Consider the following 54,927-nt stretch of genomic DNA (forward strand, 5'->3'; position numbering starts at 1 on the left):
GCCACTTGGTGACAGTTCACCATCGCTTCTTCTCTGTTCCATGGCAGGGTTGGGGGCACGTCCTCGTCCTCGGGAGCCTGTCCACACCTCTGTATGTGTCGGTGTCTGAGGTTTGACCTTGCTGCACCCCCCAGCGCCCGGCATGCAGAAGGTGCTCAGTTAACATAGGTTGGACGTGCGAATGAGTGACCGAGAGACAGTAAAGGAAGGAAGGAAGGAACGGGCTGCAAGCTCCACTCATCGCCCCCTCCCTCCCCCGCACTCCACTGGCCTAAAATCCCCTGGATCCCCTGCTCCAGCAAACAGGGTCCTTGTATAGAGCTGAGGCTATACATCGTGGGGTGGGGACAGCCCCCTTGTCTGCGGATTCTGGGGGGACGGCGGTCCCTGCTCCCAAGGGTTGAGAGGGCACTGAGGTGCCCTGAGGCGGAAGCAATGAGAGAGCTGACTGGGTGCCCTCAGCAGCCCCCCCCACCGAGGCCACAGCCACCAGGGGGCAGCACCAGCCTGCACTGTTGGGGCTGCCTCTTCTGCCAGAGCTGTGCCGCCCCCCTCCTCCCCGCTGCCCTTCAGGGGCTGCCCTGGGGGCTGAGGACTCCTGTCCTACCCTGTGTCCTGCAGCCCAAGGCCACACTGCAAGGCCGCGGGGGAGCCGGCTTAGATCTGGTCGGTCGCCGGGACCCAGGGCCCCACGAGGGAGGCTGGAGGCCGGCCTGGGCTCCTCCTCAGGGCCCTCTCTGGAGCACTGGTGTTTTTTGTTTTTTGTTTCTAATTTTATTTATTCATTCATGAGAGACACAGAGAGATGCAGAGACACAGGCAGAGGGAGAAACAGGCTCCCTGCAGGGAGCCCGATGCGGGACTCGATTTCAGGACCCTGGGATCACGCCCTGAGCTGAAGGCAGACGCTCACCCACTGAGCCACCTGGGCGTCCCTGGACTTTATGTATTTATTGAGAGAGACAGTGACAGAGCACAAGCAGGGGGAGCAGCAGAGGCAAAGGGAGAAGCAGACTCCTCGCTGAGCAGAGAGCCTGATGTGGGGCTCGATCCCAGGACCCTGAGATCATGACCTGAGCCAAAGGCAGACGCTTCAGAACTGAGCCACCCGGGTGCCCTTGCTGGCATTTTCTTATGAGGAGTCAATCTGAGGTGTCACAGCAGAGTCTGGCTTGCATTTAAGAGCAATAGGGGGGCGCCTGGGTGGCTCAGCGGTTGACGTCTGCCTTCAGCTCCGGGCGTGATCCGGGGTCCCGGATCGAGTTCCATGTCGGGCTCCACGCAGGAGCCCACTTCTCCCTCTGCCTGTGTCTCTGCCTCTCTCTGTGTCTCTCATGAATAAATAAATAAAATCGTAAAAAAAAAAAAAAAAAGAGCAATAGGGAGTGACTGAAGTGTCTTGAGCAGGGGAGGGGCGTGGTGACAAGATTCTCTCCCCAACCAGACCTCACTTACGTCCCTCTGCACCCTCTGCCCTACTAGGCCAGACTTGAGCTTCTGATCCTTTCCAAGGAGTCTAGTTTTGGCAAGAATCCCGTCAGGCTGGTTTAGCCAGAATTCCCAGCCCCGGGGATCTGCCCAAGCTCCTCATCCCCTGCCACCTCCCATGGAAGGCCTGATTGCCCAGGCCTGGTTATGCAAGGATCCTGCGGGGCCACTCAGCCACATGCTGCCCCCTCCTAGCCGCCTCCCCATCTCCAGCTTGTCCTAAATCCGCCCCCCCCCCAACGTGTCCCGGCCACGTGCGTGGAGCGGGGCTGCGTCCCTCTCCCTTACCGCAGAACCCCATGGCAGTGGCCCCTGCACCCTTCACCGCCGTCCAGACGAAAGTGCGTCTCACCGTGTTTAACAAACGTCATAAGCAATTTTTTCTTTAGTAGCAGTTGGATTTCTGCTTTTGAAGGCTCACTCGGGCTGCTGCACAGAAAACACACGTGGGCACCGATACTAGGGGGAAGCACAAGCCATGGGAGGAGGCTGCTCCTGGTGAGACGGTGGAGTCCCAAGTCATGGTGGGAAGGGACGGGGGGCAGGTGGGTGGAGTTAAACTCTGGGGTGGGGGGAGTCTCCATTTCACCCCTGCTTTTTTTTTTTAAGATTTTATTTATTATTTATTCATGATAGACATAAAGAGGGGGAGAGAGAGAGAGAAGCAGAGACACAGGCAGAGGGAGAAGCAGGCTCCATGCCGGGAGCCTGACGCGGGACTCGATCCTGGGACTCTAGGATAACTCCCTGGGCCAAAGGCAGGAGCTGAACCACTGAGCCACCCAGGGATTCCCTTCACCCCTGCTTTTATTTATTTATTGACTTATCCATTCATTTATTTTTTAAGAGTTTATTTATTTATTTATTCATTCATGAGAGATAGAGAGGCCGAGACACAGGCAGAGGGAGAAGCAGGCTCCCTGTGAGGAGCCCAATGTGGGACTCCATCCCAGGACCCGGGGATCATGCCCTGAGCCGAAGGCAGATGCTCCACCACTGAGCCACCCAGGTGCCCCTCATCTCTGCTTTTAGACCCCACCTGCTGCCATCCCTCTACAAAATGAAGCTCCTTAATTAAGACCCATCAAGTTAGCCCACTCCGGCTCCTGCCCCCTCACCTCACACTCCTTTTCTCTCTCTCTCTCTCTCTCTCTCTCTCTGAGTCCAGCCCTACGGCACTCTGCCTCAGGGCCTTTGCACTTGCTCTAACCTTCCTCAGGAATTTCCTTTCCTTTGTTTAGTTCTTGATCTTCCAGAAGATCTCAGGTCAGCCAGCACTTTCCAGAGAAGCCTCTCCTGGCTTCTCCAGCCCGACGACTGTCCCTGCTGTGGGTACTGCTGGATTTTATTTGACATTGTGATGACTGGTTTAACATCTGCTTCCCCTATTAGACTGTGCCTCTCTGGGGGTGGGGACAGGACCCACATGAATTTTGTGTAGCCCAGGGCTTGGAACAGGGCACATGTGCGATAAATATTTGTCACGTGGCTGGATAGGTGATTGGTCTTTATCAGAAAAGTTAGGCCGGATCTCCTCATCGGTGGCTGGCTCAAGTCTGGCCACTGGGCCAGTGTCATCAGATGGTGGCCTGATGTCTCGGGCTGCAGGAGGCTCACGCTGTGACAATTTGGGAGAGAGAACACCTCCCTGGGACCTATCTTATCTGACAGGGCCGAGGGCAGGGCACTCGCTGAGCCACCAAGGCTTATCCAGCCCCCCCAGCTGGCCCTCCTTATTCACCCCCCTGGCCTGCTGTCTCACCTGCTGTCTCACCGGGAGGTGACTCCTCCTGGGTGGGTACTGGGTGAGCACTTTTTGCTTCTGGATGCTATCCGCACCCCAAACAGAGCCTGGGGGCGGACAACACACGCAGCAAATGACTGAAGACCAGAACTGCACCAAATTTGGGTGTGAAATTCTCCGAGCCTATGGCTAGTTGTGGCGAAGGAAGAGGAAGGCCGAACACCGCACACACTGGGTGGCACATGCAACAGAAACCGACCTCTCACAGCTCTGGCATATGGAAAGTTCCAGATGAAGGTGCCAGCAATTCGTGTCCTGGTGGAGGCCCCTCCTCCTGGCTGGGGGACAGCTGTCTTCTTGCGGTGTCCCCAGTGGTCTCTTCTTTGTGGGCAAGGGAGGGAGAGACTGAGAGGCAGGCACCCGAGTGCCACCTCCCCTCCTAGTGCCAGGACAGTGACGGGATTCCTCCCCCCTTCCACCAGCCGGAGCCTCCTTCCAGGGCTGGGCTCCCTTTTAGGGGCTCCCCCCACCCTCCCGTGCTGCGACTCAGTGTCACCAGGTGGCGGCGGGTGGAGGGTGACCGTCACCTCTCTCTGTGCCTCAGTTTCCTACCTTGGAACCTGAGAGTCTTGTCCTTTGCTTGCATAAGACAGGGGACTCCAGTACTCTAGGAGGGGGGGTGCACGTTGAGAATAAAACAGAACAAATCAATAGCTTTCCCTCTTTTTTTCCTCCTTTAAGATTTTATTTATTTATTCTTGAGAGACACACAGGGAGAGAGAGGCAGAGGGGGAGAAGCAGGCTCCACTCCATGCGGGGCTCGATCCCCAGACCCCGGGATCACGCCCTGAGCTGAAGGCGGGCGCCCACGTGGAAGCCGCTCCCTCCACCTGCTCTGGTTCCTGCTCCAGGTTCCCCGCGCGCGGAGCCCCGGGCCTTCCGGACTCCGGCCGCAGCGGGCGGGGGACCGTGCGCGGACACAAAGCTCGGGGCGGGCTGCCCCCGCGCGCCCCGCCCCCCGCCCCCGCGCGCCCCGCCCCCCGCCGGCTGTCCGCCCCGCCGCCCCATTGGCCGGGACCTCGGGGGCGTGGCCCAGACCCCGACCACGCCCCCGCCACGCCCTGGCCACGCCCCCAGGGCCCTCCGCCCGCGCAGTCGGAGCCGAGCAGCTGCGGAGCGAGCGGGTCGCCGCGGGGCGCGGGGCGCGGGTAGGCAGCTTCTCGGGGCGCCCTCGGGGGGGTGGCGGGAGCCGCCGGGACTGGGCCTCGGCCTCCGGGTGCCGGCGGGGGGCTCCGGGCCGGGTCTCTAGGCCGCCGCGGTCCCCCCCGCGCGGGACTCGGGGCGCCGTGGGGCGGCGCGTGCAGGGGGCCTGGGCGGAGCAGCCGACTTGCCCCGCGCCCCGCCGGCGACCCCGCCTGCAGGCCGGAAATGCAAGGCTGTTTGGTTTTTTCTTGTTTTTTCTTTTTCTTCTCTGGGGCCGGAGGGGATGTGTGTCTGGGGTGGGGGGAGCGGGGATCCGCCGAGCCCAGCCAGGGCCCCCGTTCCCGTCGCTGGACGTGCCTCCCTGCCGCATAGGAGCCTCAGTTTCCCCACTTGCACACTCGTGCTGCAACTCCTGTCGCTACGGGGCGAGAGAGAATAAAAGCAGCAGGCTCGCCCGGTCCCGGGAGAAACGTTGGCGGCTGTCGTGGATTTACTTGCCTTTTTTTGGTCTTTCTGTGTCTGCGCCCCCAGCCCTGGCCCCCCAGCCCTGGCCCCGCCCCAGCCCTCGCCGCTCCGAAGCCAGAGGCAACGCGTAAAAACAACCGGTTCAGATCAACCGCCGCCTTTAAACCGTCCGCTGGCGCCTGAGCCCCAAACTTGTGCACAGGGCTTTCTGTTATCTTCCCCGCCCGCAGCCTCCTTCCTGCCCCTGGGCCTTTGCACCGGCAGGTGCCTCTGCCAGGAATGACCCCTCCCCACCCCCAGGAGGGACCCTTTTCAGACCCCACGCAGCCTCCCCTCGCCCCGGGTCACCACGGAGGGTGGGTTCCCCCGGGGACGGGAGCCGTGTTTCTTTGTCCCGCAAAGTGACCAAGTCAGGGCTTTTGGTTTGTGTCCCATCAGCAAGGACAGCAATGGCAGGGATTATCCTGGATCGCCCCATGCCGGACAGTTCCACCCCCGGCGCCCGGGTATTGTCGCCGGGCCCTTTGTAGCCGGCGCCGTCTGCCTGGTGTCTGGGGCCCTGGGAGCTGCACTACTGTCCCGGGTGACAAATGAGGAAACAGGCGTGCAGCGCGGAGGTCGCTGGCACGGGGTCATGGGGGGAGCGGGAGCCCAGCCCAGGCCTGAAGCCGCCCAAGCCCCGGGGGGATGGAGGTGGGGGTGTGTGACCTGGGGGTGATGGGGTGCAGGCCGGCTGCTGGCTCTGGGTGGGCAGGGCGGGGGCTGGTGCTGGGGAACCTTCTCTGTCCGTGGAGCTGGTCCTAGCCGGCGGGGGTGGGGGGTGGGGTGCAGGGGGCAGAAGGGGGGGTCCAGAGGCCATGCGGGAGCCCAGAGGTTTCCGGCCTCCGCCCGGCACTCCTGGGGGGGGGGCTGGGGGGGCACTTCCTGGCTGGGCTCGGCCTCATCTGACCCCCCCTTGTTGTGCTGCTCCGGGTGGTGGCTGGCGCTCGCCCTCCGCGCCCCTCCCTGGCCTCCCCTGCCCCTCCCTGCCTCCGTCCTCTCCTGAACAATGGAGGGGGAGGTGGCCGCCTCGGGTCCCCTCCTGGGGCCTCTCCTTCCTGGGACCCCGCTGTCCCGTGGAGGTGGCGCCAGCCCTCCCTTGTGCCAGGCTGGGGCCCAGCTGGGTGGGAGGTGGGGAGGGAGGCAGCGAGTCTCAGCCTCAGTTTACAAAGGAGGAATCCCAGGTGCTCTGGGGTAACTTGGTGACTCTTGCAGAGCCTCACCTCTGTTCCCCCCCCCCATTTCCCTTCCACCTTCTCACTCGGGGTTCCAGCCCCGGCCCTGCCACCCGCTGGCTGTGGACGTGGGCAGGTCGCACCCAGCCCACTCTGGTGCCGCTGGGTGTCCAGGGATCAGGGACGGGGACCAGAGCCCAGCAGCAGCTGCCTCCCTCCCTCCCTCCCTCCCTCCCTCCCTCCCTCCTCCCTCCCTCCCTGGTGGCAGCACCTTAGAGGCACACAATCCCATTCCCGTCCTTCGGAATCAGATTGCGGCTTCCCACCATCTGCACAGACTCGAGGGGACACTAAAGTGTGAGACCCTCTCTGTGCCTTAGTTTCCCCACCTGTAAACCATCTAGGGGATGAATCTAGAGTGAATGCCCAGCGTAGAGCCTGACATGGAAGTCGGTGGGTGGTGGGCGCTGCACATCGGGTGAATGAGGAGCGGAGCCTCACTGTTGTCCCCTTTCCCTACCGTGGGCGGGGGGCTCTCCGGTGCCCCACCCCCTCTTGTGTGGGCCCCTTGGGAGCCATCCCCACGTGCCACCAACAGTGGCCTGGCCCTGCAGCTGGGAAGTGCCCCCACACAATGCCCAGCCCAGGCTTTCCCCAGCCAGAAACCCATGCAAAGCCCAGACATCCCCAGTTTCCAGCCTAGGCTTGGAGTGGACTGGCCTTGCCAAGCACCCAACGTGATTGAACCCCACTTCTTGTTCCCCTAGCTCCCCCCACCCCCCCATCTGCCTGCCTTCCAGGAGATGGGTGTGAGAGCTACCCAGAATGGAGCCTTGGGAAGTAAAGGGCAAACTTTTTCTCACTAAAGTGTCAATGACTGAGAACCCTGCCAAGGCTCCCCTCCCTGGGGTGGAGACTCCCAGTCTCCTGGCTGGAGACTGATTGCTCCTTGATTTGGTTGGTGGGTTCTCAGGGCAGGAGGTGGGGGCTAACGGGGCCACAGGGGTGTCTGGAGTCCCCAGATAGGTGGGTGGGCTGAGAGGAGGGGTTGGGAGGGTCAGAGCCTGGTGCCTGGCTGGACTCTGAGACCCTGATGGGAGGACCAGTGGCCTGTGGAAAATTTCGCAGGCTATTTTGGGTTGAGGCCCCCACCTCCCCCTTTCCCAGGAGGCCCTGTGGACACACCCCTCCCCCAGGGCAGCGGGGTGGGGGTGGTTTCCTGGCTCCCACACTCTAGACCTTGGGTCCCCCTGCCCTGGCCCTGGGCTCCGGGTACAACCTGGGGTGGGAGCTGAGTGAGGGAAGGGAGCCTGCCCCCCCCCCGACCCCCCCAACCCCCTGCTCAGACCCCTGCTTTGGAAATGCAGCTGCTCACCCATGCTCCCTCTCCCCCTCGCTTTTTCTCTGGACTGTTTCCCCAGTTCCGTGCAGCCTCCCCAAGTCCCTGCCGGCTGGGGGAGCCAGGTGACTGGACCCTTCGCGCCTCAGTATTCCCATCAGTGAAGTGGGGTCGAACAAGCAGAGGTGGGTGAGGTGCTGGCTCCAGGACACTGAGCTTGGGGGTGTCCGGCCCAGGCCTGAGCTCCTGAGGGCAGGGGTTTGCTGACTGCGGGTCCGCTTCCTGTGCGCGCGGGGCCCACGCGGGACAGGGTGCAGCCGTCAGGGTCCTCGGGTGGCCGAGCTGGTGGCCGATGGGGGGGGGGCGCGTGTGCCTGCGGGACAGACGCGGCCCCACCTGGCCTCACACAGCCAGTGACAGGCCCACGCGGGGTGGGTGCTGGCTGGGGCACTGGGGACACTGGGTCCAGGTGGGTTCTGGGCTTCAGGCACCTGTGTGCCCTGGGGGGGGGGCGTGTCCCAGAGGGTGGGCCTTGCCTCCTCTAGTCTGGCCACCTCGGAGAGCAGTTGTTGGGGTTGGTCTCTTAGGGGTGGGGGTGGGGCCCTCTGTAGGCCCTTCCCCATCTGGGGGAGTGGGGCCCTCTGCAGGCCCCTCCCCATCTGGGGGGGTGGGGGCCCTCTCCCTGTCTGTGGGGTGGGATGGGGGGCCCTCTGTAACCCTCTCCCCGTCTGGGGGGTGGGGGGGCCCTCTCCCCATCTGGGCGCTGTAGGGGGCCCTTTGTAACCCTCTCCCTGTCTGTGGGGTGGGTGGGAGTCTGGGGGAGTGGGGGCCCTTTGTAGGCCCCTCCTCATCTGTGGGTGGGGTGGGGGACCCTCTGCAGGCCTTTCCCTATCTGGGGGGGGTGGGGGGCCCTCTGCAGGCCCCTCCCAGTCTGCACAGGGCAGGGGGCGGGGAGGTGGGGGAGGGAGGCAGCAGCTGCGGGGTTGACAGGCTGCCCGGCTGCCCCCTCCCCCAGCTGTTTTTCTTACAGCTGGACTCTGCCCCGGCCTCCCCCACACAGAGGCCATTCACGTCTGTCCCCTGCGGCCCCCGGGGGGCGGGGTGGCCCCCGGCCAGACCTGCCCAGCTGCCCCAGCTGCCCTTCCCTCCCCTCAGATGGGCTGAGGTGTCCCAGGGCCTCCCCGTGTCCCCCCACCCCAGCCGGTGGTGGCCTCCACGCCCCGGTTTCTGGCAGTGCCCGGGGAGCGCAGCGATCGCCTTCCCCCGCTGGACGCGGAGTGCCTGGTTGGCTGCCAGCCGACGCCCCTGGTTCCAATGGGAACCCCGCTGTCCGCCAGCCCCAGGGCTGGACTCGGAGGGACCCTGGGCTGCCCTCAGGTGGCCCAGCCCCGAGGCTGGGGGCTCCCTTTGGCACCTCTGAGGGTTGGGCACACTTAGGGATTCAGGGATGCTGGGCTGGAGAGAAGGGGGCCCCCAGATTGGGCCTTTTCCATTGATTCAGGGGAAGGTGGGCATGGTAAGGGGCATGGGGCCGACAGATGGCCAGACGGGCATGGAGACTGTGGGCGCACACGATGCTGATGGTGCCCGTGCTGGTGTCCCGTCCCTGGGCCCTGCCACACTGCCACCTCGCCGGCCCGCAGCCACACCTGGGCCCTTCCGACCCCAGGATCTTTGCACAGGCTGCGCCCCTCCCTAGAAGAGCCTCCCTGGTTTTGAAACGGTGGATTCTCACTGTTCGGGGACCAGCGGGCGCCGCACTGGACCAGCCTCTCCTGTCCGGCCCCCTCCACCTCCTGTTTCTTACTGGCCCTTTGGGGGACCCGTGACGATTGTATTTATTTACTTATTTGGCTGTTTATTCCCTGGCTCCAGATTCGTGCCGTGTGTCTCGTGCCGTGAGCGGGGCCCGCCACCAGCCACCTGTTGCGGAGTGACCTTACGAGGACAGTTGCTGCTCCCGTGTGCCAGGTACAGGCTGAGGGCTTAGCGTGTGTTATGTGGTTTCGGTGTCACGGGTGGCGTGAGGCCAGGCGTGCCCAGCTGCCGAGGACGGCCCAGGAGGTGTGGACGGCACCGGTGGGGGCCCCCGCGGAACCCTGAGCGTCGGAACATTCTGGGACTCTATGACCTGCGCTGCTGGGTCACGCTGGAGGCCTGGCCCCCACCCGCGGCCGGGCTCTTTGTGAGGTGGGGGCTCCCTGGTCCTCCCTGGCCACGGCTGCAGCGGAGAGAAGGGTCGGGAGGTAGCTGTGTCCCTGGCGTTGGAGGGCCCACGGCCCCCTCTCTTCCTAGCGGGACAGACCCAGGGCTGGACGGGGGAGTGGGGGGCCCCGGGGCAGGGGTGGGGGGTCGCTCCAGGTGACGGAACCGGGTGGCAGACGGCGCTCAGGGTCGTCAGAGCTTCAGGCGGTTTCCAAGAGCAGCTGGAAGGCCGGGTCTGAGAGAGCTGCGTCGGTTTTTAAGATTTTATGTATTCATGGGACGCAGAGACACGGGCAGAGCTCAGACTCCCTGTGGGGAGCCTGATGTGGGACTCGATCCCAGGACCCTGGGGTCATGCCCTGAGCCACCTGGGGGTCCCAAACCCCTGTTTTAATTTTTTTTTTAAACCCGTGTTTTATATTTGAAAACCCCACGGTCGGCCCAGAACCGGTGGGGCTGCCTGTGGTGCCCCTCGCTTTGCGTGGGCCCAGGGTGAGCCCAGGGCTGTCCCCGGGTCCCCACGTGGGGCTGAGGGTGAGCCCAGGGCTGCCCCCGGGTACCTGCGTGGGGCTGAGGGTGAGCCCGGGGCTGGGGTCCCCGCGTGGGGCTGAGGGTGAGCCCGGGGCTGTCCCCGGGTCCCCGCGTGGGCCTGATGGTGAGCCTAGGGCTGTCCCCGGGTCCCTGCACAGGGCTGAGGGTGAGCCCAGGGCTGGGGTCCCCACACGGGCCGAGGGTGAGCCCAGAGCTGCCCCCGGGGTCCCCGCGTGGGCCGAGGCACGCACTCAGCTACCCACTTTGCAGGTGGGGATTGGTCCCCGAGAGGACAGGGCCTTACGCCGGCCCCCCGGCTCCTGCGCTGGGCCTTTTCCCGGGAGCTGGAGCCAAGGCCCAGCGGGAGCAGCTACCCTGGCGGTCATGTGTTCAGTGCGGGGCCACGTCCTGCTGTTGGCGAGGCTGCCAGAGCAGGGAGCAGCTGTGGAGCCCCCTGCGCCCCCACCCCCGCCTGATGCACGGAGGGGTCACCCAGGGAACTGGAGTCCCCAGCGGCCGGTGGCGCCCGCCGCCTTGGGTCCCTCAGGCTCGCTGTCCTGGTGCAGGCTCGTGGCAGCCCCTGGGCATGGACCTGGGGCCATTGGCCCCCCCCGGCTGGGTCCGGGGTTTCTTGGAGGGACCCCGCGAGCCATTCCCTCTGCCCCCCCACCCCGGCCCTGCACGGGTCAGGTGGTGAGTGGCTGAAGGGTGACTTGGTGGCTGCCGCTCAAGCCTGCCCTGCCTCCCTCCCGCTTCGTGGGTACTGAGAGCCCCGAGTGGGCCAGGGTCTGCGCTGTGCGCTGGGGATGTAGAGGGGACGGATGGCGCCCCTGTCACCGGGCAGGTGGGCATTTCCCGGCAGGCCGGTGGCACAGGGGGGTCCACGGTTGCTGCAGGGGCCAGGCCAGCCTGGCGCCTGCACTCCCCAGCCCAGGGCAATGGGTGTCAGGTGGGGGTGTCCCTGGGGCCCTCCTGGCAAGGCGTTAGCCCCTGAGAGCCCCCCGTCTCCCCCTAGGTTAGCCATGTCATCTGAGCCACCTCCGCCGCCACAGCCCCCCACCCACCAGACTTCAGTCGGGCTACTGGACACCCAGCAGGCCCGAGATCGGTCACCGTCCCCTCTTCGGGGCAACGTGGTCCCGAGCCCACTGCCCACCCGCCGGACCAGGACCTTCTCAGCGTGAGTCTCGGGCTAGCGTGGGAGAGCTTCCTGAGATGGGTCAGCTGCCCAGAGCCAGAGCCATTGTGTCTGGCCACCGCTGTGCCTCAGTGGTCCCATCTGTCGCACGGGGAGACAGCTTGGGTGGAAGGAGTGATGGTGAGACTGGGAAGGCACCCTGTAAACTCCGCGGGGCACTGCCCCGGGCCCCTGAGCCTGCCTCAGGCTGCGGTAGTGACACACAGGAAACCAGTGGGATCTTAAATTGTTGGGTTTTAACCATACACAAGCCTCTTACTTTGTGGGACCTTAACTTCCTGACCTGCAAAATGGGGACAGTAGCAGGTTAGCCGTAGAGCTGCAGAGGACGTGCAGGGTTCCTGGCGGATCCAGATCTCGGGCCCCAGGAGCAGTTAATTAACGACTAATTCTCTGAGGGATGCTCAGAGAGCTTTTGGTCTACCCGCCTGTCCAGATGGAAAAACTGAGGCCTGAGAAAATTTGCCAGGGTCATCAGGATCACTCGTATTAGAGTTTGTGTGAATGGCTCCCAGAGTTGTGCAGTGCACAACCTGCATGGCTGTACATTGTGGCCTTGGCTATGGGCTGGGGCACAGCTTTTTGGGGGAGTGTTCAGGGATGAGCTGGGTGGGCCCCAGAAGAGTGGGTGGCTGTTTTGGAGGGCTGGTGGTGGTCCCCCCATCTCACTCTGCCCATCTCTTGTCAGGACGGTGCGGGCTTCTCAAGGTCCTGTCTACAAAGGAGTCTGCAAATGCTTCTGTCGCTCCAAGGGCCACGGCTTCATTACCCCGGCCGATGGCGGCCCCGACATCTTCCTGCACATTTCCGAGTGAGTCAGGGGTGGTTTGGGTGGCTTGGGGCAGGTGCTGCCTAGGCCCTGAGGAGGCAGGGGGAGGGCGGGACTTGGTGGGCGCTGCATGTGAGGGTGTGGGACTGCGTGTGTGGGAGGCTGTGCGTGCAGGCATAGGTGCACAGGTGCTGGGGGAGGCTGTGCGTGCAGGTGTATGCGTGTAGACGTAGGTGCACAGTTGCTGGGGAGGCTGTGCGTGCAGGCGTAGGTGCACAGGTGCTGGGGGGGCTGTGTGTGCAGGTGTATGCGTGTAGACGTAGGTGCACAGTTGCTGGGGAGGCTGTGCGTGCAGGCGTAGGTGCACCAGGAGCTGGGGGGCTGTGCGTTCAGGTGTAGGTGCACAGGTGCTGGGGGAGGCTGTGCATGCAGGCGTAGGTGCACAGGTGCTGGGGGGGCTGTGTGTGCAGGTGTATACGTGTAGACGTAGGTGCACAGTTGTTGGGAAGGCTGTGCGTGCAGGCGTAGGTGCACCAGGAGCTGGGGGGCTGTGCGTGCAGGTGTAGGTGCACAGGTGCTGGGGGGCTGTGCGTGCAGGTGTAGGTGCACAGGTGCTTGGGCGGGGAGAGAGCGAGCTGGAGAGAGCGTGGAGAACCCCTGGGATGGGTCTGAGGTGGGTGGGGTGGGGGGGCGCCCCTGGGAGCTGCGTTTGACCTGGGGTCTGGTCTGCTCACCTGGGGGACCGCTTGGTGAGGCCGGGAGCTGTGCGACCCCTGTGCTCCAGGAAGGAAGTGTGGAGCTGGACCATCCCCTGACGCTGGCTCCCTGAAGCCCTTCCTGTGTGGAAACCCTTGGGAGGCCCAGGGCGGGGCCCGCACATCCGAGGCCTCGGGGCTGGAAGGCGGCCAGCAGCCTGTGCCTCAGTCCCGCCCTCAGATGTGTGGGGCCTAATCTGGCACCCCCTTACCCCGCCCCCTTTTTTGGCCTCTTGCACCGCCCCCACCTCCCCAGCTTTCATTTCAGTCCGTGGCAGCCTGAGCCCTACCCCACGCAGCAGGCCAGGCGATACGTACAAGCCACATTTTTGCAGACAGGTAGGGGACTGTCACAGGTGTACGTTGGGATGGGCGAACGAGCCCTTCCAGAGCCCCTCCACCCCCCCGCGTTCTTACACATCGGGCACTGCACCAGCCCTTCTACGGTGCACACTTGAGGAAGGTGCCAACGCGGTGCATTTGCTGTGTGTACGAGCGCGTGTGTGGACGTACTTGCGTCTTTCCAGAAAGGATGTGTAGTGGTTTACAAGAATGTGCACGGTGCACTGCACAAAAATGGGTTAGTAGGGAAAACGTGGGGGTGGGGAGCCAATCAGAGGTGGAGATTCGGGGATGTCTGGTTCCACTGCCGGAAGTGGGCAGCAGGTATATCCCTGAGCTCCCTGGGGACCAAAGGGGAGCACCATTTGCTATGTGACTCTTCATCCAGACAGACCAGTTCCAAGAGCTAAGGGGGGTTTCCTCGTGGAGGGGCCCTGGGGGCGGGGCAGCCTGATGGGCACCACATGGCCTTGGGCGAGATGGTGGCTCATGCCTGTAGAAAGTCCGGGAATCTCCCTGGACCCTTCGTGGACCTAGCTGTAAGCACAGAGGGACCTCCCTGCAGGCTTGCTGAGTATCTGGGGGATCAGGGGGACAGAGGTGCACGCATCTGGGTTTCCGGGGGCTCCTGGGACCGGGGTGGGTGTGCCGCAGGTGCTCAGGAAACTGGCCGTGCCAGCTCTCACCTGTGACATGATGGCCTTCTCGTCTTCCTCTCTGGCCCGGACAGGCTCTCTGTCCCCAGGCCCACGGCGCCTACATTTGACGGAGAGTGTGAGCACCTGCTTAGGCTTAGCCTGCTCTCGGCCTCAGTGTCAGGGAGGCCAGGGGTGACATCCAGAGGTGACATCCAGGGGTGACGTGAGGGAGGCCAGGGGTGACATCCAGGGGTGACGTCACCACTGAAATATGGTGGCTCCCTCTGGTGGCAGGGCAGGGGGCAGGGTTCCCCTGGAAGGGTGGCCCTCTGCCCTGCAGGGGCCGGGGTCCTGGGTGTGGCATGCGGGGCCTTTCTGCGTGCTGAGTGCTGTCTCCCCACCCCTGCAGCGTGGAAGGGGAGTACGTCCCCGTGGAAGGCGACGAGGTCACCTATAAGATGTGCTCCATCCCTCCCAAGAACGAGAAGCTGCAGGCCGTCGAGGTGGTCATCACCCATCTAGCCCCGGGCACCAAGCACGAGACCTGGTCCGGCCATGTCGTCAGCTCCTAGGGGATGCCGGAAGCGCCCCTTTCTCCTGGCCTTGCGGGAGACTGGGGGGAGGAGGAGGCAGGACCAAACTGGAGATGCCGACTGCCGATCTGCCATTTGAGATGGGGCTTCAAAAGGGGGAGCACGGTCCCTTTCAAGTATCTCCTGGAGGAAGGGGCGGGGGGGGGCAGGCCGGGGGTGCTCTCGGGCCACCAGCACAGCCTCTGACCATGACGACAGCCTCTCACCATCTGAAAAGCATTAAAAGCATGGAAAACGGAGGGGCGACTGCTGGTGGCTGAGTGGAGGGTCCCACCCCAGCCTGGGGGGGTGGGGTCAGGCGGTGCTTCCCCAGCCCACAGAGTCCTCTGCACCCCTGGACTGGAGACTCAGAATCCCCGGGTCCAGTCCATCCTGGGGGCTGACAGGGGCCCTGCCCGTTTCCCGTTTCCCGGGAGGCTTTCTTACCCATGGGTCCGCCCTCCTGGTCCCTCTCCTTGGCCCTGCCCCAGGCTCTCCTGATGCTCCTCTACTGCTTCCAGGGGAGCTGGCTCCTTGGGGCCAGGGAGCGGGAGGCGGGGGAGGGGTGCTTTGGTGCCTTTGCAAGTGGAAGTGTCACTACTGGGCATCTGGGGAAAAGTTTCTCTCCACAGCCCCTAGCCTTCCTCCTGGCCACGCTGTGCTCAGCTGCTTCCTCTCCTAGAAGCTGGTCTCCCTCCGCCCTCTGGAGGAGTGGTCATCACTCGGGAGGATTTCATATCCTGGTCTTTTAGGTGGTGGGTGCGGGTGGGAGAAGGGGGAGGGTCTCTGTTTAAAATCAGACCTTTGTCCAGATTCATCCAGAAGGGAGTCAGCAGCTTGCTTCTGGACAGGGCTGGTCCTCTCAAAAGTTGGAGGAGAAATGCACCTTCCGTGATGGGGTTTTCTTGAAAACTGGTGTTAAGAAGTGCTTGGGATTTTTTTTTCTTTCCTTTTTCCATAACTAAGGCTCTCAGCCAGAGCCAGCCCTGTGTGCACTCCGCTGCCGACATTTCAAACCTTTGTAGATATTTCTCCCAAATCACATCCTTAGGAGTTTCTTTGTGGTGGTTTGGTTTTAGTTGTGATTTAAAAATAGAAATAGCTGGGTAATAATCTTTTGAAATATGTGTAGTCCAGAATCCACTTGTCAGCTTTAAAGCTGGCTTCGGGGCAGATGGGGATGTTGCACGCGGGGGCAGGCCAGGGGATGGCGGGAGGTGGTAAGGTCCTCATCAGGTGTCCCAGCTGTGGACTGGTCTTTCGGTCTGGGAACGGCATCCCTTGGAAAGGGTTGGAGGGTAAAACTAGTTTGCTGACTAGTGAGTTTTAAAAAAATATGAGTGTATTGTGCAGTGAAGCAAGCAGTTGGTCAGCTTCCTCCTGGCCTCTTGTGCCCCTGCCCTCTTCTGGGCCCCTGGAGGTCTCCGTGGCCTGGTCCTGGCCTTGGCACACAGTCGGGGCTCTGCGAGACCCCTCCCTGCTCCAACACGAGAGTCTCCATTTACAGAAGCTCCTCGAGGCTCAGGGAGGACGTCTGATGTTGGTGACAGAGCTGGGAATGGCATCCAGGATTCCATGCACATCTTTCCTCCCACCAACCGCCCTTTTCTCAATAAAGTGTGTTTTGTGCAAGGCTGTGTTGTTTGTGAAGGTCGAGGCTGACCGCGGCTTCAAGCCAGCAGGTAAGGGCGTCTCCCCGAACGGGGGCAGACACAGGCACAGTCATCCTCTGCGTCATTCCGCTTCACGGGCTGGTTTTTTTGGGTGGTGAATAAGCGAGTGGGATCATCCCTTTCCCCTTAATCATCATTCTCAGGCATTGGGCAGCTTAGCTGTAGGGTTGGGCTTCGTGATGACAAAGTGCTACTTACTCCGGCAGTTGTGGACGGATGCCCCATCTGCACTGGAACGTGTGAGCCTGAGCGGTGAGGGCTACGGCCAGGGCGGGCCAGAGAAGGGCAGTTTGGCAGCAGGAGGTCTGGGTGTCCAGGAGTGCAGCGGGGAAGTGCAGGGCAGGGCTGCTCTGGGTCAGGCTGGGAACGTTCCCCCCAGCAAGTGTCTCCCAACTGAGGGCAGATGATTTCTGGGGGTGCAGAGGTGAGTATTTTCACTGCAGTGCTGATTTTCAAGGCGTATTAGGAAAAATTACAACCGGGCCCTTGAACCTGTTTAGGGAGAAGGTGAAGTGGGCATTTCTTCAGGGCGAGGGGATTTGTTGAAGGCAGTGCCCAGACCCGCAGGTGTGGGAATCCAGCTCCAGTGAAGAGTGAAGGGTGGGGCGGCTGTGGGAGGGAGCCTGGGGGCCTGGCTGCCCGCCGGAGTGGCCTGATGGGGCCAAGGTCAAGGAGCTGGGGGGGAGGTGGGGAGAAAGCCCTGGGAGAGGAAGTGATTCAAGGCCACCTCTGCCTCACCCAAACCCGCCCCACGGTCCTCTGGAGGAGATACCTGGCAGTGTCCTGCAGATCCTGAGTCACCCCCTCTCCTCCCTCGGGAGTGCAGGAGGGACTCCCTGGGGGCTTCTCCCTCTAGGAGCCTGGGGGGGGGGCAGGGCCGCTCAAGGCCAACCTCTGCTTCTCTCTTGCTCAACGCTTAGCTACTGTGTTGAAACTGCTCGTGGCATCTGTGCTGCCAGGGGAGCAGGGGAGCAGAAACCGAGGGACTGGCTTCCCCTCCACCCCCCAGCCGTCCTGGGGGTTGGTGCTGTTAGTGCCAGTCTGGCTGGAGGGAACCCGCTCAGGTTACCTGTGAGGTGGGGGCAGAGGAGCCAACGGGCCGGGCCGGGATGAACCCGTCCTGAGTCCCTCAGAGTCACAAGCTGGTCAGCTGCAGAGCCGGGATCTGCGCCCCCAGAACCAGTGCATGTGGGGCTGCAGAGCCTGGCTAAGGGGAGGCCCTGGGCGGGGGTTAGGTTAGACCTGAGGAGAGAAGGAACAGGCAGGCGGCTGGGGAAGCCGAGGCCGGGAGGCAGGGACGGGGGCAGGTGGGGGCAGGTTGAAGAAATTCTGGCAGCATGGAGGGCGGCCCCAGGGATGGTGAGGGGCCCCGGGGGTGGGCAGCTGAGTGTCTGCAGGTAGCCACCATGGAAACCCAGGGAGGGATAGGCCCAGCCGGGCCACCTCGGGCACCTGTGTGGGGCAGCCCAGGCAGGGCCATCTCCAGTTACAAAGGCAAGTGGGAGTAAGACTCCGTGGTCTTGCTTTGCTGTAACAAGGAGACTCTGGGGGAGGGGGGGATCTTACCCCGTGGGCAGGAAGGCGAGGAGCTGTGCCAGCCGGGAGGAGCAGAGCCCACTGCTGCAGGCACACCAGAGTGTCCAAAGCAGAGGCCTTCAGATCTGCAAGGGCTGGGTTTTCCTTCCAGAATCTGAGGAGATAGCACAGCTGACCGTCTATGTTCCCATTCACAGGACGGTCACAGAAGAAAAAAGTCATCAAAATGAGAACTAGGAAAACAATAAAATCACTTTAATTTGCTGCTTTTCATCGGGAAAGGTCATTACAGTGTCATTTGTGAAATTCAAGGAGGAAAGGTACCACTGGGTGGCCGCGTCCTGGGAACCACTGAGCAATGTACACCTCCCCCCACGGGACCCCACGCTAACACAAGCCTGGGGGAGCCAGCTGACGCGGAGATGGAAGCACCCGGTGGGGTCAGGGTGGGGCGGCGGGGGTGCAGCCCCCAGCAGGTCAGCCAGCCCGGAGTGGAGGCCGTGCTGGGGCTGGAGTGGACTGAGGGTTTGTGGGTCCTGACGGGTCCAGATTCAGAAAAGCGCTCTGTGAACCGTTTCCTTGGAAAGTGCTCTTCCTCGGGGCCCTGGAGCTGCCTTCCGGCCACAGGGGCCCTGGCTGACCTCCAAGCTGGAGTGAGGGTCGCAGGCGCAGCCACCGCCCCCTGCTCCTCTGGTCCAAGCCCGGGGGAGGCCGGGGCAGACACACTGGTTCAGGCAACGATGTGCAGAGCCAGTGTGGCTCCTCTGCTCTTAAGCACCAAGGCTCTGACGAGATCCCTGAGACATGTGAGGTCGGGCCCCCAGGGAGGCCACCAGGGCAGGGGCAGGGCATCCAGGGGCAGGACTGCTTGCCCATTCCCCACCTGGCTGTTGGTGGCCACGGGCTCTCATGGCGACGGTCGGAGACCCAGCAGGCTCTCCCAGGTGTAGTGACTTCTGAGCTCACTGTGTGGTAGGCCAGCAGTGGGCTGCATCCCACCAACTGCTGAGCTCAGTGCTGGCCAGTGGCCTCAGTGCCCTGGGCTTCAAAGTCCCCCAAGCGGATACTCAGGCAGGAGCTTCACTTCAGGAGGCGGTCTGAAGCTCTGTCCTGGGGGGGATGGCTGTAAACAGCTGGTCCTTTCCCAATACCAGATCCCCCTGTCGGTATTGACACGGGGGGTCCAAGCACTCATACCTGTTACATTTTTCACAAGACCCAGGAGGGAGGGCCTGGGCACATTTGCTCTTTCTGTATCGTTCTAGAACAATGGGGAAAGTTCCCCCAAAACCGTGTGTACTGTGATTGCACGTTTGGAGGGTCTGACCTCAGGGGCGGGGATGAAATCTGGTTGGAGGTGTTCCTTCGAGCCATTCTTGACTAGTCTGGTGGAGGCCACTCCATCAGGACAGTGTGGAGGGCCTGGCGTGGGCCAGGGGTGTGGGAGAGAGGGAGGGGTCCTGAGTGTGGCCACCGGTGACCCGTCAGGCCCGTCAGTGGGACGCCCTGCCCTCCCTCGGGTGAGGGACCGTTAGAACAGCTCTTCGCAGATCCTGCGGGTGTCCTCGGGTGCCGTCACTGTGTAGCCCACGGTCCTCGGGTCGGTGAAGATCTCGTGGTCATTCCCTCCCTGCAAAGACACGAAGGAGGCGTGAGCCACTGGGCAAACGAGGAACTGGCCCTTCTCCTGGCAGGGACCATGGCTTCAGTTACCTAAGCTCCCGGGGCGGGGGGGGGGGGGAACAACATGAGCACAGTCATCACAGGGAGGCTTTCTCACCTTCCCTTGAACTGCAATTTAGCTTGGAACATGTAATTACGCCAAAGAAAGAAATCACGATGCTCTTGTGAAGATCTGTCTCAGGCTTATTTTTCTATAAAGCAAACGCAGCAGGTGACAGCACTCTCTGTGCCACTGTGTTTCAACCGTGCCCAAGCCGTTCTCACCAGTCAGGCAGTGTGGCAGGGCGGACAGCCCACTGCGGCGCTGCCCTGGGAGCACGCTGCGACCTGGACACCCCGGCCTCCGAGCTGATGGCAGCCGCAGGTGACTGCTGCACACTGGGGGGCATGTGGCCAGGGCAACAAAGCAACTGGGCTTGATTTTGATTTGTTTAAAATTTTTAAAAGACCTTCCTTATTTGAGAGAGAACATGAGCATGAGCAGGGGAGAGGGAGGAGGACAAGTATGCTCCCGCTGAGCAGGGAGCCCGACATGGGGCTTGATCCCAGGACCCCGGGACCTCGACCTGAGCCGAAGGCAGACGCTCACCCACTGAGCCACCCAGGGGCCATTTGACTCGTCTCAATGGAAAGTTGCTGTGTTTGGTGTGTGGGCCAGGCAGCCTGAGTGTAGACCCTGCTGGTACTGCGGGTGGGGGTTGGGGGTCAGGAGCTGTGTGGAAGCCCCCTGCTGCTGGACGGGGGGTAACATGGCACCCTGCCCGCAGTGCCTGCCCCTCAGCTCATGTGGCCCCAGGCTTGTGTAGCATTATTTCCCCCGGGCCACTTCCAGGAGTGGAGGGCAAGGCTGCCTGTGCCAGGCCCTGTATGGGGGGCCCCCCGGGGTCACGGGTCCTCCAGTCTGTGCCGCACCCCCACCAAAAGCTTCTGGAAAGCCCCTGCTTTTCTTCTTGTGCAATTTATTGTATTTTCCTCACAAAACTGGTCAGTCTAACTCAAAACCTTGGGAAAATCATTTAGTGTATAATATGATTAAAATAATGGATTTTTCTCATTAAGATTCTCTAGGAAAAACCTGACATTCCTGTAAGGGGCTGACGGGGCTGACAGATGGGCTGACAGACGTAGTGATGATGACTGCTCTCACCTTTGTGGGAATAACCCCTCCCCAGGCTTCAGGGGGGGCTGCTGCCTGGGCCCAGCGTGCCAGGGGGAGGAGTCATGTTAGGGAGAGGGGTCATTTCCCAGCACCAATGACGGGGGAGCTGCTGGGGTACTAACAGGTTCCTGTGCCCTCTGAGCTTCTCGTATCCCAGGTGCGACCCCAGCAGGTCAATGTGAAACCGGTTCATGTAATTCTCAGAATTAAAGCCAGATTCCTCTCAGGAATAGCCCAGAGGGTAGAAACAATCGCAGAGACCCTAAGAGTATAAACAGACTAGTGCACTCTCCAGAAAAACCACACATCTACCTGGGACACGGTCACTCCCGGTCACTCGCTCACGCTGGCAGGAGGGAGGAGTCTGTATTCACGCAGTAACCCAGGAGGCCTGGCCAGCATCTGCTGCCTGCCCAGCAAAGGGCAAACAAAACCGAGGTCCCAGCGGCTTTCACAGCTTGCGTTGGGGGCAGGGAGAGAGCAGGAAGCAGAGGGGACAAGCCGTGCCCGGGAAGGCGGCTCAGTGGCTCACCAGGCCTGGGAGGTGAGGACTTGGGGTTTTATGTGAAGCTGCCCAGAAGGCTGCAACCTGGGGACATGATCAGATTCACCTTCTGGAGGATGGGTGGGGGGTAGGGTGGGGCATGGGGACGAGGAGCGGGAGCACAACAGGTAGGAGGCTGACAGCCAGCCAGGGTACCAGGGCAGGTGCCCTTTCCCGGGGGAACGAGGGACTGACTCCCAAGCAGGAAGGGGTTGCAGCTGCTGCACCTTCCCCTCCCTGGAGACCTCACCAGGCAGGGACAGGTGTGCACTTAACAGATGCCTTATTTGGCCTCTCCCATGGCCCTCCTGGGGGTGGGAGGGGTGGTAATGGATGGGAGGGTGAGATCTTCTGCGGAACCCAATGGCACCAGGTCCAGAGAATGAAAACGAGACCCCCACCCCACCCCCTGCCACCACCACCGGGCTGGGCCAGCTCTCCCAGCCCTGTCTCTGCTCAGCAGAGTCAGCAACCTGAGACCTGAACCTCCTCTCCTGCCAGGGGACCTGGTTTCTGTCCCTTGAGGTGCAGCACTGCTACCTGGGGCTGCATAGAGCTCGAGGTCACATGCCAGAGTCAGAGGGAGGGCAAGAGAAGCAGAAGCACAACACGAAGCCAGAGTGAGGGCCCTTCTCTAGAACTAGGCTTCAGAGAACCGGAAATTCCAAATGCCTGGTTTGCACGGGGACTGTAGGTCACTAGGGTCAGGTAGGGAAGACCCGTTTCTGAGACTCGGCAAAGGGAGCAGAGCTGGAAGGGATGAATGCCAGATTGTGTTACCCGAGAGCCCAGAAGGGAGGCCTGCAGCTCAGTGCCAGCAGCCCATTAATATTTAAATCCCTACAAGGCCAAGGTCTGAGGACAAAACAGAAAAACAGAAGGCAGTGTCCACCCTGTTCGCACGGAGTCCAGTCTCCCAGCCACCCAGCCAGTTTCCGCACACGCTGTGGCCTCCCCGATGATCCTGACAGTGGAGGTGAGGAAGGGAACAGGAATCGAGTGTCCCTGGCCCGTGTGCCCTGCTCGGCGGGAAGCAGGCAGGACCCGCTGGACTTCCCAACACCCATTTGGAGAACAAGTAGACCCCCTCCAGCTCGGAGTCCACTCCTGCCACGTGTGGACGTTTATCTCCGGTCAGTGTAACAGGATGTATCAAATCCCTAGGTACCGGGGTACAAAGGCCAAAGGGACATGGGCTCTGTCCTCAAAGACCTGTGGTGGCGATGTTCCCCTGGCTGGGGTGACAGTCACTGCGAGAGCTCTACCAGTACTTCTGGGGCCAGGGTCCCTGGCCACTGTGCCACTGTGGGGAAGCCAACTGGATGTGAGTGCACGCCATGTGACTGGTATAAGGCTGCTTGCTTAACATGTGATCATCAGCTGGGGATGCAAACAGTCTCCACTTTCAAATATATTCAGAAAAATGTATGCTCTTAGATACTAATTTTCCCTAAAAAGAAGCAAATAGTTATGCTTAAAAAAAAAAAGCCTGGCCCCATGATCATGTTTTGAAAATAATTAGGGGATTCCAGGGTACTTCCAGGATGTGATCCTGTGGTTTACAATCTGGTGACTAAGTGAGCTGGCTTGCTGTCCTGCTGATGCCCCCAGGGCAACCCTCAGGGGCTGCTCCCGGCTCTAGCACACCCCCCATCCACAAGACGGGGCTGAGCACTGTGTGAGGGGGCTGAAGCCGGGGTCTCTCTGAAGGAAGAGCTATAGCAGGGGCTGCTGACCACAGATTCTGGTGTCCAGAAGGCAGCTAGGTCAGCGGGGACCCCAACAACCCCAACTGGATGTGAACATCCCGCACCTATGGTGCCCCTGTCTGGTGTCCTGTTTCCTGTCCTCCCGCGGGGGAGCTGATGCCAGGCCCTCAGCTCCATTAAATTTCTAACCCGGTCCAACTTCCTTTTGTGAACTCTTGGGGAGCAGCAGTTTTCCTCTGGGAGTGAGGGACTCCCCCGCTCTGTGCTTACCTGCATCTGCCACTAGCCCCACAAGACCTGGATCTCAGATTCTGCACTGCAACACAGGAGTAGTAGGGCAGGTCTGCGCACAGGACACATTCAGTGCCCTCAGGCCTTGGGCATCCTGAGAGTGAGTGCGGGAGATACTGGGCACAGCAAGGATGCCCAGGTCATGGCCAATGGCCAACTCTATCCACAACTTGGCCAGGAACTCGAGGCTCAACATGCACCACCCACCCTGTAGGCCCCCAACCTCTCAGAGCAATCTCATAGTGGATGGGCTTTTTTAAACTTCATTAAAAGCTGCAGACTTGGTAGCAGGCTGGCTCCCCTCCTAGGAGAGGGGAGCTGGCCCCCCGGGAGCCACCCTCCCTCTAGAACCTCCCTTTGCTCCCTGCTGCTTTAGAGGAACCATGGCTCATGGACACACAGGGACGTGTGTGGTCCCACGCTGGCCACAAGGCTAGATCTGGGTCTTCTCGGATTCAAAGCTGCCTCTTCCTACCAGGCCGACGGGGACCTCTTTTAAGCTTAAAGACCTATCTTCCTTTTTAGCATCTGTGGAAAACCAAGTGTTACATGATTTAATAGCCTTCTGGAGGTGATGTGGGAAAGTGACAAGAGATTTCTGGATGCCGCTGGTGCTGACCCTGCACTGCACCCCGCCCTGCCTGCTATGCCAGGCTGCCCAAGGACCAGAGGACATAACGTCTAAGTACCCAGCTCAGGGCCTGACACTGAAGTGCTTTAGGAACTAAACATTTCACTTTTTCTCTTTTTCTCGATTTGACATTTTAAAGCTTTATTTATCAACAGATAGCACATGCATGCAGTTGAAAATTTAAAAACAGGACACAGTGGTAAGTCTCTCTTCCAACCTTGTCCCTAGCCCTCAAGAGGTCTGTCATCTGTTTTTTGGGTCCCTTTATGTGCTTAAAGCAAATGTGAAGAGAGATTACTTCCCCCTCTTAAGCTCACCTATGTAATCCCAGGGATGGTCTCCGTCAGCTGTCTGTATAGCTCAGGGCATCCTGCTATGTGCGTGGGCCCCCGTGACTGGTCAGTCCCTCTCACAGCAATGCAGGCTTTTGCCCAATGCTGTGACTCTGCGTGTGCCCTTCCCGCGCGCAGACAGCTAAATCACGCAAGAGGATCCGCTGAGTCAAAAAGTCAATCAGTTGTCAATGTTCATGAAGTGTTAGAATGTTTCCAGGTTCCAACTGCCTTAAAGCCAGGAAGCATTAAGCCAGCAGAAGCTGTCTTGCCGGGGAAGTTGGAAAGGCTGGTGAGGAAGTTGGTCCAGGCAGCTCCCCCAGGGGAAGCCCGGCAGAGCAGGGCGGGGTGTGTGTCTCTGTGCCCTTGTTATCCCTTCTCTGCAGCAAAGGGAAGCACTCCACACCAGAGCCCGGAGCCTCGAGGCTGCACTCAGAGCTCTGGGGTTTTCTTTCTTTCTTTTCTTTTCTTTTCTTTCTTTTCTTTCTTTTCTTTCTTTTCTTTCTTTTCTTTCTTTCTTTCTTTCTCTCTCTCTCTCTCTCTCTTTCTTTCTTTCTTTTCCTTTCTTTCTTTTCTTTTTCTTTCTTTCTTCTGAAGGAAGAGCTATAGCAGGGGCTGCTGACCACAGATTCTTTTTCTTTCTTTCTCTCTCTCTCTCTCTTTCTTTCTTTTTTTATAAATTTATTTTTTATTTGTGCTGAATTTGCCAACATAGTACTAGAAGTCCTAGCCTCAGCAATCAGACAACAGAAAGAAATAAAAGGCATTCAAATTGGCAAAGAAGAAGCCAAACTCTCCCTCTTCGCCGATGACATGATACTCTACATAGAAAACCCAAAACACTCCACCCCAAGATTGCCAGAACTCATACAGCAGTTTGGCAGTGTGGCAGGATACAAAATCAATGCCCAGAAGTCAGTGGCATTTCAATACACTGAGACTGAAGAAAGAGAAATTAAGGAGTCAATCCCACTTACAATTGCACCCAAAAGCATAAGATACCTAGGAATAAACCTAACCAAAGAGGTAAAAGATCTATACCCTAAAAACTACAGAACACTTCTGAAAGAAATTGAGGAAGACACAAAGAGATGGAAAAATATTCCATGCTCATGGATTGGAAGAATTAATACTGTGAAAATGTCCATGCTACCCAGGGCAATTTACACATTCAAGGCAATCCCTATCAAAATACCATGGAGTTTCTTCAGAGAGTTGGAACAAATCATCTTTTTTTTTTTTTTTTTTAAATTTTTATTTATTTATGATAGTCACACAGAGAGAGAGAGAGAGGCAGAGACACAGGCAGAGGGAGAAGCAGGCTCCATGCACTGGGAGCCCGACGTGGGATTCGATCCCGGGTCTCCAGGATCGCGCCCTGGGCCAAAGGCAGGCGCCAAACCGCTGCGCCACCCAGGGATCCCCGGAACAAATCATCTTAAGATTTGTGTGGAATCAGAAAAGACCCTGAATAGCCAGGGGAATATTGAAAAAGGAAACCATAGCTGGGGGCATCACAATGCCAGATTTCAGGTTGTACTACAAAGCTGTGGTCATCAAGACAGTGTGGTACTGGCACAAAAACAGACACATAGATCAATGGAACAGAATAGAGAACCCAGAAGTGGACCCTCAACTCTATGGTCAGCTAATATTCTACAAAGGAGGAAAGACTATCCATTGGAAGAAAGACAGTCTCTTCAATAAATGGTGCTGGGAAAACTGGACATGCACATGCAGAAGAATGAAACTAGACCACTCTCTTGCACCATACACAAAGATAAACTCAAAATGGATGAAAGATCTAAATGTGAGACAAGAGTCCATCAAAATCCTAGAGGAGAACACAGGCAACACCCTTTTTGAACTCAGCCACAGTAACTTCTTGCAAGATACATCCAGGAAGGCAAGAGAAACAAAAGCAAAAATGAACTATTGGGACTTCATCAAGATAAGAAGCTTTTGCACAGCAAACGATACAGTCAACAAAACTAAAAGACAACCTACAGAATGGGAGAAGATATTTGCAAATGACGTATCAGATAAAGGGCTAGTTTCCAAGATCTATAAAGAGCTGGGTTTTCAAAGATCCTGGTTGTTGTGGCTGATGGGCAGGATGTGGCGGGGGTGGGGTGAGGAGAGGAGGGGAGGGCAGGGGGTGGAGGTGCCTTTAGAAAAGCAAAGGCCAAGTCTTTCTTCACCCTGCTTGCTCTCTGGGAAGTTCCAAGCAGGGAAGGGGTGGAGGGGGCTTCGTGTAACACCAGATCCTGGTAGACGGAGGGGGCTGCTAGGCAGGCCTTTAAGCCTGTGGTGCTTGGCAGGGAAATGGCTTTTTTTTTTCCTTAATTAAATTGGCTCCATGCCCAGTGTGGAGCCCAACGCGGGGCTCCAACTTACAACCCTGAGATCAAGAGCTGAGCTGAGATCAAGAGTTGGATGCTTAGCTGACTGGGCCACCCAGGCACCCCTGGGAAATGGCTTGTTACTGACAGCTCTCAGCTCGGATGTTGTTGCCTTGGAAACCAGCAAAAACATGTGCCTTGGTGCAAAGAACGAAAACTGCTTTCAAAATCTCTATCCCTGACTACAAGAAGTTTAGAGCTATCGTTTGGACGGCTCTGTGCTTGTTTAAAGGTTTAGACAGCTGGACCATTACTTCCCATTTCCAGGAAGCCACTGACTGACCGCATCAGTGAGAGCAGAGAACGGTCACCACGGTGTCAGCCGCGTCAACAACCACAGCCCCAGGGCCTCTGCTGGAGAAATGGGTCATACTGGCCCTGGAAATCTCGTTTTCAAATATTTACTAATGTATGTACTGAGAACACAGCAGAAAATCAAATAACGAGCACGCAGAGTCCAGTTTGGGGATCACATATGTGCACAGAGAAAAGCCTCAGAGGCATATCAGTTGTGACCACAGTGACCCATTTTCTCCCTCGGACTTTCTCTAATGCCCCGTGATGAATGTGTATTAACAATCCCAGGGGAAAAAAAAAACCCTCTGTAAATAGTATCCACTTTTAAAAAGTAGGTAAAACTAAAAACCCAACAGAATCAATATGTGGTCTCGTTGCAGTGAAACAGAACAGAACACTCTGGCATGCCCAGATGGAGAACTCCCCAAAGAAGGCATGCATTCTCTGCTGATCTCAAGACCTGCTTTCTATCCTGCAAAGGCCCAGCTGGGGCCTTGGACGGCTGTGCGCACACAGTGTCATCACGAAGGAAGACCTGGGCGTGCCTGCCTGCATAGCTCTCTCCTTGGCCTGCCGGGGCTGGCACGGAGCTGCAAGGGCTGCAGAAGGGCCCGGCCCTCCCTTGGATCCCACTCGTGTGCTTTCTTTAAAGACATCAAAGTCACAAACGGGCTTTTTTCAAGGCATTTCCGCATCTGAATAATTTCACCAAAAGGATGCTGTTGTAAAGCACTTCTCTCTGTCATTAAGAACCAGGCTAGAGGACACACCTCTCGAAAAGCAGCACCATGATGCTTGGGAACTAGAAGAGAATCCTCCCCGCTGGGCCAGAGGAATGGCTGGTTGGACTGGAAAGCCTATGCGCTTGAATAGCAGGTGGTTTGTTCTAGTGCCACCAGCTCTGTCCTGAGCTGTATGACCGTGGGCAAGTTACTGACACTTTGAGTCCTGTTTAATTTTTTAAAGATAATTTATTTAAGAGAGAGAGAGAGAGAATGTGCACAGGGGGAGGGGCAGAGGGCGATGAGCAGACTCCTCACTGAGTGGGGAGCCCAATGCAGGGCTTGATCCCAGGCCCCAAGATCACATTCTGGGCTGAAATCAAGACTTAGACATTCAACCAATGGAGCCTAGCCCCAGAAACCCCTCCCTTTAAAAAGATTTAGAGAGAGTGAGTGCATGCGAGTGGGGTTGGGGATAGAGAGAGAATCTTCAGACACCCTGCTGAACGGGGAGCCCAATGCAGGGTTCAATGCCAGGACCCCAAGATCATGACCTGAGCCGAGATCAAGAGTCAAACGCTTAACTGAATGAGCCACCCAGGCACACTGGAATCCTGGTTTTATCATTTAGAATGATGGACACGAGACCATACTGATCAGAAGTTCCCTTCATGCTAGAAGACTGTAGGTGGTGACCTTGCTGAAAGGCAGGCAGGTCTACCCCAGAGAAACCTTAGTGGAGGGCAAGTACTCTGCAGTGGATGAGAGACCAGAGGGATAAAAAACTCTGAATCTGTAGCACCTAGGACACACCTGCTGGGAGGAGGAGAGCCATAAGGCCTGACCCAGGACCGCTGATGGCAAGGTAAGTCCCATCACTTCACACGGTGGCATGCCCGGGGCCAGGCAGGGGTGGCTGGTGCCGAGCCCCCTCTCGGAGCCCACCTGTCCTAAGGAGAACCCCGTCCTGCTGCCATGGTGGCTCTGGGGGAATCCCTCCTTCAGTCTTCCTACTGGCGCTGGCTTTTGACACAGCTCTGTTCTCAGCCCTGCCTCAGATTCAGTCAATCTGGGACCTGGGACTTCCGACAGGGACAGTTCCCTAAACTCTGTGTGGGTCATGCCCACCTCTAAACAATCCCTGGGTTGTCTCTTGAATTTCACACCAAGACTCCCCACCTTCCTATTATTTAGGACACTTGTGCTCAACTCATAATCAATACCCTGGGGGGAAAAACACAGTGGAAACACGATGTAAAAATGGCCAAGGGCTCTTTGAAAGGCACAGAGGACCAGACAGCAGCACTGAGGGATGTGGCCTCAAAGTGATCTCCACATCTGCCTCCAGGGAGGTGTCCGATGTCTGAGCAGGGAGGGAGGGAGGCTTCATTGCATCTCTCCCAAGACAGAAGCCCCTGCTCAGTGTGAGCTGGGCCAGTGCCGACCGCACAGGGGGTAAAGGCCCACTGGTCCATGTCCCCCTCTCCAACCCAAACTGAACAATCCACCTCCAACACACACTCCCGTACTCACAGGCATGGTTTTGTCCCCAAAAAAATAGATGGTCTTGTAGCCATCATTTTCCACGTGTCTCAGGCAATACCTCTTGTCCCAGCCATCAGGAAAGACGTCAATGCTGATCTGGCCTCCTGCAGAGACGGGGTGGGGGGATGGGAGGGGGAGGGGGGGAGGACACAGAAGCTAAAGGTGGGAAGGAGGCCAAGGTCGCTAAAAGAACACGCAGTCTACTTTTGGGCAACTGGAAGGTCCAGGTCGATTATTAATACCCTTGTTTGCTACTCATGTTACTTTAGTGGCCGGTTCTAGAAATTAACGTGGCAGTGCTTTTTCCCAACATTATTTCAACCTGAAATTGAAAAGTGAGACACACTGCCAGCTCAGAACAAGGAATGCATTTGTGTTCAACTGCTGCATCAAGTGCGTGGGTCTTAATGAAGCAGGCTGGTGAAAAATAGGGTAACAGCTTCACTTAGCTGGGCCGCCTCGAACTTTAACATGCTCTGGTTCTTGGAGGACGCTGCCTAGAAGAAGGCTGCATGCAGTGCGTCCTGGGAAACCCACGTGGAAGGTCACTGGCAGGCAGCTTTTGGTGGTGAGGAAAGCCTCTGAGAGCTGTGGCAAGCAGATGTTCACCTCACAGTTCAAGAACACCTGAAAATCTACCCACTGGTCTATCAGACACAACTCCCTTGCAATTCCAGTTTTCCTCCAACTGTATACTTAGTAAAGGTGGTAAAACGAGAGGGCTTTAAGTAATGACTCATCTGTGCCGCCAGAAATCCGTTTGCTTCAAGCATATGACAATGATTTCGACCGACAGCAGAGTCCTAGACGCCAGTGCGGCGGGAAGAATTGTCGGACACTGGAAATATTCGCACGCTGGCTTGCTGTTGTAGATAAAACCTTTGTGGACTCAGACTAAGTCCCCTTTCCTTCCAGGGCCTCAGTTTCTTGACCTATAAGACCAACCCAACTGACTGCTAAGGTTCCCTGCTGCTCACGCCTCCTGAGATTCCAGAATCTATTCAGCCTAGCACTCTTCTGGGCCAAGAGGAGAGGTGCGGGAGGAGGGATCCTGTCGGGTGAGAAGTTAAAACCAAATCCAGCAGCCTGGGCCAGTCTCCACGAGGGCTGACCACACAGGGGAGCTTGCCTCTGGAACCCCCTTGTCCACCCTCACGCTGGGCAGTTGCAAGAGCTCACTGGCCCACAGCAAACTCCTGACAAACGGTTCCCAAAGCCCGTAACCCGCCCAAGTGCACGATACCTATGGAGAACGTGACGCCTTTTCCTGCAAACTCTTTCCGCAGGTCTGCTACAAACTTCTGTCTTATGTTTTCTTTCTGAGAAAAACAAAGAGATACTGCTTATCTATCACGTGGCAGTTCAGAAAGCACCCTTCAACGACGGGCCACCAGGCTGCACATCTTCTCTCCATAGACCCAGGCTGTGTCCGAGGGACTCACTTTATCAAGTTCATGAAACTCAATGCGTTCTTCTTGGCTGCAGCTTCTCCCAATGGGGGACACGTTCAACATCCCGTTTCGGAACTCAATGAAAGTGCCCCTAGAGAGGAAAGGGGACGGGCCCAGAGATACATTACTTATGGGGGCGACATTATAGATGGATAAACTTCCAGGAGGCAGGGGCTGGTGTGATGGACACTTCACAGGGCTGTGCTCAGCCACGTGGGGCCGAGCTGAATCGAGGTTAGATTTTAAAGATGAAGCATGAAAAAGGAATGTCATCCTCACTCAAAATGATTTACACTGTTAAAATGACTATTTTTGACTATACTGGCTTAAATAAAACATGATTAAAATTAATTTCCAGTGATCCTTTCTTTTTTTAAAGATTTTATTTATGTATTCGTGAGAGACAGAGAGAGAGAGAGAGAGAGAGAGAGAGAGAGGGGCAGAGAAGCAGAAGCAGGCTCCACGCAGGGAGCCCAGTGTGGGACTCGATCCCGGGACTCCAGAATCACACCCTAGGCCGAAGGCAAGCACTAAACTGCTTGAGCCACTCAGGGATCCCCCATTTTCTGCTTTTTTTTTTTTTAAATGTGGCTACAGAAAACTTAAAATTGCACATGTGGTCGTTATTGCTGTTGGATAGTGAATTTTGTCGTTAATAAAGAGCTATGAAATGATTACCATCTCTCAAGTGCCCTGAGGAGTCTGAAAATTCGTGCGCCCAACACCCTTGCTAGTGACCTCTTGAACCCAGTGATCTGACGAGAGCTATGGGGAAAATGCTCCGAGGGCCGCCCCACCAGCCTCAGAAATCACTAAGGAAACATCCTGTGGCCAGCTGCTACTAACTGGCTGATCTGATCACAGAAAATGAGAATAGCTTAACGTTTTTTTAGTTACTTTGAATAAAGATGTTTAAAAAAAAAAAATCCCCCCCCCCCCACCGTGTTTCCAGTTTGAATCTCAAAACAGTTTTTTAAAAACCCAAATGACTGCGAGCTACCGATCCTTATGATACAATTAAAGTGTTTTGTGACTGTGTGCTCAGAGGTATCTCCTAGTTCTAAACGCTGATGCCTGTGAACCTCTGAAACCCTTTCCCTGGGCCCTGTCTTCCACACCCAGCCCTGATCTCGAGCCACCAGCCACCTGTAAATACTAGGGACACACGTGCAGTGTTGAGCTGAGGGACTGCTTCAAGGCCAACGTGGCCTCGGGCGAGGTTGTGTGACTCTGGGTGCCCCTCGGAGCCTCACAAAGGCAGTCTTTCTGGTCACCTCTAGAGTCTTGAGAAAATCAAATGTCCCAGTTTTTGTTAACTGGGAAGCCATGGATACTCGTCGGGTAAAAATAAAAGCAGCAAAATCTCAATGGCTGGATCCTTCCCAGGGCTGCACACAAATTGCACAGAAGCAAATGATACAACAACGTGTGCGCATGAGATGCTTTTTCAAGAATCCCCCGCCTGGGACGTCCTGGAGCGGGTACGGAGCAGCCCTGTCCCCTCTACCTTCTACAGGTACCCTAGTGATTATTCCCAGGGGTGACCCTAGGGCCGCAGGTCCTAAACTGTCAGAAAAAGAGCTCGATGATTTCTCCCCGACTCAAGGACGCAGTATCACTCTCATTTCCAAGGGAGGCTGCTGCATTTTAGAAAGGGTTCTATTCTCAAAAACCAGGGCTAAGGCAGTTTATCAAGTGTTCAATTCCTCCCTGAAGATCTGGACTCACCTGAAGCCTTGCTGCCCCTGTGTGACCTACATGGGGTGTTCAGTGAGGGCTGCTAAGAGGTGTGCAAAAGTGCTGATCCAGCTGGGTCTCAGCTCTGCCTCCCGAATTTGGGGGGGTGTCTCATGCTAACGTGAAATTAAAGCTCTACACACCGGTCTCCCTTACTAGGATGATAATCTCTTTGAGGAAGGGACAGACTCAGACTTTAAAAAATTTTTTTTAGCCTCCGTTCATGCTTAACCCAAAGAAAAGACTGAATTGGATGGGGGTGGAAGACACTATGTTTTCACTTTTTCCCATGGGGACTTCCCGACGTATGTAAGAAGTATACAGCCTAGGATAATGAACCCCCACCTGCAGCCAGGACTGACTCCGGGTCTAGCCTGTCTCATCTGTAGCTCCCACATTTGAGATTTGAAAACGGATGCCCCTGACCCGAAGTGGAGGTTCTGGTAGTCTTGAGCAGTCTCGAGAATGTACGTCCTGAAATTCAGCTGCCACTTAAAACATATTTCTTCCCTCCTCTTTAAGGTGTTACATGTTAAGGGGCAGAAAACGGAGAAGAAAATGAAAGCATTTCCAAGTAGCCACCTGTAACCTCACCACCGGGAAATAGCCACTGTTAGAGCTCACGGGTTCATCTGCCTATCTTTTGACCGTGGGCACGAACACACATTATTGTTGTTCATACATCAAAATGGGAATTGACAGCGAGAGGTGGGTCCCCAAATCAGATGCTTACGGAGGTCAGAACAAGGGGGGGGGGCTGGGAAAATGGGGGGAGTGGGGGTGGGGGCGTGCACCGCTTAGCTGACTACTGCCGTGTTGAACACGCATCGAGCTGCCAGATCAGAGGCTACTGAAGCCAGAAGTGCAGGTACTCTACAGGGTGAAACCAGACTTTCAAAGGAAGCGATTAATGCAGATTTTATTTTGCACCGTGGGCCCAGCAAACAGGGCCGCGCATGGGCCTCCTGGCGGGCTCCTGGGTCTGGGGCTCATGCTGCTTTTCACGCTGCTGTTTTATAGGCCTTCCCCCGGACCCACAGCCTCCGAAAGCGTCTGGTTTCCGACTCCCATCATGTGGAAATGCCATCACTTACGTGATCATTTTCCACTAGAAGGTTTCCAGGAATTCCTCACTAAGCACGGGGCCCAGGACTTACACTAGCACCAAGCCAGCGAATGACACTACGCTACCTGCTGGTGCTGCGTCTTGGCTAAAGGCAAAAACCCACCTCTTCTTCGGGAGTTTAATTTTCGCAATGTAGCTCAGGCAGTAGTTGATTAAATCTTGGATTAGGGCTTCACCCAGGTGACCTTGAATGTTCTAGACAAAGAAAATACCGGGGTTACTTGATTCAGGGGGAGGCGTTTTCAGAATAACTTTAGAGCAAAGCCAGGTCTTCAGCCACTATTGGCCGAGGGTCACCCGGCTGCTGTGGCGGCCAGGGTGACATGCCCCACTCCCTTTCTCCTTTTCCTGCTTGAAAACAGAAGACAAACCACAAAGGGCTTTCATTAAAGCATTTTCTGCTTCATTACTCAAGATTTTTGTGCTCATTATCTTTCAAATACTTCATGAAAGGCCCAAAGAGTTTATTATTGCTGCTTTTATTCAATTAAAACATCTACAGAAGCTGACAGAAAATGTATTTGTTCCACTTAGGCTTTCTCTCATGTCTGAGTAGAATGATCTTATTACTAATGAGACCCACACAGCACCTCTTAAAAATGCTTGTTGCGAGGCAGCCTGCCCTAGTCTCTACCAGCATAAGAGAAATATCAGATTAAGTATCCTTAAAAAAACAGTTACAAAAATTTGACAATTTGGAAAATGCGATAGTCACATGGTTCGACATTCAAGATGTAAAAAAAAGAATACAGGGTGGAGATTCACTCCTTCCCCTGCTCCTCACCTCCCAGAAGCATCCAAAGTCAAATATCTTTTAGAAAACATTTTAACAATAGTATATAGTCCTCTGGATACTTGAGAGCCTACCTGTTTACACAAGAGTTTCCCATCTTTGTACGCTACCAGGCCATTTTCGGGAAACACATAATCATATTTTTTAACCACTGCAACCAAAACAAAAGAAAAGTTAGTGTGTGAGGAACTGCAGCCAGAGCTTCTATTTCTGGATTAACACGCATCACCAATAACATTGCTGAACTCCAGTAAGAACTGTGAAGTATCTTGTCTTAACAGATTGGGAGAGTAGGACAAGCACCTTAAAAAATATATATATATATTTTAAAGACTCTTAACTACAAGTGTGCAAGGTGGTGGCCAGGCTGTAAAATGGAGACTTGGTGGCAGGCCCCTCACGTCTCTGCCTTCAGCCCCCTGCACCTGGAGAGGAAGATGGGAGCTAAGGATGGCCCCCCCAGCCTCCCTGCGGGTCCGCCTCACCAGGGCAGCACTGAGAATGCACAGGTTCCCAGGCTTTCTGAATCAGAACATGCAGGGGCTAGGCTAAAAATAAAAACCTAAAAAAAGATTCTTTTTTTAAAAATTAAAAACAAGGTCTTTAGGTGATTCTTACATGTAGCCAGATTTGGAGCCCACTCACATGAATCTAAATGGGTTCCCAAATATCAGTTGCTTGCGAAAATGCAGATTCCCAGGTTCCCTGTGTTGGGTGGGGCCCTCACATCTGGATTTTCACAAGTTCCTCAGGTGATTCTGATACAGCTGGGTCTTCTACTTTCTTCTAGCTCGTGAACAGTTTTGTTGTTTTGACTTACAGTCTTTGAAATCTACAGATAATGCCCTACCCTGACATAAAACCTCTCTGAGCCTCTGGTTAAAAATATGACCAGAGGCAGAAGGGGCTGTCGGGTCCTAGTAACAGGATTTCCAGGGCTTAGGACCCAGGATTTCCAGGGCTTAACACGCCCCATTATGTTGTTTCTAGTGTTTCTAAGTAGAGTATCTTCAAGGAAGATTAAGTGTGAGCAGAACAAAGAGTTTTAAAGAGAATGTATTGATTGTACTCAGAGTAACTAATCCAATAAAAACAGCTTACCCAGATCTGGACTGTAAGATATTATAGTTAAAACACCGGTTCTCTACTGGGGGTGATTTCGTTACCCCAGAGAACACATGGCAAAGTCTGGGGACATTTCTGGTTGTCACACTGCAGGGGAGGTGCTCCTGGCATCACGTGGGTGGAGGCCAGGGGTGCTGCTGAACATCCTACAGTAGGGAGAACTGCCTCCGATGACAGAGAACGATCTGGCCCAAAACGTCAACAGTGTCCACAAGAATGATCAACTCATCTACGCTCCACCCTCCAGTGCTTACAGGCCAGAAACCCTGGAGGCACAAGAGAAGCAATCCATAGTCTGTGTAGTTTCAAGAAAAACGGGTAACCAGACAGTTTCCAACAAGCAGAGTGCGGTGCTGGCAAGACTGTGCATTACAAGGTCCTGGGTGGAGCTGCTAAAACATGATTCCCAGGCCTTGGAGACCTCAGAATCTGCAGCAAAGGGGTCCTGTGCTGGGGATTCTGGTTTAATAGGTAGGGGACCAGCCCGGGTGACTCCTGGTTAGGGAATTCTGGGAAATACTGTGTTAGGGCAATGGAGAGGAGGCCCCTAGACCCGGAGTGCACCTCCACCCCTGGATGAGGATGGTCAAGAGATGGGGCCTGAGCTGAGCTAGGAGAGTGGATGGGGCAACAGGAAGTATTCCAGGCGGTGACACACACACTCAAACTTCTGGGGGACCCTGGCTGTGTGTCTGAGTACCAAGTGGTTCACCACCAACTCCAGAAAGTTACCTCTAAGATTAAGAACAGAGGAAAGAGAAAGCAGAGAGAATGTCTGCCCAAACCAGGGAGCAGGAAGCCTGCCACACGGGAGGAGGGCTCAGGGCGGCCCATGATCCTTAATGGCCACAGGCCCTACTGTCCTCACAGGAAGCTGTAATCAACAACATAGAGTTTACTTACCATCATTTCCCAGCTGCTCCTGCACTTTCTCAAAGTCTGACCCGCCTACTACTCCAATTTTGATCCTCTGCCTCAAGTTTTGTAGAAAGCCATCCATTTCTTCGGTGATTTTCTACAAAAAGGAACGTAAAAAATCCTGAGCTCTAAAGTAACCAGGAGACTAAAACTGTAATAGTGACACAACCCTGACTTTCACGCGTGCCAGTTCAGGCTCTAGTTCCGTAGTAGGTTCAAATATTATAGTTGTCATTTGGGGACATCAACTTTTTACCAGTAGAAAATGTGTTAAATTTTATTTACCTAGCTTAAAACACGCAAGCAATCTATTAACAGCTGTTGTGTGCTGTTCCTCTCCATGTTCATATACCTGCCCAAATGCACAAAAATATAAATAGGTCTTATTTCCTGAAACACAAGTGGCCTCATTCCATGTCTTGAGCAGTGAGCTGTGGTGACCATTCTATGCCGATACACACACATCTGGAGCATTCCTCTCAAATGCTATGCTGTATTCCACTTACAGATTTAAGTTGCTGATTTTATTTTATTTATTTTGTTTTTTAAAAATATTTTATTTATTTATTCATGGGGGGGGGGCAGAGACACAAGCAGAGGGAGAAGCAGGCTCCTTGTGGGGAGCCGATGCAGGACTCTATCCTAGGACCCTGGGATCATGACCTGAGCCAAAGGCGGACCCTCAACCACTGAGTCACCCAGGCGTTGTCACTTTTTTTTTTTTTTTTTTTAAGATTTGACAGAGTGGGAGCAAGCAGCAGACTCCTCACTGAGCAGGGTCAATTTTGAATGAATTGACTTTTTTTTTTTTTTAAAGATTTTATTTATTAATGAGAGAGAGAGAGAGAGAGAGAGAGAGAGAGAGGCAGAGACACAGGCAGAGGGAGAAGCAGGTTCCCTGTAGGGAGCCTGATGGGGGACTCAATCCCAGGACTCCAAGATCACGCCTTAGGCCAAAGGCAGACGCTTAACCACTCAGCCACCCAGGGATCCCCAAGTTGCTGATTTTTTTAGGGGGAGGGGCGGGGTGGGGTGGGGGTGTCCGGAGAGGGGGCGGGGTTCGGCGGCTGCCGGGCGGGGGTGCCTTGGCCTGGGAGGGAGGGGCGATGGACTTGCCCAAGTTGCTGATTTTAAAACAAAATAATGTGATAAGTTTAAAGAGGACGTTCAGAATTGATTTGTTATAATCATACAAAACTGGGACGCCTGGGTGTCTCGGTTAAGCGTTTGGGTTTGCCTCAGGTCATGATCTCTGGGTCCTGGGACCGAGCCCATGCTGGGTTCTTTGTTCAGTGGGGAGTCAGCTTCTCCCTCTCCCTCTGTGCTCTTTCTCCAATAAATAACCTTAAAAAAGAATTAATCATTCAAAACTAAAAATAAGTAAGTACAAGAGTAAGATCACTAGATTTTTTTTTTAGCCTCTCATAAAAGGAAAGCTCCTATCTATCAATAGTGGTCTCAATGGTATAATTTTACGCTAAAGCCCAAACTGTGCACTAATTCAAAAGAAATTATGAACATGACAAGATATCCCTGTATTAATCCCAGTTTGTTTTTTACGGTTATTTTGTTACTTTTAGCAATGTGAATTATACATTCACATGGGGAATACTTAATCTTTTTTTTAAAGATTTATTTATTCATTTACTTATTCATTTATTTACTTATTTATTCATTCATTCATTTATTTATTTATGATAGACATAAAGAGAGAGAGAGAAGCAGAGACACAGGAAGGAGAAGCAGGCTCCATGCCGGGAGCCCGACGCGGGACTTGATCCCGGGTCCCCAGGTTGGCACTCTGGGCCAAAGGCAGGCACTAAACCACTGAGCCACCCAGGGATCCGCCCCCCCCCCACCCTTTTTTTGAGAGAGAGAATCTTAAGTAGGCTCCATGCCCGGTGCATAGCCCGAGGCAGGGCTTGATCTCACAACCCTGAATGATCTGAGCTAAAATCAAGAGTAGGATACTTAACTGACTGAGCCACCCAGATGCCCTACTTTATTAATATTTTTAGAGTAAACTCTACCCTTAACATGGGGCTTGAACTTATGACCCCGAGATCAAGAGTCACATGCTCCACTGACTGAGCCAGCCAGGTGGCCCTCACACGAGGTATCTTTAGAAATGAAGTGAGCATAAATTAAAAACAAAAACACAACTTCAATATGTAAACACCTAGAGTGCAATCTTCTCTTCTTAAAAAAAAAAAAAAACATCTGTTTTAGAGTAACACAAACAGAATAAAACTGCACAAAAAGGCTTATAACAGAGCAATCTTTTCTACATCTTCCAGTGGAATCTTGACCTAGCAGATAAAATCTAGGAGTGCACCAGCAGCCTCTATGAATCAATGACCGTGAAAATGGGTCCCAGAGGCCCCCGAGTGGCTTACTCACACCTGACGTCAGGATGGCCGGATGCGGGGAAGACTCCTGACGTTAGAATGGCCGGAAGTGGGGAAGAGTCTCTGGATTGCAAAACACTAAAAATGCAATACTTCCATTTTCAAGCAGAACCCAAAGCTGCAATTTATCTTTTTTTTTTTTTAAGATTTTCTATTTATTTATTCATGAGACACAGAGAGAGAGGCAGAGACACAGGCAGAGGGAGAAGCAGGCTCCATGCAGGGAGCCCAATGTGGGACTCGATCCCAGGACCCACGATGATGACCTGAGCCAAAGGTAGATGCTCAACCGCTGAGCCACCGAGGCATCCCTGCAATTTATTTCATCTGAACCCCTGTGCACTGATGAGCTCTGTGGTATTGTGACCATCAGACGCGTCTGCAATGTGTGTGGGTCAGAAGGCACCTCTTCATTTCCAAGTGGCAGCAAAAGCTTTTTGACAGGAAATAAGACCCAGCTGCTTGTGAGCACAACAGAGCATCTAAACTACCCACTGCAGGGAGATCTTTAGAGCAAAACAGTCACACATCAAAGTTGTTTTGACAGTCCCAAACAACTCCTGTGTTGGTAATCACAAGGAGTTCTTTATAAAGCATCCTGGACAAAAAGAGAAATGAAAGTTCCACAAACTTGAAACTGAGGTCAAAGAATGTTAAAAATTCACCTTCTGAAGGTGAATTTCAGCCTTTTACAGAAAAATGTTTGCCAACTGCTGAACTGGGGCATTAAATCATATGTAGGAATGGATGACAATCTCTGTCAGTGGTGATAATGGCACTACAGTCATCATGATGCCTTCAAGAAATGCAGGCTCAAATACTCAGGGGTGAAGCACCATGATGACCGTGGCTTTGGAAGCGATATAGTGGAAGAAAAAGGTGGAGAGAAAGTTAATGTCATTTGTTACTGCATTTAAGTGGGGGCGATATGGTTGTTCTGCATACTACGTTCTCCATGATTCTGTACTTCTGACATTTTTATTTATTTTAGTTTTTTAAGATTTTATTTTCAAGTGATCTCTACACCCAACACACGGCTCCAACTTACGATCCTGAGATCAAGAGTCACATGCTCTATTGGGTGATCTAGACAGGCGCCCCTGTGTGTTTGAATTTTTTATGACATAAAGCTAAAAACAATTCACTCAAGCTTTATGACTGCTTCTTTTCGCAGCCTTTTGTTCTAAGTCTCAACAGCTTTTTGGAGGGAATGGCATTTCTTAGGAAAAGTACTCGGCACAAGAATATTCTACTAAAATAGTGAGATGTGTGAAGCTGTGGACTCTGTTCTACTTGTATTTTACCCCTGTTTATACTGTATCGTGTTTCAGCACCTGCAAGATAACCCATTCTTCCGCTTCCGGATTGTAATATGCTTATCAGTGTTTGAGAACATATGTGTTGGGGGGTGAGGGGGAAAGGTTGTGTAATGAATAGCCCTGTTGCTAAAATAATTTTATTTTTTACCTGGAACACTCAGAACACAGAAACAATCTCCTTTCTTTAAGTTAGACTTTTTTTTTCAGTATTAAAATTGTTTGCTGCAAAGAATATCATGTTTCAAATGTGTTAAGGAAATGCGTCACAGGTTTCTTTGCTATTTCATACTTCCTGCTTATCTATCCCGATTCCCTCTGGGAGACCTAAGCACCTTCCGGAAATGGCATAACCAGCAGCCAGCGCAGCTTCCATCTGAGAGTGGTGGCAGATAATGGCCAACTTAGCAAACAACAACGCCCAGTGGCCCAAAGGCTTGTACCAGATGGGCTGTGAGAAATCAAGGTCACAGTTTCACAGGGTCTCGGGTTCCTTATGTTTAAAAGGGTAAAGGAGACTAATCTGTGGGATGAAAGAAGGAGAATGGGTGAGAAGGTCCAATGGTGTCAAGTAAAAAGGTCTGGAACGTGAACCCTAGACCATTACAGCCCATGGGCCAAAGTGAGCAGCTGTTTGTTTTTATAACAAATAAATCAGGGGGATCCCTGGGTGGTGCAGCAGTTGAGCGTCTGCCTTCAGCCCAGGGCATGGTCCTGGAGTCCTGGGATCGAGTCCCACGTTGGGCTCCCTGCATGGAGCCTGCTTCTCCCTCTGCCTGTGTCTCTGCCTCTCCTCTCTCATGAATAAATAAATAAAATCTTTAAAAAAGATTTTTTCAAGTCCTGATGTGGGACTTGATCCTGGGACCCCAGGTTCAGGCCCTGGGCTGAAGGCAGGCGCCAAACCGCTAAGCCACCCAGGCGTCCCTAAATAAAGTTCTAACACATCCATGCTGCGTCTACATCAGGTCTACGGCTGCTTTTGCATTGAAGGTGAGCAGTTACTACAGACCACGGAGTCGGCAAACACAATAATTTTTTGCTACCTGGCCCTTCACAAACAAGGAATTGCTAACTCTGGCTCCAGATAGCCAAGGGCTTCTAACCTTCCACAGGTGCGAGCCGGCCAATGCCTCTGAAGCAGAAAAGGCCTTTGAATAACTTGCAGTTGAATGTGGTTAGGAGCGACACTGAACCTGTGGCTCAGGAAGGCCAAACGGAAAAAAAAAAAAAAAGGGAAGGCCAAACGAGGGCACCTGGGTGGCTCAGTGGTGGAGCGCCTGCCTCCAGCTCAGGTCCTGGGACGGAGTCCCGCATGGGCTTCCCCTGCAGGCAGCCTGCTTCTCCCTCTGCCTGCGTCTCTGTCTCTCTCATGAACGGATAAATAAAACCTTAAAGAGGAAAACGAAAGGCAAAGTGATGTCATGTAAAGTCACACGTATTTGGTGCAGAACCGTGTGGAGCACACCGGCGCCACCCTCTGGCCGAAATGAAGAGAGCGGGGGGAGGCTGCGAAGGCCGTGAGGTCACTCGGGTCGGGTCGCAGGTCTGCGGCTCAGGGACCAGCTCCCCCGCCAGGGCTGGTGTGAGCCTGAGCTTCGCCGCAAAGGTCGACCTCGGCCGAGACCCGGGCGTGGGAAGCCAGCTCCCGAGAGTCGAAGGAGGCTCTCAGCGGGCGGCGTGAGGAAAATCCAGGTCCCCTCCATCACCCGTGCCGGAGTGGGGTGGGGAAGGGTCGCGGCGGCGGCAGCGCCTACGGACTGTTACGGAGCACAGCCTACTGCGCCCAAGAGATTTTTCCTGAATTTATTCCATTTCATGCGAGAGCCCCGCACGGCACCGGGAAGGTCCCCACGTGGAGCCGTGGATGCTGAGACTCAGAGGTTAAGCGACGTGCTGTCAACAGGGTCCAGCTCAGACAGCTCGCAGGCGACAGGGCTGAGGGCGGGACGCCGCTAGCGGCTGGGGGCGCTGACTTGGGTTCGAATGCAGCGCGAGCGGGGAGAGTCCGGAGCTGCCTTTTCCAACCCCATCCACTTTTTTTTTTTTTTTTTGGCATTCAAGGGCTTTCCGGCCCCCGTCCCGTGTCTCGGAGCACCCTGGGGCTCTGCACCCCGCCGGGCGCCGCCTCACCTGCCGCGGGGCCGTCAGCGTCCCGTCCACGTCGAAGAGGCACAGCGCCGAGCTGGACGCCGCCATGTCCCCGCCTTCCATCCGGGACTCGTCGGCAACCCGGAACTTCCGGGTTCGGCCCCTTCCTCCCCGCGCCGCGGGGCACGCTGGGAGGAGGAGGATTCTTTTTTTTTTTTCTCCTCCCACAGTGCCGGGGACTCGCGCCGGAGAGCCTCTCGGAACCACAAATCCCAGGATGCAACGCGCGCCCACCCGGCGTCCTATTACGACCAAGCTAGGCGCCCTTAGACGTTCCGGGGCAACAGGGGGTTCACTTCCGGCGGCGTCCGCGCGGCCATGGTAAGAGGGCGCGTGGCGGGAACTGCGGGGGTGCGGTGCGCTCTTGGGTGGCGGGTGGCAGGGGGAGTCCTGGAGTTCTGATCCGGAGAGTCCGCGCGTGTGTGGGCTCCGGCGTGGGTTGAGGCTTGCCGCGCCCGCCCGCCCGTCTGCCTTCGAAAGCGCGTCTGGCTTGGGGAGGCTCGGGGAGGCCCCGGGAGCCCCCGCCGGGGACCGTGAGAGCCGGGGCCGGGCCCCAGGGCGGCGGGCCTCGCAGCCCCGGGTGGGGAGCCGCGCACCGGCCGCAATCCTCGTGCGGTGGGTTGGCGCCTCCCGCCCCCGCCCTTCCCCAGACGGGCCTGGAAGGCAGCGCTCCCCCTCAGCCGCCACGAGGATGCTCTCACCGGACGGAGAACCGAGGAGGCCTCACGACGGGTGTCGCAGAGGTTCGTGCGGGCAGGACGTTCCCACGGCCTTGTGCATCCGGGGCCCAGCCCGGAGTCGGCCCCCAGGTATTTGCCGGATGGACGCAGGCCCTGCCACCTCTCCTGTGCCTCTTGGAGCTGCCTGCGGAGAAGGGGGCCGGTCTGAGAGCCAGCCCCTGCCCCGCTCGCTGGCTGTGTGTCTTTGGGTAAACCTCTCACCTTCTCTGTGCCTAACCTCCTCTGGTAAAGTGGAAGTACCCTTGACCCGTGAACAATACGGGGTTGCATCCTGTGGGTCCACTTCTATGTGGATTGCTTTTTTTTTTTTTTTTTTTTAAGATTTTAGTATTTATTCATGACCCAGAGAGAGAGAGAGGCAGAGACACAGGCAGAGGGAGAAGCAGGCTCCATGCAGGGAGCCCGACGTGGGACTCGATCCCGGAACTCCAGGATCACGCCCTGGGCCGAAGGCGGCGCCAAACCGTTGAGCCACCCCGGCTGCCCGGATTGTTGAAAATAAATACATTGGAAGGAAGGTATTTTGGAGATTTGCAGCAATTTGAAAAACCCGCCAGACCAACGGCATAGCCTAGAAACACTATAAAAATAAAAAGCTAGGTATGTCACAAGTGCTTAAAATACATGTAGATACTAGTTTGTTATTTGCTGCCATACAGTATGCACAAGTTTGTTATAAAAAGCACAGAGACACTTACAGACTGTGCACGGTATCACTCACAGTCGAGGAAAACAAACAGAGATGCAGTCGTAAATCCTGACTGCATAAAATTAAACAACACGACGCCCCGTTCTACTGTAATAATCCCACAGCCACCCCCTGTTGGTGAGCTCAGGTGTCGTATGAGCTTAAAACGGTGTGCGCTGCTCATCATCTCCACGCAAGCAGTTTGTCGCCAATTTGAATGGCAGAAGTGATCCCGAGGTTCTCGTGTATTTTTCATGGTGTTTAGTGCAATACCGTAAACCTTGAATAACACCATGGACCCACACGAAACGCCGCTCATGATTCTGGAAGTGCTCCCAAGAAGCAGAGAAAAGTCGTGACGTTATAAGCAAAAGTCAAATTGCTCGATATGTACAGTAAATTAAAGTCTGAGGCTGCTGTTGCCCATCATTTCAAGATAAACAAATCCAGCTTAAGGGCCATTGTCAAAAAAGAAGAGGAAATCCGGGAAGCCATCGAGAAAGCCACGCCCGCAGGCGTGAAAACCTTGCACTTTTTGCGAGAAGCTTTTTTATCTCGTACTGAAAATGCTGCTTTTATGTGGGTGCAGGATTGCTATGAGAAAGGCATCCTTATAGACTCTAATATGATTCAAGAGAAAGCGAAGTCGCTGTATGACAACTTAAAGCAAGAGGAAAGTGAGGGAATTAAAGCTGGAGAGTTTAATGCCAGCAAAAGATGGTTTGATAATTTTAGAAAGAGGTTTGGCTTAAAAAATGTCCGGTAGCGGGAGAAGCAGCTTCTGCCAACCAAGAGGCCACCAATGAGTTCCCACCTCAAGAACCCATAGACACCACGCCAGAGGGATTCACCGAGGGTGCCTCGGTGGAGATGAGAGCTTGTGGACCAGGGCCAGGTGAGGGGGGTGTAGAAGACGCAGGGGCGGAAAACAAGTTGACATCAGAAAACCTGGCAGAAGGGTTTCGATTATTCAAGACTGCTTTCGACTTCTTTTCCGACATGGACCCTTCTGTGATACGGGCACTGAGACTAAAGCAGATGGTGGAAGAGGGATTGGTACCCTATAGAATCATCTTTAGAGAAATGAAAAAGCAGAAAAGTCAGACGAGATTACAATGTATTTCTGTAAAGTTACCCCAAGTGTGCCTGCCTCTCCTGCCTGCCCTTCAGCCTCCTCCACCTGTCCCACCCCTGTGACCCCAGGGCCAGCCCCTCTGCCTCCTGGTCCTCAGCCTACTCAGCGGGGAGATGGTGAGGAGGATGAAGGCCTTCCCGCTGATCTGCTTCCACGTAGTAAGTAGTCCTCGTGCTGCACAGTTAAACTTGCTTATCCCGTGTGTGTCTTCACGTGAAAATCTAGTCCCTGTGTGGCAAGAACTTGTCCCCCCTGCCCCCCTCCTCCTGGGTCTTCATCCTGTACAACATCATGTGCAAGACTCCTTTGGAAATGGGTAGCCTAGCCTCAGAGGCGAAGGTGAGTGGTATTTAATATAAAATTAACGTCGTGTCTTATGGTTTGGTAACTTTGCTTTCAAAGATTTACATTGCCCTGACGCGTGCCCCTCACCCCCTCCCTCCTCCCGCCCCCCTCTCTCCCCTCCTATAATTGGAGAAAATGCATATCAGACTATCATCACAGCTAAGTGGTTTGTTTCTTTAAAGAGCAGTGTTTCTGATACTGTATTATGAGTGACTGTAACCCTGTGTGCCATAAAACTTTTATAAGGATGATTCATTCATTAGTGTACAGGCGAGGCTCCTGGGAAACAGTATTATCGATTACACTAGGCTGCCATAAAGCAATCCTATTACTGCTTCTCTGTTACAATCCATGAATCATTGTCCTTACAAATAAATAGAAATCTCCCTTTCTTATTATCTTACTTTTTTTGTGTCTAGTGTTAGTAATGTGTATACTATCCACAGTGTCTTATATGTTGTGTATAAGACAACGTAGCTACTGATAGTTCATCTGGTAAACAAGGTAAACTTAATGGTGTTGATAATACAGTGAAGTACTGTAAAGGTACTTATGGTTTTGATTTTTGTGTGTTTTTTTTAAAGATGTTATATATTTTTTCATCAGAGACACAGGCAGAGACACAGGCAGAGGGAGAAGCAGGCTCCTTGCAGGGAGCCCGATGTGGGACTCGATCCCAGGACCCTGGGATCACTCCCTGAGCCGAAGGTAGACAATCAATGGCTGAGCCACCCAGGTGCCCTTCTCATGATTTTTAAAATCACATGCTTTTCTCTAGTTGACTTTATTGTAAAAATACAGTATAAAATACATGTAACAAAAAAATACGTGTTATTTGACTTACCAGTAAGGCTCCTGGTCAACACTGTACTATTAGTAGTTGAGTTTTTGAGGAGTGGAAGGTTACATGTGGATTTTTGACTGCATGGGGGGCTGGTGTCCGAAAGCCCCTGCATTGTTCAAGGGTCAACTGTAGGGGCACTTGTCTGGCACCACTTGTGTGAAGATCACACGAGCTTAAAGCATCTTTCCCTGTGTCTCTGGCAATAGTAGTAGCCTCACAGGATTGGCAGGAACCTCTAGGTAGGATGCTCTGCAGATGTTTTATGTTGCAATTCTCATGGTTGAGTTCCAAAAAAGCAACGGTCTCTCTCCCTTCCAGGCTGCCCTCCTCCGAGCTGTGCCACGGTTGCCAGGCCCAGCAGCTGCATGGCGAAGTCCTATCTGCGGGCTGTGGTGCCGCACCGGGCAGGATCCTGGGAGGTGGCTGGGGAGCAGGGCCCCCCTGAAGGAGAAGGCAGCAGGCACGGAGGCAGAGAAATTCCAGATCATCTACCGGTTTGATGCTATCAGAACCTTTGGGTACTTGTCCCGGCTGAAGGTGGCACAGACGGCGCTGACGCTGCTGGCCCTGCCGCCTGGCTTCTACTGGTACTCGCACGGCCTCATGACCCTCAGCTCCCTGTACTTTGCAGGCGGGATAGCTGGCTTTGCCCTGGCCATGCTCTGCTGGATGAGCCATTTCTTCCGGAGGCTGGTGGGCATCCTGTATGTGAACGAGGCGGGCACGGTGCTGCGGGTGGCCCACCTGACCTTCTGGGGCCGGCGGCAGGACACGGACTGGCCCGTGGCTGATGTGGTGCCCATGACAGAGACCAGCGACCGGCCCCAGGAGCTGTTTATGCGTATCCAGCAGTACAGTGGGAAGCAGACCTTCTACCTCACTCTGCGCTACGGACGTGTCTTGGACAGAGAGCGTTTCACACGGGTGTTTGGGACACTAGACACCCCCAAATGAGCTGCCCGGATCTCCGGCAGGACGGCTGAGGGTGTGGGTAAGGCTGAAGAACGGGGTCAGGCAGCTGAAGGCTTTGCCAGCGCCTCCAGGGCCTTGTTTCTGGGATGCGGAGGTTCATGGCGCAGGAACGAGTAGTCGGGTGTAGGAGAGGTCCTTAGTGCAAATTCATCCCACGCTTGCCTGGGACATGGAGCCAGGTCCTGGGAGAAGTTTCTGCTAACGGCCAGTTCTTGCAGGAAGCGGTGTCACGCAGTGAACCAGAAGGCGGGTAGGTGAGGCTGGGGCCCGGAGGTTGGGTGTGAGAACACTTGGGTGTTGTGAGCGCTCATCCCCCTGTCCCGGGGCAGGCTGTCGAGTCTGCATCCTTGAAAGGGAAAGGCTGCCTGTCTCACGGGCTGGGAGTGAGAGTACAGTCACTGTCAAGGTCGGTGTGGTGCCAGGCTTCCAGGCTGCTGGTGGGGATTTCCCCTCAGGGCTGGGAAGGAACTGCCGAGATGGTGACCGCACAGCCCCTGGGATGGGTGTCACCCTGTGAGCACGCCCTCCCCCCCCCACGCCTGGGGGCCCTCCTGTCACAGGCCTTTGCGGTCCGATAGACCAGACGAACCGTGTTCTGGTGCATTATGTTATAAACTGCAGCTTACTGTATGCGCTGCCCTTCCCTGCAGTCACTCCTACGTGTTTGTTATGCCCTCTGACGGAATAAAGCAGAAGGAGGACCTGATCTTTATACTTCGGCCACCCAGAAGTCAGTAACTAAATATTTTGTTGTGTGGACGGACTTCCAGGCTTTTTTTATTGTGGTAAAATATGCGTAACGTAAATGTATCTATCCCCTTAACCACCTTTCAGCATACGGTTCAGTGGCGTTAAAGTACATAACGACGTGGTGCGGCCACCTCCTCTGTTCCATCTCCAGAACTCCCTCATCATCTCTCGGAGGAACTCTGTGCCCATTAAACATTGCTCCCCATTTCGCCCTCCGGCTAGCCCCTGTGACCACTCACCCGTTTTCTGTCTCTGGTTTGCTTATTCTGGGCGTTTCCTGTACATGGAATCCTACACTGTGTGGTCTTTTATGTCCAGCTTCCCTCGGCTGACCTGGCCTCATGGTGCATCCATGCCGTAGCGTGTAGGAGAACTTCGTCCCTTTCTGGGGCGAATGTATGTGTAGACCATATTTTGTTTATTCATTGATGGACAATTTGGATTTTTTTTTTTAAGATTTTATTTATTTATTCATGGGAGACACAGAGAGAGAGGCAGAGACACAGCAGGCAGAGGGAGAAGCAGGCTCCATGCAGGGAGCCCGATGTAGGACTTGATCCTGGGACCCCAGGATCAGGTCCCGGGCCAAAGGCGGCGCCAAACAGCTGAGCCACCCAGGCTGCCCTGGACATTTGGATTGTGAGTAACGTTCCTGTCAACACTGGTGGACAGAAATCTGAGTCCCTGCTTTTGGTTCCTTCAAGTGTGAGAAGTGCAATTATTGGATCATACAGGAACTCTAGGTTTAACTTTCCGAGGAGCTGCTGAACTTCCCCAGTGGCTGCGTGAATTTATGTCCCTCCAGCAATGCATGCGGGTTCCAGTTTCTCCAGGTCTGTCTTCTGGATGACAGCCATCCTCATGGGTGTGCAGCGGGGTCTCCCTGCACGGCCAGGCTTCCCTGAAAACAGCGATGTCCTGTCCCTGGAACCATTTGGGTTGTTTTGCTTCACGTAACATGTGACTGTCTTAGTTGTAAACCATTAAAAATATTTTGTCACAGGGGAAAAAACCTTGTAACTATGTGACATGCCTGCTGTGAACTAACCATGCTGTAGTAATCCCTTTGCAACACACACAAATGCAAATACAAGTCCTTCCTTTGTGCACGTTGATACAGTGTTGAATGTCCATTAGATCTTTGTAGAATTGGGGAAAACAGGCAGCGTACCTTACCTGAAATAAAAGGTGCAGGTAATTATTTGAATTTTTTCATTTAAATAATCTACGTAGAAACAAATTCAGGAATTGCAAAATACTCCACGGAGTGGATGCGGCTGCTCCCTTAACCTTGACTATGTAAGTCGTTTCCATTTTCCCCCCATTGTTACAAAAGAATGTGGCCTATCATGGGGCGTCTGGGGGGCTCTGGTTTAAGCTCCCGATTTTGGCCCAGGTCATGATCTCAGGGTCATGGGGTGGAGCCCGGGTCAGGCCTCACACTGGGCGTGGAGCCTGCCTGCTTCTCCTCTACCCTATTCCCCCCCACACACTGCCCTCCCTCCCTAAAAAAAAAAAAAAAAAAAGTGGCATATCAAGTATATGAAGAGAGCCTTCTCCCTAGACACAACATGGCATTTTGAGAAAAGTCACTAACACGAAAGAAGTTAGGTTTCCGTAGTTAATTTATTCCATTTCACAGACGTGAGTAAAGCCCATAACACAAGACCGTCTGTTCCTGCAAGTTTCCAGATCAGCCCTTCATTCTGCACAAATCTCTCATGCCAGGCCCTGCTCAGTGCCGGCCATGAAGAGGGGGCTTTGGGGAAGTCTGGGGGAGGGAGGACGGACGTGAACCAGTGTATGGGGGACTTCGGTGACCGGGAGCTGTGGGGTGGGAGGCAGGGACAAGAGCAAGAGCCGGGTGTGCGTGCTGGGGGTGGGCCCGGATTTGATCCTAACACCTGGGGAAAGCCTGCAGGGTCAGAAAGGCAAGAACGGGGAGAGAAATTATGGGAGCTTTAATTTTTATTTATTTTTAAAGATTTTATTTTTTATTGGGGTGGGGGGGAAGAGGGAGAAGCAGGCTCCCTGCTGAGCAGGGAGCCCAATGTGGGGCTTGATTCCAGGACTGTGGGATCGTGAACTGAGCCGAAGGCAGACGCTTCCTTAATTGAGCCCCCCAGGTGCCCCGAAGAAGAATCAGCACTTGGTAATTTGTACTCCGTTGTAGTAAAGATGCAGATGTGAGGTCGGAGGTTCATGGATTTGATTCCAGTGGTTGGAGGCCCTAGTCCGGGGAGTGTGTGGTTGTGTTCCTCAGGTGTCTGGGGTCATTGGGCACCCACCCACCCACCCACTATCTGGTTTTCCCAGATGCAAGGGCTCTGCATGCAGAAGAACACTCGTGGAGCCCTGACCCAGAGCCTGGGCGTCCTGGGGGGCCTCGACCCCTTTCGGGAGCACCAGCTCACTCTTCAGGGGAAACGGAATGTGGTTCCGTTGCCTTCTTGTTTGGGGCTGACTCAAAATACGACCAGAAGCTGGCCACCTCTCACCTGTACACCCATGCCGTTCTGATCCACATCGCCCTCACGTCTTTGGGTTGTTGCACCCTGCTGCCTCCATGATCCTTCCCCTTCTAGAGTCTGTTCTCACAGCGGCCAAAGTGATCCTGTGTGTGTGTGTGTGTGTGTGTTTTAGCGTTTATTTATTTTATTTAGAGATTGAGGAAGTGTGAGCAGGAGGAGAGGGAGAGACAATCTCCAAGCAGATTCCCCACTGAGTATGGTGCCCCAGTGCAGAGCTCCATCTCAGGACCCTGAGATCACCAAAGTGATCCTAAAAAAAAAAAAAAAAAAAAAAAATCACTGCTGTAAAAACCGAAGTCCTGGGGCGCCTGGGTGACTCAGCCGGTGAAGCGTCTGCCTTCGTCTCAGGTCATGATCTCAGGGTCCCAGGATCCAGCCCCTCGTCTTTGGGCTCCCTGCACAGCAGGGAGGGGCTGCTTCCTCCTCTCCCTCTCCCTTTGTTGCTCCCCCTGCTTGTGCTCTCATTGTTTCTCTCTGTGTGTGGCAAATAAACAAGGTCTTTAAAAAAACACAAAAACCCAAAACTGAAGTCCTTACCATGGCCAACAAGGCCTAACGTGGTCTGGTCCCACCCGTACCCCAGCTGTCTTCCCTTCTCCACGACTCTGCCCTTGACCACGTCCAGGCAGAGACAGTCTCTCTGCCTAGATGTCCGCATAGAACTCTGTCTCTCCAGTTTCTTCCCCGGTGTAAGGGGGCTTATTATTCATGCTTAAGACGTTGTAGTGAAGATTTCGTTGTACAGAGAAGTCTGTTATGTAGCAGTTCCGTGTGGCTGCGGGTTTTTTTCCATATGGTTCCCTCACCTGCTTGCCAGCTCCTTCCGTGACTGTGAACCCCCTTCCCCAAAGATAGTCTTTACCTATCAAAAGTCTTAAAAGGTATTAATGATTGGACTCGGACCTCATTAAAGACAGGAGTGAACTTGGATAACCCCTGGGGCTGGTCTAGCTGTAGCTAGCGACTGCGTGAACCTCGGCCCTGGAGATTCTAGTTCTGTCTGGATGGGTCCCCAGAATCTGTCTTTCTGACAAGTGTGAAGCCGATTCTGAAGTGCAGCCAGGCTGGGAATTTCAGAAATAGACCATCAGGGCAGAAAACAGAGTCAACTCCTGCCTTCGGGGACCTTGTGTTCCTGGGCCAACTTTTTTTTTTTTTTTCCCCAAAGAAGTGGTTCTCAGCTCTTGGCTCCGCGTGCAGAATCACCTGGAGAGCTTTTTAAAAATATCCTTGCAGGGCAGCCCTGGTGCCTTAGTGGTTTGGCGCTGCCTTCGGCCTGGGGCCTGGTCCTGGGGTCCCGGGATCAAGTCCCACATCGGGCTCCCTGCGTGGAGCCTGCTTCTTCCTCTGCCTGTGTCTCTGCCTCTCTCTCTCTCTCTCTCTCTCTCTCTCTCTCTTTCTCATGAATAAATAAATAAAATCTTAAAAAAAAAATATCCTTGTGCGGGCCCGTGACCAGGCGTTGCCATTGTCAGGGCTCCCCTGGCGATTCCCACGTGTGGCCTGGGTTGACCAGCGCTGCCCTGGAGCGTCGTCGCCCCACTGGAGGTGGGAGCCCCGTTCTCACCAGCCTTGGCCCCAAAGATCCTGGGTTTCCATGTGTGGTCTGCTCGCACAGGACCAGCAGAGGGCACACACGGCAAAGGCATCGCTCCATCCCCTTGCTCGCGAGCTGGCGGCCCAGACCCCTGGGCACCTCCACCACCGTGGGGCTCCTGCAGCACACGGGCGGCGGAACCCTGGAGCCGTTCAAACTCCCCGGAATCGACACCGGCAAAGTCAACGAAACCCACCGGTCCCTGCCCCTGCGCACTCTAGTAGATGCCAGGCTATCTGTATTTTTTTTTAAAGATTTTATTTATTTATTCATGAGAGACACACAGAGAGAGGCAGAGACACAGGTGGAGGGAGAAGCAGGCTCCATGCAGGGAGCCCGATGTGGGACTTGATCCCAGGACTCCAAGATCAGGCCCTGGGCCGAAGGCTGCACTGAACTGCCAAGCCACCCGGGCTGTCCGGGTATCTGTATTTTTATGCTTCCCAGGTAATTCCAAGGCACCCCAACTTTTGAGAATCACTGAGATTTATTTACCCTTCCTGAAAGCCACACAGCAGATGATAAAGCAGCTTCTCAGGAGATGCAAGGGGTCCTTTGATTCAGGTGGTGGATATATTGGTGATTCCCCCACTTAGATGACAATTCCAAAATAGTGATCTAATAGAAATACCCAAGTGGGGCGCCCGTGTGGCTCAGTCAGTTAAGCGTCTGCCTTCAGCTCAGGTCATGATCCCGGGGTCCTGGGATGGAGCCCCAGTCGGGCTCCCTGCTCAGCAGGGAGCCTGCTTCTCCCTCTCCTCCCTCCTCGTGCTCTCTCTCACTAGCTCGGTTGCTAAGTTGGTCTTAAATAAATAAGTACTTAAAAAAAACCCAAGCAGACCTATGAGGATGCTCACTGAATGTCTCTAATAGCAAAACAAACGAATAGCAATTATAAAAGTGGAAGTAAACTGAGTTTTTGTTAGTAGGCAGCATGGGTGAATAAGCGTTGGTGGAGCCATGGGGTGGAATATTACACAGCCCTTAAAAAGGGTGAGGTTGAGGGGCGTCCTGGCGGCTCAGTCCGTTAAGTGTCCAACTCTTGGTTTCGGCTCAGGTCGTGATCTCCGGGTCATGGGATGGAGCCCCGAGATAGCCCCGAGATAGAGCCTGAGTGTCTCTCTCCTGCTGCCCCTCCCCACCACGTGCACACGCTCTCTCTAAAATAAATAAATACGTCTAAAAAAAGAGTGGGGTTGAACTCTATCTGTTGATGCGGAAAGATAACCAAGCGTAGGGTAGTGATTAGTGGACAAACAAGTCACAGGACAGTATAGTTTCGTGTGGTCTTATTTTTGTGTTTGTACAAACCCCGTAGATTCTAATTGGTTCACAGTGGTTACGGACGGGGGTGGGGGGGGGGTGGACGGGTTGGAGGGAAGGCCTCCACGGTTAACTTTATAACCTAATACTGGTTTTACGTTTTCATGAGGAGCGTGTTGTCCATCTTAACAAATGAAGAAACATGCAGTGAAAGACAAGATCCCTTTCACGTCAACTTTCAGGGTGAAGAGAAAAGTTTCTCTACCACGAATTCCCATCCTGGCCTTGGAAGCTGAGCTGACATTGGGAAGCATTCAGTCTTGGAGACTGGGTGACAGTCATGTCTTTCCCTTCTAGAGTGGTTTTCCTGCCTGTCTGCTGAGACCCCCTGGACTTTGGGCGGCTCCGGGCCCTGGGCTGCAGGGCAGGGGGTGGACTGCACCATGCCACTGTCCGTATGGCACTTGCTATGGACCGAAAGGTCTATAGGCCCCCGGAAAATTCATATGTTGAAACCATAACTCAAAAAAAAAGGAGGGGGGGATCCCTGGGTGGTGCAGCGGTTTGGCGCCTGCCTTTGGCCCAGGGCGCGATCCTGGAGACCCGGGATCGAATCCCACGTCAGGCTCCCTGCATGAAGCCTGCTTCTCCCTCTGCCTGTGTCTCTGCCTCTCTCTCTCTCTCTCTGTGACTATCATAAATAAATAAAAATTAAAAAAAAAAAAAAAAAAGGAGGGGGATCCCTGGGTGGCTCAGCGGTTTAGTGCCACCTTTGGCCCAGGGCATGATCCTGGAGTCTCAGGATTGAGTCCCGCATCGGGCTCCCTGTAGGGAGCCTGCTTCTCCCTCTGCCTGTGTCTCTCATGAATAAATAAATAAAATCTTTAAAAAATTAAAAAAAGAAACCATAATTCCCAGTGAGAGGGGGTTTGGAGGTGGGACCTTAGGGAGGTGACTAGGGTCCCCATGATGGGCTTAGGGCCCTTACAGGGGCTCTTTGTCTCTGCCCCCCCAGGAAGGCCATGTGAGGACGTAGCAAGGAAGACGTCCTCACTGAGAACCTGACCATGGCCCTCCAGCCTCCGGAACCATGAGAAATACATGTTCACCGTCTAAGCCGCCAGCCTCTGGGGTGGGGGGTCCCTCGGAGGGCAAGCCGGCCTACTGACCCTCAAACTGGCCCCGGGCAGTCAGGGGCTCCTCCCCGTCCCCTGGCCTTGGTGTGTGTGTCAGCGTCGCTTGACTTCTGTGTTTCCGGAGCCGCCCGAGGACGCAGCCCTGACCCATCACCAGCGGCCACCACTAACCCGGTTACGGCCCCGCATCAGCTCTTCAGGTTCCGGCAGGCGGGTGTGGGACGCATCCCTCCTGCAGCCGCCCCAGTTGAGGCCCCCAGCTTGCTGCCCCGCCACCCCCCACGGGGGTGCCTCCCTGTTCGGTCTCTCCCTGCCCTCCATGCGTGGGGGTCGGGGGCAGCGTGTGCCTGGGGAGCGCGCCAGGGGCTGGTAGGCCCTCAGTGTCGTCCTGTGGTAGCCACCTGAGCAGACCGACCCCCAGGCCGTGGCAAGGGGACATCGCACAGCTGGTGTCCTATTGCCCTGGCCACAAAGATAAGACCTCCGTGTCACGGGCCTGGTACGCGCCACTCCGTGGCTGTGTTTACTGCACTCCCAGAGCTGACTTGGGGGGCTTGGCTGGGGGGTGCGGTCTGGGCTGAACTGCTAGGGGTGCGAGCTGTCCTTTCACTGCTGCTTTGTGACTTCAGGACTGGAGTCCCCAGATGGAAAGCCACAGGGTCCCTTTGAACCCCAGGCAGAGTCCAGCTTTTATGGCCTTGTTTTGATCCTGTGGCATTCAACTATAAAATCGGGCCCGATTCACCAGACAGGGCCCCGGCCACGAGGCCGTGTTTGTACCAACTCTGGGGACAAAACATCCGTTTTGCTGATTAACAGCTGAGATCCACTCCGGGACTCGGTTGGGCCTGTATCCGCTTCGGGAAATAGATTTAATATCCACGAGCGGGACCTTTAGATGGTGACGGAAACAT

At 55.0% G+C, this 54,927-nt stretch overlaps 3 protein-coding genes across 9 annotated transcripts; 2 read left to right on the forward strand and 1 right to left on the reverse strand.

The window, feature by feature from the left end:
- The first annotated feature begins 4,325 nt into the window (after positions 1–4,325).
- On the forward strand, positions 4,326–16,095 carry CARHSP1 (calcium regulated heat stable protein 1). Of its 4 annotated transcripts, XM_041748920.1 has the most exons (6): positions 4,422–4,440; positions 7,536–7,638; positions 9,329–9,424; positions 11,205–11,369; positions 12,076–12,198; positions 14,301–16,095. In XM_041748920.1, the coding sequence occupies exons 4-6, from the start codon at positions 11,212–11,214 to the stop codon at positions 14,461–14,463; spliced, it is 444 nt and encodes a 147-aa protein (XP_041604854.1). In that variant the 5' UTR covers positions 4,422–4,440; positions 7,536–7,638; positions 9,329–9,424; positions 11,205–11,211; the 3' UTR covers positions 14,464–16,095. The 4 variants fall into 4 exon arrangements, with proteins under 4 accessions (XP_041604853.1, XP_041604854.1, XP_041604852.1 ...); XM_041748919.1 differs by lacking the exon at positions 7,536–7,638 and having other exon boundaries at positions 4,326–4,440; XM_041748918.1 differs by lacking the exons at positions 4,422–4,440; positions 7,536–7,638 and adding an exon at positions 8,712–8,830.
- Positions 16,096–17,910: 1,815 nt separating this feature from the next.
- Positions 17,911–42,145, reverse strand: PMM2 (phosphomannomutase 2). Of its 2 annotated transcripts, XM_041748914.1 has the most exons (8): positions 41,995–42,145; positions 36,123–36,234; positions 34,169–34,245; positions 33,405–33,496; positions 30,430–30,529; positions 30,231–30,306; positions 28,976–29,091; positions 17,911–19,302 (listed from the first exon to the last, which is right to left on the reverse strand). In XM_041748914.1, the coding sequence occupies exons 1-8, from the start codon at positions 42,073–42,075 to the stop codon at positions 19,204–19,206; spliced, it is 753 nt and encodes a 250-aa protein (XP_041604848.1). In that variant the 5' UTR covers positions 42,076–42,145; the 3' UTR covers positions 17,911–19,203. The 2 variants fall into 2 exon arrangements, with proteins under 2 accessions (XP_041604848.1, XP_041604847.1); XM_041748913.1 differs by lacking the exon at positions 17,911–19,302 and having other exon boundaries at positions 27,354–29,091.
- Positions 42,146–42,236: 91 nt separating this feature from the next.
- Positions 42,237–48,687, forward strand: TMEM186 (transmembrane protein 186). Of its 3 annotated transcripts, none has more exons than XM_041748917.1 (2): positions 42,237–42,333; positions 46,083–48,687. In XM_041748917.1, exons 1-2 carry the CDS (start codon positions 42,331–42,333, stop codon positions 46,716–46,718), a joined length of 639 nt encoding a protein of 212 aa, XP_041604851.1. In that variant the 5' UTR covers positions 42,237–42,330; the 3' UTR covers positions 46,719–48,687. The 3 variants fall into 3 exon arrangements, with proteins under 3 accessions (XP_041604851.1, XP_041604850.1, XP_041604849.1); XM_041748916.1 differs by lacking the exon at positions 42,237–42,333 and adding an exon at positions 43,138–44,733; XM_041748915.1 differs by lacking the exon at positions 42,237–42,333 and adding an exon at positions 44,797–44,914.
- Positions 48,688–54,927: the final 6,240 nt, after the last annotated feature.

This window comes from Vulpes lagopus, chromosome 3, assembly GCF_018345385.1.
Source record: "Vulpes lagopus strain Blue_001 chromosome 3, ASM1834538v1, whole genome shotgun sequence".
Classification (NCBI taxonomy): domain Eukaryota; kingdom Metazoa; phylum Chordata; class Mammalia; order Carnivora; family Canidae; genus Vulpes; species Vulpes lagopus.

Coding starts and splice junctions, on each gene's coding strand:
- TMEM186 (XM_041748915.1), top strand. CDS start 44,867: ATGTGCAAGACTCCTTTGGAAATGGGTAGCCTAGCCTCAGAGGCGAAG. Junction 44,915..46,082: donor GCCTAGCCTCAGAGGCGAAG/GTGAGTGGTATT, acceptor TCTCCCTTCCAG/GCTGCCCTCCTCCGAGCTGT.
- PMM2 (XM_041748913.1), bottom strand. CDS start 42,075: ATGGAAGGCGGGGACATGGCGGCGTCCAGCTCGGCGCTGTGCCTCTTC. Junction 36,235..41,994: donor CGCTGACGGCCCCGCGGCAG/GTGAGGCGGCGC, acceptor TCCTTTTTGTAG/AAAATCACCGAAGAAATGGA. Junction 33,497..34,168: donor GGAAACTCTTGTGTAAACAG/GTAGGCTCTCAA, acceptor TTCTTTGTCTAG/AACATTCAAGGTCACCTGGG.
- CARHSP1 (XM_041748919.1), top strand. CDS start 11,212: ATGTCATCTGAGCCACCTCCGCCGCCACAGCCCCCCACCCACCAGACT. Junction 11,370..12,075: donor CGGACCAGGACCTTCTCAGC/GTGAGTCTCGGG, acceptor ATCTCTTGTCAG/GACGGTGCGGGCTTCTCAAG. Junction 12,199..14,300: donor ATCTTCCTGCACATTTCCGA/GTGAGTCAGGGG, acceptor CCACCCCTGCAG/CGTGGAAGGGGAGTACGTCC.